At 60.0% G+C, this 68,204-nt stretch overlaps 4 protein-coding genes across 4 annotated transcripts in view; 3 read left to right on the top strand and 1 right to left on the bottom strand.

Moving 5' to 3' along the window:
• GATA5 (GATA binding protein 5) overlaps positions 1 to 1,120 on the top strand; it is an 8,333-nt gene extending 7,213 nt beyond the window's left edge. The window contains exons 4-6 of the mRNA XM_008157107.3: positions 154 to 241; positions 514 to 641; positions 965 to 1,120. Coding sequence (XP_008155329.2) covers positions 154 to 241; positions 514 to 641; positions 965 to 1,120 — 372 coding nt within the window. The remainder of the gene's footprint in view (positions 1 to 153; positions 242 to 513; positions 642 to 964) is intronic.
• Positions 1,121 to 33,005: 31,885 nt separating this feature from the next.
• Positions 33,006 to 42,407, top strand: RBBP8NL (RBBP8 N-terminal like). Its single transcript, XM_054724174.1, has 13 exons — positions 33,006 to 33,066; positions 33,956 to 33,998; positions 34,414 to 34,509; positions 36,762 to 36,874; positions 37,345 to 37,417; positions 37,845 to 37,981; positions 38,100 to 38,179; positions 38,388 to 38,545; positions 39,014 to 39,728; positions 39,932 to 40,064; positions 40,486 to 40,556; positions 40,648 to 40,783; positions 42,289 to 42,407. The coding sequence occupies exons 1-13, from the start codon at positions 33,006 to 33,008 to the stop codon at positions 42,306 to 42,308; spliced, it is 1,836 nt and encodes a 611-aa protein (XP_054580149.1). The 3' UTR covers positions 42,309 to 42,407.
• A 3,195-nt stretch (positions 42,408 to 45,602) lies between these two features.
• Positions 45,603 to 56,448, top strand: CABLES2 (Cdk5 and Abl enzyme substrate 2). The gene is made up of 10 exons (XM_008157105.3): positions 45,603 to 45,961; positions 49,190 to 49,261; positions 49,351 to 49,443; positions 50,615 to 50,692; positions 51,268 to 51,376; positions 51,744 to 51,909; positions 52,359 to 52,462; positions 52,769 to 52,875; positions 53,858 to 54,062; positions 54,312 to 56,448. Exons 1-10 carry the CDS (start codon positions 45,603 to 45,605, stop codon positions 54,450 to 54,452), a joined length of 1,434 nt encoding a protein of 477 aa, XP_008155327.3. The 3' UTR covers positions 54,453 to 56,448.
• Positions 56,449 to 56,487: 39 nt separating this feature from the next.
• RPS21 (ribosomal protein S21) lies at positions 56,488 to 57,516 on the bottom strand. Its single transcript, XM_008157104.3, has 5 exons — positions 57,460 to 57,516; positions 57,305 to 57,368; positions 57,084 to 57,155; positions 56,643 to 56,698; positions 56,488 to 56,558 (listed from the first exon to the last, which is right to left on the bottom strand). Exons 1-5 carry the CDS (start codon positions 57,507 to 57,509, stop codon positions 56,549 to 56,551), a joined length of 252 nt encoding a protein of 83 aa, XP_008155326.2. The 5' UTR covers positions 57,510 to 57,516; the 3' UTR covers positions 56,488 to 56,548.
• Between the last annotated feature and the right edge of the window lie 10,688 nt (positions 57,517 to 68,204).

Here is a 68,204-nt window from a genome sequence, read left to right on the forward strand (position 1 = left end):
CACCCGCCTGGAGGGAAGCAGCAGCCCAGGAGGCAGCTCGCCCAGCAGGGCTGAGGACACGTCAGCTCCTGGCTATGCAGGGCTGAGATTAGGGCGGGGCCCAGGGGTGAACAGGGAGAGGGACCCGCCGCCCACCCTGCATGTCTCTGCCAGGTGCCCCGGCCCCTGGCGATGAAGAAGGAAAGCATCCAGACTCGGAAACGGAAGCCTAAGAATGTTGCCAAGACCAAGGGCTCCTCAGGTGCCGGGCCAGGGCCCACTGGGTGCCGGGTGGGAGCCTGGACCGCCAGCCACTAGTCGCTCCCAGCCCCTCTGGTGGGGCTTGTGGTCCCTGCGGGGTCACCTGGAGTAGTCACCTTCCACCATTAGAGACTTACGTGTCTGGTGCAAACATTATCCCCCACCTGTTCCAGGATGGCTCCAGTTGGGGGAGGGGCAGGGAGCCCCCCAGCACTGAGGCGGGAGGGACGGGCTGGGTGGCAGCTCCTATAAACGTCCCACCTTTCCTCCCAGGGTGCCCAGGGAACACCACAGCCTCCCGGCCGTCCTCCATCCCCATCCCTGAGAGCTCAGCGGCCACTTTGAAACCCAAGCCCAGCCTGGCGTCCCCTACTTGCTCTGGGCCCTGTGTCACCTCCCAGGTAAGGCATATGGGTGGGGTGGGTGCCCAGAGCTGGCTCCCGGGCACCTCCTCAGGGAAGCCTGACTCCCTGGCCAGGCCGGGGCCCCTGCAGGCCTCTCCCGGGAGCTCAGGGCTGGCCACACAGCTGGCCGTTGGTACGGAGGGTCAATCTGTGTTAGTTACGGGCTGAGAGCCCTGCGTGTGTCATCACGTGGACACTCACGAGAGGTCCCCCTCTCCATCCAGGAGTGAGGGACCCCTTAAGGTGAGGTTTCCTGACCCCGCAACCCCACGTGAGACAGCCTGGGTTCCTGAATTCATACACCCCTGTCCTCCCTGCAGACCTCCAGCCAGGTGGACGACCCCCTGGCCCCCGGCCACTTGGAGTTCAAATTCGAGCCCGAGGACTTCCCCCTCCCCGCCATGGCCCTGGGCTCCCAGGCTGGCCTGGGAGGGGCCCTGCGCCAGGAGGCCTGGTGTGCACTGGCCTTGGCCTAGGTTCCCAGTCACCCACCAGACCCACCTCGTGACCTGCGTCGCTCCAGCACAAGGGACACCCCACCGGGCCACCCGCCAGGAGAGACAGCAGCCAGCAGGATCTCGAGGCGCGGGGCATGCGGCGGAGAGGCCTGGACAGTCAGGCCCTCCCACAATAAGGGACCCCGAATGCTGCACGAGGCTCCACGCCACTCTGACCAGGGGTGCCTGCCGCCAACCTGAATTCTGTTGTCAGCACTCGCACCGCCGTGTTTACAGGTGACAGCTGTTGGGAAAACTCAACCTTTTGTTGTGAAACCGGGATCACAGACGGAATGGCCAAGGCCGGGAAGACGCCTCTCCTCTGAGCGGAGGACTGCCAGGGGCAGGTGTGCAGGCCACGCACGCGCCACCCCCGCCCCCTCCCCCACCTCCCGGGGAAGCCCTGCACCTCGCCGTCCTAGCCGACAGTAAAGACCTCGTTCTGGTTGAGTCTGTGTGAGCGCCTGTGACGGGCAGTGCAGTACCTGAGCCTGTTCTGACCCACGGGCTGCTGGTGGGATGAGCGGCATCCGGGCTTGCCTGTTATCACACCCCCTTTCTCCTGCAGAAGTCCTTCGCGGGTCGGGTGGTTAAGTTGGCCCTGCCAGCTAGACACAGCTCTGCCCACGGGAGCTGATGGGTGGCCAGTAACAGCTTGATGTTGGGAGGCAGCAGGGAGTGGAGGGGAGCGGGGCACACCCTGCCGGAGGGCCACCGGCACTTGTACCCAGATGCTCCTTAACCAACAAGACCTGATTTTTCCAGGGAAGCCAGAAACTGGAATTCTTTAACAAATGTCGTCTTCCAATTGAAAGCTTCTTTCCCCAACTCCCAACTTGACTCAAACATCATTTAAATATGGAGCTGGCTAAGGGTTGTAAGCCAGCCCCACGGCCACCCTGCGGTCAGCCTGGCACCAGAATGTCCGCTCACCTGCAGCTGCCCTTGAGGGTCAGCCAGCCCACTTTTTCTTTTTTTTTAAAGACAAACAAGGCCATAAGAAAATATGTAAAATAAAGACCTTGATTTTGCCTTCCTGTCTCTATCACCTGTGGAATTTCCCGGGCTCGCACCAACCAGTCCAACACTCAGACCACCCCTTTCAGAAATGCGTGCCAGGGGCCAGTCTGCTGGACATCGCTGGCCACCCTGAGTCTCACAAGGGCCCTGGAGGGCACCTGCAGAATGGGTGATGCTCACAAACAGAATGCCTTCGAGGCTGCCGGGCATTCCCCAGCCTCTCACACACAGAGCTGCTGCACGGCCTGGGCCACATCAGCGCAGCCCCGGGCCTGCAGTGCCGCATAGGACAGCGGTCGCCAAGCGGTGGTCCGCGGACCGCTGGTGGTCCGTGAGGTCCGAAAGGTTGGCGACGGCTGGCATAGGGAGCTGCACGGCCAGTGCCGGGCTGCAGAAGAAACCCCTTGTGGGCAGGTCAGTTGGCAGCTCACAACCAGCACTTTCCACAAGCAGACTGATGGGAGAGATGGCAGTGGGCAGTGCCTTCGAGCTGTGCCCAGGTGCACCTGCCTGGGGGCCAGATAGGAGATCGCTGCTAGAGAGAGCTGGCTGCCATCTCGTCTCCATGCCCACAGGTTTCCCGAGAGACTGTTCCCGGTGAGGAAACTGAGGCACCGAGAAGTTAAGGGGGCTCCCATTTCCTCGTCCAGCCTCCCCTCCCCCCTCAAAGGGAAGCTCTGCCCTGTCCAGCTCATCCCTTGCCCTTCCCCCTTCAAGGGGGTGGACACCTGATGAGAGGAACTGAGGCACCAGGGAACACGAGGCATTAGGCCAGTGGTGGGCAACCTTTTGAACTTGGTGTGTCAAACTTCGCCAAAAAACTGAGCATAACTCGGGTAGCGTGTCTCTTTGAGGAAAAAACTAACTCCAAGACTCTAGTCGCAAATGTTTCATCCTCAGGAGCAGCAAATGTTTCATCCTCAGCATGCGGCCGTGTGTCATCAGAAATGGCTACGCGTGTCAGTGCTGACACGCGTGTCATAGGTTCGCCATCACTGCATTAGGCCAACAGCAAAGCCCACGTGAGGGCCCAGGTGTGGAGGGGATTGCATAGCGTCCTCACAGCACCGTGCTGCCACCAGGAGCCCAGTGACTTCTGTCGGAACCTGTTTCCCCATCTGTGGGTAGGGGAGGTGCCCTGGTCTGTAATCCACATACGCGGGCATGGGCCCAGGCCCCGGAGTCCCCAGTATTGGAGGCAGCACTCACACTGACCAACCTGAGGCTTCCTGGAGGTGGCAGTGGGGCAGGCAAGGGGCGGGTCTCCACAGATGCAGGGGTGGATTTGGCAGAGGGGAGGAGGAAGCGATCTCTCCCACCTCTTTTTGTCATTTTTAAGGACATGCCCAGGATGGGGGCGCTGAGCCCCACCTCTGGGCGTGGCTTTGCTGCTAAATTTAAGCCTTTCTCCCTGAGTGCCTCTCGGGGCCAGAGCTGTCAGGGCCTACAGCCTTAATATAGCTGCTGGGCACCCCCTTCCTGCAGCCCTTCTTCCGGCTACAGCCCCCAAGGCTCTGCCCACAGGTCACAAACAACCGGACACTGGGCTGGCAGGCCTGCAGCCTGGGCCACTTATTATAGAGACAGGATGGAAAGGCCACCTCATGGGCGCTGCCTGACTGCACCCACTTCATCTCCAGCCTCTCTGCTAGGGGGCCCGAGGAGGGGCGCCCACCTGCAACTGTCCCCGCCCATCCGCATCCTAGAGTCCACCGAGCCCCCACCGGGCTCCGCCCTGGTGCCTGGGGGAGGGGGAGACCCTGCCGGTGAGCACAGGGCATAGAAAGGGGCGACACCAGGGCCCCTCATCCGAGTTTCTTAAATCAGAACAATTTTCAGGTGCCCCCCAACCTTCCAGCCCTTGGTGCCTCTTCACTCCAGCTGCAGGGCGGCGGCCAAACGTGTCCCAGGGACTCCTGCAGGCTTGGTTCTCGAGGCAGAAGCATCCTCCCCCACCCCCTACTTACCCCCCCCCCCCCACACACACACACGTCCTTGACGATGGGGTCGGGGTGTGACGTCCACCCTGCCTTCCGCCCGCCTTGCTGCAGGTGTCAGCAGCATGTTCACTGCATGCCCCCTGGGCCCTCAGACGAGCACCTGATGAGAGGCCCCCCTCCGGCCCAGCCATGCCCACACCCCAGAGCCTCTGTGGGGCCGGGACTGGGCAAAGGCGCTCGTTGCAGAAGGGGCTCAGAGCCTCCCGGGAGCTCCTGGGCCAGGCGGAGTGACCAAGGAGCGCAGTCCTGGGACGCGCTGGCACTAGATGGGGACCAGCTGCCTCGGGGCAGGGACGGTGTCCTCCCGCTCACTGCCCTTTCCTTTGCCACAAGCCCAGGGGAAGTGTGTGGCGACTCAGGGGCTGCGGGGTGGACAGGCTGTGTGGACAGGGCCCCAAAAAGAGGCTGACGAGGCTCCCCTGGGTCCCGGCCCCCACATGGACCCTTTTTGGCAGACGAGAGGCCAGAGGGGTGGGGCCCCCTGAAGTTGGGAGGCTGTGGGGCTTGTCTGTCACCTACACCCATCTCGGCAGAGCCCGGCAGGTCCATCGGAGCCTGGGTGGGGGTGGCTAGCCCTCAACGGCCACGCGGAGGCCCTCGCGGGCAGCCCCCCTGCAATGCCCTGCGAGGCCCGCCAAGATGTTGACATGGACGGCTCCAGCCGACTTATTTATGATCTGATAAAGGGCTCTCGGCACCACTGGTGGACAGTGTCTGGCTGCACTGGGGCCTGGGGGAGGGAGGAGGGCGGTGGGGGGGACCGGAGGCCAGACCAGGCCTCTACATTGGACTTCAGGGCAGGACACACAGAGGAATCTGGGCTCTCCCTCCCCAGCCACATCCTTTCTTCTCACCGCCCACCGAGCCAGCGGCAGAGGGGACGCCCACCTCCGCCCGGAGCTGTCCCTGGGGCCTCCCAGCCTGGACGCCACACCCCGAGACCTGTGCCTCCATGCCAGGCCCTGCTCTCACCGGTCCCAGGAAACCTGGCTGGGCCCTCCTCTACCCCTCCACCCCCTTGGCCCGGAGCTCGGACTTTCCATGATGCAAATCTGGGCGTCTCCCCTTTGCTTCCAAATGCTCGGGCCCAGGTGCCACCCCAGTAACTGCTCGGCCGGCTCCAGCCATGGTGGCCCCATGGCCTCAGGGCCCCCCTTTCACAGCACCTGCGTCCACTCTTTGGTACTGGGGACACTTATCAGCCTCCAAGCACATCGGGGCTCTGGGCCTTTGCATGTGCTGCTCTCATGGCCTGTGACGCCCTCCTCGTCTGTGCCTCACTGACCGCATGTTACTCAGGGCTTGAGACCCTGACGCCCTCTTCCACACGCCTTGTCGGGCTGCGTGAGGTGGCTCCAGGGTCCCTTCCTGGGCTGCCCTTGCACAGTGGAAACAACCTAGATGCCCTGTAAGAGCAGGGGAATGTGTCCCGTGAGCCTTTCGAGACGGCGTTGCAAGAGCGTCGAACAATTCCAGCTTATTCTAAAGTGCTTCTCCCTAAACCTCCGAGTCAGCTTTTACAACCAAGTGACAACGAAGGCGGCCTCCACGGGTCTCCACCGCCTCACTGCCTCCTCGTGAGGGGCGGGCCTGCGTGGGAGGGGCAGATGGGGGTCCAGGGCAGGTGACCTGGCCACAACCCAAATAGGTCCCTTCCCATGGGAGGCTCAGCAGAGGCAGGTGAGGGTCACTGTCCCTTCTGCTTGGCCTTTGAGGAGCCTGGGAGGCGGGCAGGCCCCAGCTTGGAGCAGTGGCACTTCCCCTGGCTGGTTACTTCCCGTCTGTGGCCACCTCTTCAGACAGGCCCTGCTTGTCCACACTGGTCCAAGCAGACCCTCACCCCGGTCCCTCCTGCACCTCAGCCTTCCTGGCCCTTGTCCACCTGGAATCGCGGGTTTAACTGCTCCCACGCTCCCTCCGTCTTGCTGCAGCCCGTGTCCCTGTGAGAGCCAGCACCAACCAACTCGATGGGGAATACATGCATGAGCAATGAATCTGTTCCCGGCTGACCCGGGGGTGCTGACCAGCCCCTCCAAGGACCAGCCAGCCCCCCAACCCTGTCCATTTGCCATGGGGGTGGGGACAACAAGAGTGAAGTGAGGTCCCCGAGGAGGATTTGTGTGGGGGTGTTTCATGGGAGTGAGAGGGGACCCGTCCGGGCCGTTTGCAGCGGCACCCCTGCCCAGCTGCTCCTGCAGGAATGGAGCGTGCAGGCGGCCCTGAGGCTGTCCTGCCCCAGGCACGGACGGAGGTGGGCTCTCGCCTCCACGCCAGTGCGGCCCTGTGCATGCGATCAGGAAGGGGCTCCCTCGAGTGGGCCCTGGGAAGGGGATGTTCAGCTCTTGCCTCCCTCGTCCCAGACCACCCACCTCCTGCTCTGTGCAGGCCCCAGGCCCCAGGCCCCTGAGGCTCCAGGGCTGAGGCCAGTTCAGACGGAGAAGCTGGGGCCTGTCCTGGGTTCAGGGTGTGGCAGGGATGGACGTTCCCACACCTGGACAACGGCCTGCAGGGACTGGGAAAGGACAGAGGCCACCGGAGGGGCCTTCAGAGCAGGGCATACTCAGGGTGGCCAGAGGCGGGCAGCATGCAGCGGGACCAGCCTCACTCAGAAGCCCATGGACACTGGCCAGGCTGAGTCTGCTGGATTCTGGTTCCCAGAAATTTGGAACTGACTCAGGATGGAGGGACAGAAGGCCCTAGCAGGGTCTGAGGGCTTCATGTCTGACCTCTGAACTCATTATTCCCAAGTGGGTCTCTTGTGTGTAAAATGGGCCAAGTTGCTCAATATAAACATTTTGGAGATTACACAATGGCCACGCCCTGTTCTGGCTTGTCTTTGTTTTCTAACATGCAAAGAACTCAGAACTCTTGCTCTCGACCCCCTGAGGCTCTGGTGGCCAGGAATGGGCAGGTCAAGGTGGACCCACAGTAAGCCATGTGCCTGGACAGGCAGGGAGGAATTAGGTTGAGAGGGGCAGGTCGGGAATGGAGAGACCCAGATGGATGGAAGCAGATACAGAGAGACACGAGAGACACAGAGAGACACTGAGATATACAGAGACACTGAGAGACACAGACTCAGAGAGACACAGAGAGACACTGAGATATAAAGAGACACTGAGAGACACAGACTCAGAGAGACACAGAGAGACAAACCGCTGACTTTGGACTTGGAACCCCGAGCCCCCCCACCTTCGGTCTGATGGCCACAGCCTCCTTTCCTGGTGGCCTGTCCTAGGGTTTGTGTCCCTTCCCACTCTGTGATGCTGCTGGACAAGGCCCCCAGGTGGGGGGTGATATTGGGGCCAGTGGGGGCCGAGGAGCACGTGGCCGGCCACATGGGTGGTGTGGCAGGGCTTCCCGTGGAAGAAGAGCAGGTGCCGGGGAGGCAGGAGGGTGGGCAGCAGCAGACTGCCCCAGGTGACGGGAACCGGGTGAGAGTTTTTCTAAAGATTCTGAAGGCAATATCAGAAACCCTTCATGCCAAGTTGAGTAGGACTGCTGGCCCCGGGCCAGGACCCGCCCTCTCCTTTGCACTGGAGCCTCCTAACAATTTCAAAGTGGGGAGGGGGCACTGGGAAGAGTCAAGGCAGCCAGGAGCCCCCCAGCATTCCCACTGAGCACTCAGAGGTCACCCAAGGGCACTGGCCAGCTTGAGGCCACCAACATGGTCTGCCCCTGGGACTGAGCACAGCCTTGACCTGCCTAATAAACTGCGGGGCTGGGCTTGCATTGGAGAGTGGTGTCCTGAGGAGAACAGGCGCTGGTTTCCATCTTGAACTTGGTACCACTGGCCCGTCTGCCACCCTCAGGGTCAAGGGCTCGGGGAAGGGAGACAGATGGGGTCTGGGCATAGTGGGTGGAGTGGTTTCCTCAGCTGAGCTAGGAACCTGATGAATGGCTTTGGGGTCTTCCCTCAGGGACCACCTGCATCCGTTCCAGTGGGGGGCAGTCGGCCCCACCATGAGCCCCTCTGAGTCTCAGTGCAGAAGCCGGAGCCTGAAATTGCCACGGGCACCTGGGAGAGTGCAATGACTTGTCCTGAGGCTTCTACACCAAACACAGAAAACACTTAAAACGGAGCCTCCTTCCATCACCAGCACCCTGAGCGGCGTCCCCACCCCCACCCCTGAGCTGACAGACAGCAGCTCCTCTGCCAGGATTTTCTAGTGAAAGATTTGGGACACCAAGCCCAGCCCCGTTAACCTCCGAACTAAAATACTAGGTCCATTTGCTTCCTGCAGCACATCACTGGAAAGTGCCGCCCGCCCCCCCACTCCCCCACCCCCGCGCCCCCGTCAAGTTCTGAACGTTTCCTGCGCCAGGTCCCGGGACTCTGCACAGCGCCAGCAAGAGCTCACAGCCACTCGCACATAAATCTCCCTTGTTTATTTTATGAATGAGAGGGGACATTAAATACTCAAATAGAGTCCATCTAGCACACTCCCAGCCCCAGAGAAACTTCGAGCCAGCCAGCCCCTCGGTGGCCTTGTGGAATCCATAGCCAGGCCTGGGTGCTGCCGCCACAGGGTCTCTGGGCAGCAGACAGTGCCCCCAAACCCACACCTCAGGGCCACACAAGGGCTTCATTCAGCTCTTGGGGAGAGAACATGGGCATCGGGACAGGCAAACGCCACGGGTATGAACAGGCACTTTTTTTAAAAATTGATTTTAGAGAGGGAGAGAGCGATAGAAACATCAGTGATGAGAGAGAATCATTGATTGGCTGTCTCCTGCACGCCCCACACTGGGGATCCAGCCCGCAACGCAGGCATGTGCCCTGACCGGGAATCGACCTGTGACCTCCTGGTTCATGGGTCCATGCTTAACCACTGAGCCACACTGGCCAGACAGCAGGCACTTTTAGAGCTCGGTGGCCTGACTGGGTCCAGGCCTGAGTCCCAGCTGCCTCTGACAGTGGCGAGCGGAGGGTAAGCGCAAGGCCATGCTTGCCCGATTCCCGTTGGCAGGGAGCTGAGTGCCGGCTGTGTGAGCGCTGATGCCACCCACCTGGCCTGGAGGCAGCTCCGGCCGCCTGTCCTCTACCCTGTCTGTGTCCTCGGAGCGTTCCCCAAGGACCACGGCTACCAGAGAACACAGGCCAAACGCCACAGCCTCGTCTCTGCAGCTCACCACGAGCAGCGGCCCCGATCCGCAGGCAGAACAGCTCGGCTCCAGCCTGGCTCTGGGACAGAGAAGGTCCCCCTTCCTGGCCCCCTCTGCGGACCCCCGGAGGGAGGTGCAGCCCCAGGAGCCAGGAGGAGAGAGGCTGCGTACAGATCCTTGAGACCCGCTGGCCCACCCCATCCTCCCTCCATGCCCCTCTCACGGCTCCCACCCTACGCAGACCATGGGGCCCCCCCACTCTGCTGGGGACTCAGCTACTGCTCTGCCCTGCCCAGCCTTCACACAGGTGCCTGTTTCCCTAATGAGATGGCGGCTCCCAGCATCTCCCCCACTCCTGCACCCCCTCCCCGCCAGCTCCCAGCTGAGAATTCAATAAAGCCTGGTCCTGGCAGAATCAGTGAAGGACTTTGAGGGTCTAAGTGCCACCTCCCGGGGCCCAGCCTGCTCCCGTCCTGCAGAGAGAAGCGGGGCCCCAGCCTCCGGGCTCCCAGCTCCCTGGAGACCCAGACAAACTACGTTCCCTCCTCGGAGAGATGTCCAGAAAACCCCAGACAATGGCCGCTAAAAATACCCTGGAGCAGGCAGGATTTCCCAGGAGCATCTGTAACCCTGCAGGAAGTTATAAATACTGAATAATGTTAATTCAGAGCCATCAGTCATCGGGGACAGCCACGTCCTTTGTGGGGACAAGGGATGTTTTTCCAGATCTGTAATTTATAGCTCTTTACAGTTAAATCCAGCTACAGGCAAAAGGGAAAATGAACAAAGCAGGGACTCCCGCAGAGCCATGGCGATCAGCCCGGGAAGGGCAGGGTCCCACCTCCACCCTCCACCCTGACCCTCAGCAGCCCAACTCGGGCTGCGGGACCTACGTGTCCCCGGGGACCTCATGGCCGTCCTTGACGTCTCCAAACAACCCGGTCGGTCCTGGGTCTGCTTCCCAAGTGAGGTTCCAATTCCTGCACATGATGCCCCTCCAGCCACAGGTGGCCCCAAAGGCTCCTCCCACCTCCCTGCCGGCTGCCCCCCTGCCTCCCCATAGGGCTCTGGGACCCCAGAGCCATACTCGCTGGCCTCCAGGGTGCCCTACCAGGCAGTGGCCGCTCATAGGCTGGTCCCTCCATCCCCACTGACAGCTCGCTCCCACCTGTCCACAGCGTGGCCTCAGCCCTTGAGACCCAGGCCCCAGCCCTTGCAGGCTGAGCCTCAGGGTGGGACGGTTAAGAGCAGCTGGATGGTCAGGAAGGGGTGGCCCACGTGCCAGCCCCCTGGGTGGGCAGCCAGGGGTTAATGGCTTTGAGGACATCTGCTCCATGCGGGGTGCGTGGGGATCCCAGTGCAAAGGTCTCAGAAAAAAGACAAGCAGCCATAAACCAAAGGGCAGTGTTTCCTGAAAGGCGGGCTCGGGACAGGCGGCACCAGTGGCGGGAGACGTTGGTGCCGGACACTCCCATGGCCCAGGGCACGGGGGCTGGAGGAGCTGCGGGAGTGGACTGGCCCGCCAGCTGAGCCACCCTTTCCCAGCAACCCGGTCGGTCCTGGGTCTGCTTCCCAAGTGGGGTTCCAATTCCTGCACATGACACCCCTCAGCCACAGGTGATCCCAAAGGCTCCTCCCACCTTCAGCTGGCAGCAAGCGCCTCTCCCAGAACAGACAGGTCCAGCAGGAGCCAGGACTGCCGCCCAGGTGCCCGAGGCTGGCAGGGTGCCCTAGGAGTGGGGCTGACTCTGGGCTCCAGCTGGGGCTCCTCTCTTAGACCCCGCCCCATCCTCATCCAGAGACTGGTCTCCCACGCAGCCGGCCACTCAACTCTGCCTCCAGAGAGCCAGACGGAAAGGCCCAGGGTGTTGGAATGGAGCCTGTGGAACAAGGGACACAAAAGACCAGTGGCTCAGTCAGTTGGAGCATCGTCCCATACACCAAGGAGGCTGTGGGTTCAATTCCCAGTTCCCAGTCAGGACACATGCCTAGGTGTGGGTTCAGTCCCTGGTCAGGATGCATACAGAGGCAACTGATTGTTCTCTCTCTCTCTCTCTCTTTCTTCCTCCCTCCCTCCCTTCCTTTCTCTCCAATCAATGAATATATCTTCAGGTGAGGATTTAAAAAAATATACACTACTAAAAGAAAAGATGCAAATTGACCATACCTTCGTGATGCCCACCAGCCAATCAGTAGTGAGTATGCAAATTAACTCAACAAAGATGGCAGATTAATTTGCATCCGCAGGCGCTGAGTGGCCGGGGGTGGGATGCTTGTGTTGTTGCCATGGCGACAATGCAGGCTTTCCACACCGCCCCAGCCCCTCCGGGCCTCTGGGCAGCGTGGGAAGGCAGAAAGGTGGCTCTGGCCAGAGCGAAGGCAGTGCCGGCAGCCAGGAGAAGGAAGGCCCATTCTTGCACGTATCTTCGTGCATCGGGCCTCTGGTAAATAAATAAAAATGATCAGGACTGGCCGTCCCTAGCACAGACTGCTCCTGATCTTGGGGCTCTGGCCCCATTTTTTTTCTTTTCTTTCTTTCTCTTTTTTTTTGTTTTGTTAATTCTCACTGGAGATTTTTCCCATTGATCTCTAAAGAGAGTGAACGTGAGGGGGAGGGGCGGGAGAGAAAGAGAGAGAGACATTGATGTGAGAGAGACAAACCCATTGGTTGCCTCCCACTGGGGATCAAACCTGACCCTTAGGTGCTCAGGGCAATGCTCCTGGCCTCATTCTTTACCACATTCAAGCCTGAGTCAGATTCGGGGCTCCTGCAGCCAGGATCCCGAGCCGGGACTGCTGATTCCTCCCCCACAACTCCTATTGAAGTCCCAATCCCTAGGACCTCAGAATGTGACCTTATTTGGCAATAGGGGGGTGCAGATGCCATTAGTGAATATGAGGTCACACTGGAACAGGTGGCCCTAGTCAGACTCGACTGGTGTCCTTATAAGAAGGGGACACGGGGACAGACAGGCACACAGGGAGACAGAGTGATGCGTCCACAGGCCAGGGGCTGGGAGCGGCCTGGAGCAGATTCCCCAGGAAGGGCCAGCCCTGTGGAAGCCTGGGCTCACACTTCCGGCCTCCTGCATGGGGAGGAGGAGTCTCTGTTCTTCTTTTTTTTTAAAATATATTTTATTGATTTTTTACAGAGAGGAAGAGAGAGGGATAGAGAGTTAGAAACATCGATGAGAGAGAGAAACATCGATCAGCTGCCTCCTGCACACCCCCTACAGGGGATGTGCCCGCAACCAAGGTACATGCCCTTGACCGGAATCGAACCTGGGACCCTTGAGTCCGCAGGCCGACGCTCTATCCACTGAGCCAAACCGGTTTCGGCAAGTCTCTGTTCTTAAAGCCCCCAGTTTGTGGGGCTTTGTTGCTTTGGCCGGTGGCCAGGACACTCTCACACCAGCCTGCCTACCACCCTCTGCTAGGCCTCTGGGGTGTCCACCCCGGAGCGGGGTCTTACCCTGCTCATAGCAGCAGGAACCATAGCCTGTGGGACCATTCAGGCCTGGATCCTTTTTTAAAAAAATCCTCAATGACCAAGGATATGTTTTTATTGATTCTAGAGAGAGAGGAAGAGAGAGAGAAAAACACTAATTGGCTGCCTCCTGCATGCATCCCAACAGGCAGGGATCAAAACCCACAACCTAGGTATGTGCCCTAACTGGGAATTGAACCTGCAACCTTTTGGTGGAGGGGAGGATATGCCAACCAACTGGCCACCCAGCCAGGTCTGATGGTGCCTTTGCTGGTCCCAATCCCAATCCCTAGCCAGCTGGGCCCTGTGGTTGGTTTTTGGCCCAAAGAGGAGGTTGAACCAGTATTTGGAGATGAGGCTCCACAGACAGAGTCCCCAGGCTGTAGGCACAGCCCTCCCAGTGGCAGATGGAGTGTGTGTTCCATGCAGCCACCCAGCGGACACCCCAGCCCGGCCGGCCACCCAGGCAGGGTGAGGTCGTGCCAGCCTCTGCTGCCAGGCAGAGGTGTCTGCTGATGCCCCCGGGTGTGGGGAGGGGGCCTGGTGAGGAGCCAGCAGCCTGGAGAGGGCCAACTCACATTTTCCGATGAGACCACACTGGGCTGCTGGGGGCCCGGCTGGTAAGGGCAGGGGGCCTCTTAATCCTCTGCTGGTCTGCCTTGGACCATGAGGGGAGGGGAGGAGGAGGAGGTGCCAGGGGAGGCCCCACCAGAGCCACTTGAATGTGTGCCCCACTCCCTCTGAGGGGCAGCGGCTTCCCCAGGGGTCTGGACGGCTCTAGGCTCCAGAAAGTGGGCCATGGCTCCTGACCCTGTAGTCACTACCCACACTGGGCTCAACAAAAGGGCTCAGCATGGTGGGAGATGCTTGAAGGAGTGAAGGAATGTATGAGGAAATGAAGAAATGGAGGTACTCAGTCCGGGGCCTCCTGGGAAGCACCTACTCTGGCCCCACATTTTGTCAACAAGACCTGCAGTCCAGGCCCAGCCTGTACCTTGCTCAAGGGGCCCCCAGACAACCAGGGCAAGACCTGGATGGACGAACCCACACCTACACGAACCAGGTCATCAGGAGGGCGAGGTGCAGGCTGGTGAGGAGCAGGGACCTGGGACCCCACACAGGTTCAAACCCAGCTCTGCACAACCAGCTGGCGGCCGTGGGCAAGTCACTCAGCCTCCGTGGACCTCGGGTTCTCGCAGCCCTGCTTGCTGCTGCGGAGACTAGAAGCCCCTAAGGCTGTCCATGGGGAGCCAGCCAGGCAGGGGCAAAGGCAGGAGCTGAGCCACGTGGGGAGTCCCCTGAGTCGTCCACTTTGTGCCAAAACCAACTGCCAGATGAGGCCTTCATCCGACCTCGTGTCTTGGGTCGACGTTCCTGCTGGGCTCTGCAGAGACCCGTGGAGGAGGTGGAGCCCCGCGCCCTGGAGCAGTGTTTGAGGGAGAAGGCAGGGAATGTGGAGAGCGCAGCTGGGCCAGTGCACAGACGCTGAGGGGGCACCGGCCGGGAGCAAGGAGCCAGGCCGGCCTCTGGCAGACTGGGAGGGTGGGAGGGTTCCGGAGCGCGGTCTCCCGTTAACAGGAGCCGCTGCGGGGTGTTGGGAACAGAGCACCGGGAGACCCTGGAGGTGCCCAGAGACAGCCATGCATCTCTCCGCTGACCACCGAACACCAGGAGCCAGGCGGGCAGCCAAAGGCCTCCTTCTCTTCCCTCCTCATTTGCTTAATTCAGCCCAGCCCTGGGCTTCGAGGGAATGGAGGGGAGAGGCGTCTGCTCCATCCCCCCGGGCTCACATGGACACAGGCAGTACTCCATCTGTCACGGTGCCCCAGCAGCGTGGCTCCCGGCGTCCCCCGCACCTGCTTCTGCACGCTCCGCAGTTCCCTTCAGACTGCTGGGCTTGAGCCCCAGGGGCGTGCTGCCCTTGTGGGGCTCCCCGGGCATCCCTGACGCCCCTGCCCGCTCCCAGCCCCAGTGTGCAGCCAGTGACAGGTGGCACTTAGGAAACCAGAGCAGGCAGCCCGGGCCGCTGGGCTGGTGGCCGCCTGGGACATGCTCTCAGGTGTCCTGACACCCAGGGCCTCCCACAGACATGGACACGGGACACATCTTCTGAGGCACATGGCAGTGTGGCCCCTCGGGCTCTGCGGTCATCCACGGGCCAGGCGCCTAGCAGCTCACTGACGGCCTCAGACCCGCCCCAGACCCTGGCGGGGATAAGCCCAGAGGCGGCACCGTGAGCCCCGCAGCATCTCCAGGCCTGTCCGCCGGACCCCGGGGAGCCTGCGTGGGAAACGCCCAACACCTCTGGACCCCCAGGGTCTCTGCAGCCACCCCCAACCTACCCCCGCCCCCGTCTCGGCCAACACGCAGCGCCTGCCTGCCAAGGACCAGGAGGGTCCCTTCCCCTGGAGGGCCCCTTGCTCTGCCTTTGATCCTCCCTGAAGCTCTGCGGGCTCTGCTCCCGGTCGGCCATGACATCGACAATTGTTTATTAGTTCTGAAATAGCTGAAATTCACGTCAAACATTCTCATGTTAGAAAAATGTTTATGAAGTGCTATCGCCGTTTATGTAACTGCGTGTTTGGGAGAGCAACAGAGGCTGTAGCGGACCACACAGCCTCGGCCTGGGCTCCAGGCAGTGCCTCTCGGGGCTGGAGGGTCCCAGAGCCCAGACCCCATCCCCAGTGCCCTGCTCCCCAGGTCAGGGAAATGTCCCCCAGGCCACCTAGCAACTCGCCAGCGTTGGGTTAGGGAGGGAGGCATCCACCCACCTGTGCCTCTAAAGTAAAGGCCCAGGGGGCCCCTTCCCCCGTGGGGGCATTACTGAAGCTTCAGACGGCTCTCCCCGCGGGGGCCCAGCCGGCGCTGGGTGGGGACAAGGTCCTGCCCACCCCCTGGATTTTAGAGTGCTCACTTACCCCACTGGAAGCCTTTCTGTGGCGGTGACACTTGGCCTCCTCCATGTGCTCTGGCCTGGATCTGAGGCCACACGGGGAGACCCTCAGAAGCGTGAGCTCAGACCTGGAGGGCACAGGGTCCAGCTGGCGGTGCCAGAATGGCCCCTTGGTTCACTCCAGCTCCCCTGCTAATGCCAGGCTGGCCGTGCAGGTGCCCGAGCAGCCCAGCTCAGGGACAAGACAGTGTGGTTTCTGCCCTCCCGGGTTGTCCTGTCCAGCAGGACAGAAAGGTGGCAACAGCCACATGCTGCCATTTCAGATGCATTATTCATGGTGCTGATATCAAGGGGCACAGGGCCAAGACAAAGAGGGTGCAGCTGGTGCGTCCATCCATCTGAGGGGCTGCTGCTTGGCGAGAGGGAAGGACTGCTGGGAAGGCGCCGGGGTGGTGACCCCCAGCCAGAGCGGCTCCGCGCACGGCGTTCCAGGAGAGACATGGTCGCCGCTACGGCAGAACTGGGAGCTCATCAAAACCCATCCAAACGCCTCAGAAAAGGTGTGCTGGCAAAGTGCCTGCCGCTAGGTAGATACTCAAAGTTATTTAATAAGAGCTCCAACAGCCGGGGAGGAAAAGGGTCTCCAATCGAAGCAAAATACCCCAAATAACTGAAAACAGGAACTCAGACCTGCGTGCCCACGTGTCACAGCTGCACCACACACAGCAGCCGCAGGGCGGGAGCAGCCGGTGTCCACTGCAGAGGCACCGATAAACACAGGTGCTCCGCCCTTCGATGGAACATGAGTCCGCCGTTAGAAGGAGGGAAGCACTGACCCAGGCTGCAGCACGCATGAGCCTCAGAAATGCCGAATGAGCCTGACCAGTGTGGCTCAGGGGTTGAGCTTCGACCCATGACTCATGAGGTCACGGTTCAATTCCCAGGCAGGGCACATACCCAGGTTGCGGGATCAATCCCCAGCGGGGGCATGCAGGAGGCAACCGATCAATGATTCTCTCTCATCATTGATATTTCTATTTCTCTCCCTCTCCCTTCCTCTCTCTGAAATCAATAAAGATATATTTTAAAAAGAAAGAAATGCTGAATGAGAAAAACCAGACACAAACAACCACATGCTGCAGGATTCTGTTTAGGAAACTTCCAGAACAGGCAAATGCATCCAGATGGAAGCTGATGGGGCAGCCAGGAGCTGGGGGGCGGGAGTGCTTCATGCCTATGGGTCTCCTTTTGGGTGATGGGAATGTCGGGGCCTGGCCAGTGTGGCTCAGTTGGTTGGTCATCATCCCATGCACCAGTTCCATTCCCAGTCAGGGTTGCAGGCTCAATCTCCAGCAGGGGGTGTGCAGGAGGCAGCCGATAGATCTCTCTCTCTCTCGCATCAATGATTCTATCTCTCTCCCCCTCTTCTCTCTCAAAATCAATAAAATCATATTTTAAAATAAATTAAAAAAGAAAAAATGTTAAAAGAAATAAAATGTTCTATAACTAGACAGAGGGTGCTTACACACCATTGCAAATGTGACAAATGCTCCTGGGTTGTTCACCTAAAAATGGTTAATTTTAGATTGTAGGAATTTCACTTTAAAACACAAAATCACCCGAGCAAAGTTTTGGAAGATCCTAACCCTGGGTGTGCGGTGGCCCTGGGCACACCCAGGGCGGCCTTGTCCCAGGCCCAGGGATCTGAGAACAGAAGCCACGCCCTCCGCCTACCACAGACCCCAGTGTGGAGCACAGCCACCAGGGCCCAGCCACAGCCAGACGAGCCCCCTCCTGGGCTCTCCAGTGCTCATGAGCACCAGGGTGGGCAGCTCCCGAGAACAGGCCCCATCTGAGGACTGGGGACTCAAGGAGAGCCGCCCAGACCCCCTGGCCATCCACAGTGTCTCCTGGGGCCCCTAACTTTGTTCCTTTGTAGCTGAGCCGTGAAACAAAGACTTAAATTCTGCCCCGCAGTGCGTTGCCATCTGATCATGAGCACTCGCAGCCAGGAGAACTTCCTTCTGGACAGAGCTGGGTGACAACAGGTCATCGGAGCACCTGGCCTGCACCGGGGCTGGTGGAGGCCAGTCACCGCCCGCTGTGGCCCTAGCCCAGGATGCGCCGTGAGACCCAACCCCCAGCCTGAGCTGCCTGAACACACAACACGCCCCCTCCTGAAACTGGGCCTTCCCAGCCCTCCATGAGGAGAGGGCTCCCAGCTGGCCTCGGGGTCACAGTGCCCGCCAAGTCCATCAAAGGGGCAGCCACCTCCTGCCTTGCCGCTCCAGGACGCTGAGACCAGCGGTGACAGATATTCTGATCTCCCTTCCCATGTCCTCATTATGTAGCCTTCTCTTTTTTTTTGGCCATAAAATTCTGACTCTTAATATTTTCAACTCTTGTTTCTCATAAAACAACAATATTAGTATTTCTGTACAGACACGTGGGCCATTACTGTATCTTTATGATGTGCGTGGGATCCATGGTGCATGCACCGTGGCTTTCTGACATCACACTCCTGGCCAGGAAGCATCGGTTACATCTGGGTTTGACACTGCCTCCCGTGCGTGCAGGAAGACACGGTTTTATTATCTGTGAGGTGCCGGCAGACAGCCCCGCTCGGGCCGGGTCACTCCCGTCACAGACACCTCCTTGTCCCGTCACAACCATGGACCGAGTATCCCGACCCCGGCAGCGATTACAACCCCATTACTGCTCATGTAAGTTCAGCCACTCGAGGAAGCCGGAGGCTGTTCTGTGCAGACACACAAGGTCCGGAGCGCAGCCACCGTCTGTTGGGCTGTTTCTATCTGGGGACAGGAAGCAGAAAAACAAGTTTTCAACTCCAGAGCTGCAGGCCAGGCTCTGGTGGGGGCTTGGGCGAGCATCGCTGCTCAGTGACCAAGACGCCTTCCGGGACAGCCCTGCGCCCCAAGACCGCACTGCCCAGCGACAGGCTGAGGCTTTGGGCCCTCCCCAGCTGCTGGCCCCAAAAAATGCCAAAATAAAAAACTGTACGAGTGGTCACTTGGGAGGACTCAGTAGGCAGACACTGCCCGGCATCCATGGGTAGTTCTTGCATCTAATTCCCACACCTGCCAGGGACAGGCACCCCAGCAGCCCCCACTGTCCCCAAAAGAAAGCTGAGCTGGGAAATGCCCAGGGCACCAGAGCCTCCACCCCACGGCTAGCACAGGCTTTTTGGGAGGGAGTGAGAGAGTCAACGCAATCCCCCTCAGAACCCAGCCTGCTGTCTTGTGGATATGGACCAACTGATTCTAAAGTTGATATGGAGGCGAAAGACCAGAGCAGCCAAAGAAACAATGAAGGAGCCCTCGCTGGTTTGGCTCAGTGGATAGAGCGTCAGCCTGCGGACTGAACGGTCCCGGGTTCAATTCCAGTCAAGGACACATGCCCGGATTGTGGGCTTGCTCCCCAATAGGGGGAGTGCAGGAGGCAGCCAATCAATGATTCCCTCATCATTGATGTTTCTATCCCTCTCTCTCCCTCTCCCTTCCTCTCTGAAATCAATAAAAATATATTTTTAAATAAAATAAGATAAATAAACAACGAAGGTGAAGAACAGAGTTGGAGGACTGACGCCACCGACTTCAAGACTGACTGTAAAGCTACAGCGACCAAGACGGCGTGGTTACTGGTGAAAGAACAGACACACAGACCAACCGAGCAGGACAGAGCCCAGAGATAGACCCCGTAGATAGAGCCAACTGATGTCGACAAAGGAGCAAAGGCAGCTCAAGGGAGAAAGGACAGTGTCCTCAGTCAATGGTGTTGGAACCGCCGGGCATCCACGTGCAAAACAATGAATCTGCACGCAGCATTAACCCAAAATGGACCACAGACCTAAACGTAAAGCGCAAACGTGTAACACCCCTAGAACGCAAACAGGAGAACACCTAGAGCGGGGTCGGCAAACTCATTAGTCCACAGAGCCAAGTATCCACAGGACAACGATGGAAATGTCTTCTGAGAGCCACATTTTAAACTGAAACTTCTTCTAACGCCACTTCTTCAAAGCAGACTCGCCCAGGCCGTGGTATTTTGTGGAAGAGCCACACTCAAGGGGCCAAAGAGCGCATGTGGCTCTCGAGCTGCAGTTTGCCGACCACTGACCTAGAGGACCTTGGGTTTGGAGGTGACTTTTTACAATGACAAAGGCACGACCCATGAAGGAGACAAGTGATGAGCTGAACTTAATTAAAACTAAACACTTCTGCTCTACAAAAACAATACCGAGAGAATGAGAAGACAAGCCACGGAGAGGAGAGATATTTGCAAAAGACACATCTGATACAGGACTGTTTTCCAAAAGATACAAAGAATTCTAAACCCAGAAAGAAAACAAACAACCCGATTAAAAATGGGCCAAGACCTTCCCAGACCCCTCACCTAATAGATACACAGATGACAGGTAAGCAAATGGAAAGATGCTCCGCGTCCTAGTCATCAGGGAAATGGAAAGTGAACAATGAGATTCCACTGCACACCTATCAGAGCGGCCAAAATCCAGAGCACCGACAACACCAAGTGCTGGCGAGGACGTGGAGCGGCGCGAACTCTCCTGCACTGCTGGTGGGAACGCAGCTGGTGCAGCCACTTTGGAAGACAGCGTGGTGGTCTCTGACAACCTGAACAGACTCGTGGGACCCAGCAGTCACGCTCCCTGGTGTTTACCCAAAGGAGCTGAGAGCTGATGTCCACACAAAACCTGCACACAGACGTTTACAGCAGCTTTGTTCTTAATTGACAGAACGGGAAGCAGCCCAGACGTCCTTCGGCAGGTGGGTGGATAAATCACCGTAGTCCAGCCAGCCAGGGGCAGTTAGGGGTGACTGGGCCAGCAGAGGAGGGCAGTTTGGGGTGACCATTATTCAGCACCGAAAAGATTCCACCCTGTGCTTGCACAACCCTGAGTGTGAGCTCTTTGCTCCCCTCATCCTAGTCTTGTCTTTATTTAAAACTTTGATATTTTGTTCATTGCAGGTTTTTCTATTGATTTTTATCTTTTTTTATCCTCACCTGAGGATATCCTATCTAATAATAGAGTAACATGTAAATTACCATCACTCCGCTACGCCCACTATTGGGCGGCGGGAGGCTGGGGGGCGGGACTCGGGGTGGCCTATCCAGCCATTGAGAGGCACGGATCCGCTGCCACTGAGGGGGGCTACCCTGCTGTTGAGAGGCACCTGTGCCTCTCAACGGCCAGATCCACAGCCGCTGAGGGGGCCTACCGCGGACACCCAGCTATGCCTCTCAACGGCAGGGTAGCCAGCTGTCCACGGCAGCCCCCCTCAGCGGCCGTTGAGAGGCGTAGGGGGAGGGAGTCCTGCCCCCTGCGCCTCTCAACAGCAGGGTAGCCCCCCTCAGCAGCCATGGATCATCAAAAGTGGGGGAGCTGGGTGCCTGTCTGCTCCGGCACCAGCGGACAGGCATCCAGCTCCACCGCAAAAAGCGAAAGCGTGTAGGGGACCCTACACGTGCATGATTCAATCATGCCCTGGGCCTCTAGTCCTATCTAATAAAAGAGTGATATGCAAATTGACCGTCACTCCAAGACACAAGATGGCTGCCCCCATGTGGACACAAGATGGCCTCCACAAGATGGCCTGCAGGGGAGGGCAGTTGTGGGCAGTTAGGGGTGACCAGGCCAGCAGAGGAGGGCAGTTGGGGGAGACCAGGCCAGGAAGGGAGGGCAGTTGCGGGGGACCCAGGCCTGCAGGGGAGGGCAGTTGGGGGGACCAGGCCTGCAGAGGAGGGCAGTTGGGGGTAATCAGGCCAGGAGGGAGGGCAGTTAGGGGTGACTGGGTCAGCAGAGGAGGGCAGTTTGGGGTGACCAGGCCAGCAGAGGAGGGCTGTTGGAGTGGGGGGGCAGGCCTGCAGGGGAGGGCAGTTAGGGGTGACCAGGCCTGCAGGGGAGGGCAGTTAGGGGTGACCAGGCCAGCAGGGGAAGGCGGTTAGGGGCAATCGGGCTGGCTGGGGAGCAGTTAGGTGTCAATCAGGGAGTGGTTAGGGGGTGATCAGGCTGGCAGGCAGAAGCAGTTAGGGGCAGGCAGAGGCAGGTGAGCATTTGGGAGCCAGCAGTCCTGGATTGTGAGAGGGATGTCCAACTGCCTGTTTAGTCCCAGGCCTACTAAGATCGGGCCTAAACGGGCGGTCAGACATTCCTCAAGGGGTCCCAGGTTGGAGAGGGTGCAGGCTGGGCTGAGGGACACCCCCCCCCCCCATGAACAAATTTCATGCACCAGGCCTCTAGTGTTTTTATTTGAGAGAAAGAGCGAAACATTGATGTGAGATAAATATCAATCGGTTGCTTCCCATACATGCCCCAACCAGGAATCAAACCTGTAACCTAGGTGTGTGCCCTTACCAGGAATCAAAACCACAACCTTTTGGTGTATGGGAATGATGTTCCAACCAATTGAGCACCTGGCCAGGGAAGATTTTGCTCTTTTAAAATATTGCATTAAAATATTGGCAATTGTTTACATACTAAACATGCAACTGCCATAGGCCCCAGTGACTGCACCCAGCATGTATCCACAGAGACGAAACTGCACCCACACAAAGACCTGTCCACGAGTGTTCGCCACACTTTACGTGGACGCCTCTTCAGTGGGGGTCCGTCCACCATGGAGCTCTGCTCAGCAACCACGAGGAAGAAACGAGGGAGCAGACACATAAGGACCGGGAAGGACCTCCGCACAGTGCTGAGCAGAACAGCGAGTCCCAGGGCCACATACAGTGCGGTCCATGCGGATGATGAGAAGCTCAGAAATGGGGAACAGAGCAGTGGCTGCCCGGTGTAGGGACAGGGAAGCAGGGAGGAGGTGTGGCTGTAAAAGGGCGAGGCAAAGGCCCAGGAGGGTGCTGGAAACGTGCTCTGAATTGACTCTGTGGGGAGGAAATAAAACCATGTAGAATTTAGCGCATGCACACTCTCTCTCACACACGAATTTGGGTAACATGCCATAAAGATCACACAGGGCCTCCTATATATTTCTTGCAGCTGCATGTGACTCCACAGTTTTCTCCATTAAAATTTTAACGAAAGCAAACCCCCAAAATATGCCTTTCTCTTGATTACTGAGTTTTTAGTTCTGCCTTCAATTCTGCACCCACTGTCCTCACCCTGCTCCCAGCCCGGGAGACTCACTCCTGACCCCTCCTCTCCTCCTGATCCGGTTCCTTGCCCTCTCCCTCGAGACCCCCGAGGGCCTTTGCCGCCGGCTCCCCCACAGCCCGGGTTCTAGCAAGAACCCCGATGATTCCACCAGCAGCGTGTGCAGGACTCGCCGTCCTAAAGATCGTCAGTGATTCTCATAGGCTGAGCCATTAAATCACCAAAGCCGCTGGCAGTTCCTCAGGCAGTTAAACAGAGAATCGCCATGGGGCCCAGCCCGTCCACCGCGGTGTACGCCCACGAGAGCTGAAAGCAGGTGCCCACGGGCTTGCCCACGCATGTTCACAGCAGCCGAAAGGTGGAAACAACCCGAGTGTCCACCGACAGAGGACGGTGAGCACATGTGGCCCCTCCATACGACGGAATATTACTCAGCCTTCAAAAGGAAGGAAGGACTGGCTCACGCCACAAAGGGGCAAACTTTGAAATCATGGTGCTCAGTGGACAAAGGAAAGGCCACACCGGGGGGTCTACTCCTAAGCGGTGCCCACAAGAGGCAAGTCCACGGACACAGAGCAGCGCAGTTGCTGCCACGGGACGGCAGAGGAAGCCACGGCTGACGAGCACGCAGTCTCCTTGGGGTGACAGTGTCCTGGGTCCGACAGTGGAGACGCTGCGCACACTCGTGAGTGTGCCGAGTGCCCCGGACTGTCCACGTGACAGGGTTGGAAGGCACAGGGAGATGGTCATGCAGAGAAAAAGGACCTGGGAGGAGACAGAGGCCGCCAGCGCGGTGACCGGGAGGCGGGGAAGGCGGCCATAAAAGGGGCCTTTGGCCTCCTGTGACGGTGGAGTGCTCTGAAGGCCGCCATCCTGCACTGCTGTGCTTTCAAAGTGTACTTCTAAGAAAAGGGTGCCTTGTGTTGAGGCCACGTGGGGGTGCCTCAACCCCACAAGGACATCCCACGGCCCCCTGCCCCTCCCACTGCCAGACTGGCCAACCCCAAGCTGCAGTCTGGCCCAGTCCCGGGCCATCAGGAGCCTGTCTGCACAGAGCGGGGACAGAGCCTCAGACGTGGAGGGAGGCAGCCTCACCCCTCAGGCCCCTCTCAAGGCCATATTAATAGGTGACCCATTTATCTGGGAGCCAGGGCTCAGGGCGGGCCTGGCCTGGCCACTGCCCACACCCCCATCTATCAATCTAGTAACAAACAGTCGCGAAGCAGCGAGACGGGCCTGGCTCCTAAAGGTGCCTCAGCAGATGCCTTTGAAGCCTTATCTCCCGCCCCACCAGGCCCCGGGGGAAAGCCAGACTGCGGATCCCAGGCACCTTCTGCCTCCAGCTGTTCCCGGAGACGCGCTGGGGCACAGACCCTCCCCAGGCTCCGAGCCCTAGCCCCTCACATGCGGGAGAACTGCCTGGTCCGGAGGAGCTCTGGGCTGGGTTCGGGGAGCTGCTCCTAGGCCCCTGCAGCCTTGGCAGGTGCCCCCCAGCCCACTCGGGCCTTGGTCTCCAGCTGAAGGACGGGCGTGGAGCAGACTCTGCCCCTGGGCTGGTGGTGAAGCCACAGTCTGTGGTGTCATTCAGGCGGTCACCCTGAGGCTGGCCAGGTGATGTCTGAGGGGGGTGCTGCCTGGTTAGTGCGTCCCACTCCCCAGCACCCAGCATCCTGGGCTTCAACAAACAGAATGAGTGAATGAATGCATGAATACGTGCATGATATAATCTCATTTAATCCTCACATCAACTCTGCAAAGTAGGAAACTCTGTCTTTGGGTTCCAGGTGAGTAAACTGAGGCTCAGAGCGCCTGCTGTATGTCTGATTCTGGCAGCCAGGCTACCAAGCAGGAGGTCAAAAAATGGGCACGGCCATGACCATGCATGTGCTCAGAGCCAAGGATACAACAAAGAAGTAGTTCTTGGATGGTTGTGTGAGCAAATAGGTGAGTGACCCATGGCGCAGTCAGGCGAGACTGTGGGAAGCTGCAACACCCACAAACACCCCCGCCCCCAGGCAGCGGCCCTCCTCCCCTCTCTAGTGCTTTCCCCTCCCCCTGCTCAGGGCTCTCGGAGGCTGACAATGCTGGCCTGGTGTGGCCCAGTAGTGTCACCTGTCCCCTAGCCAGCACAGGCGTGATTGTGGACCCCTGTTCCCTCCCATCCCCACAGCCACTCCCCAGCCAGGTGGCTTTACCCTCTTCGTTCCCCCACTGTGTCCCCACTCTCTCCTCCCTTCTGTCCTGTGCTCCGGCTCAGGGCACCCTCATCCTCTCTCAATAGCGCTGGCACCAGCTCATTGGGCCAGAATGGTCACTGTCACCAGGGCCTGCGCACAGTGGGTGCTCTATAAACAGGGACCTCTGTTCTGTATCACCAGGGCCTGCGCACAGTGGGTGCTCTGTAAACAGCTCCCCCGTGAGCACTTCAGGTGAGATCTAAGGTTGCTGCCTTGGCTGTCTCACCTGTGCCCTGGCTGGTCCCACAACAGAGGTGCAGCGGGACCTCAGTGGCAGGTCACACACCTGCCTGACCGTGCAGCACTCAGTGGGCGCCTGTTGCATGTATGAGTGCATGAATGAGCATCGGATATTCAGTGTCTGCACATGTCTGGGGCAGAAGCCAGGGGGAGGCTCCCATACATCAGGCTGTACCCACACTTGCCACATCCACTCCCTTATGCAGTGCACATGCAAGCACACGCAAGCACATGAAAAGTTTCTGGCCAGCGCACAGATACCACTCACAGAGGGCCGGCCAGCAGGGGGCGTTACTCAGGAGCACCCGAAAAGCTCTAAGGCTGACTCTACACCAGTGATGGGCAACCTTTTGAGCTTGGTGTGTCACACTTCGCCAAAAAACTGAGCATAACTCGGGTAGTGTGTCACTTTGAGGAAAAAACATTATTTCGCGATATTTATAGTTTAAATAACATAAATGTATAATTGTTATATATAATTGTATTTAATAAACCTCAGTGGCCGCGTGTCATCAGAAATGGCTACGCGTGTCAGTGCTGACACGCGTGTCATAGGTTCGCCATCACTGCTCTACACCCTCGCAAGAGCAAGGGGCCGCCCTGGCAGCAGGAAGTTCCTCTGGGACCTCACCTGGGCCTGGAGCCAAGTCCTTCTCTGAGCCCTGGGAGCTCGGTGCTGAGTGAGGGTGGGGGGAGTTGGAGGGGTGTGGAGGGAGGAGCTTGGGGTGGGGATGAAGGAGGTGTGGGCACTTGGGGCAGGGAGGACAGTGTGGGGTTATGTGCAGGGAGCCGGATGGAGGGAGGCATGGGGCCTGGGGCAGTGGGTGCAGGGGCAGCAGCGTGGGGAGCCCGCAGCCCTCAGGGGCCAGCTCCTTGCTGTGTGAGTGGAGCCACAGGGTCCCTGTGCAGAGAACAAACATGTAAACCACAGTGCCAGCCCCTCCCAAACCCCAGCAGAACCCCTGGGCCCAGCCCCACTGGGCTCCCCAACTTGCCCTAAGACCCGGAGATGCCCACTTCTAGGCCTGCCTGCTGTCCTCAGCGAGAGCCAGAGGAGGCAGCACTGGGCAGGGCGGCCCCACACCCAGTGGGGCCACTTCCAATGGCAGCTCCCGATTTCCGCCCCTGAGCTCCTATGGGAACAGGCCGTCTCCTCGTCCCCAGTTTGCAGACAGGGACCCCGAGGCCAGGATGTGAGGAGGAAGGGCCCTGCTGCCCACCTGCACCAAGGTAGCAAGAGAGGAGCCAGCTCCCTCCTGCCCGCCCCACCCCAGGGCCCTCCCTGCCCTCCCCGCCCTCCCCCCATGTTGGAGGCCCCAGATTCTCCTTGTTAACTGGCCAGAGGTGGGCCATGCATATTACGGAGAAACAATTCCAGCTCTATGTGGGTTCAGACCCGACCTGTTAGGCCACTTTCTGCAATGGCAGAACCCGTTGGGCGGCTTTGGGCCGCCCTGCCTCCTTTCTGCTCCTGGCAAGGAGAGCCCAGAACCTGCCCAGCGGGTTTGGCCAAAATTGCGCCTCGCTGCCTGTGCAGGTTCACACATTGCTGCCTCTATCTCGGGCAGGAAGGTCCGCGGAGGTCAACACGGGCAAGGGGCCATGTGAGTACCCGGGGTCCCGGGACCCCACAGCTCCAGCAGCTGGAGGCAGGGGAGGGGCTGGGGTCACTGTGGGAGTCACCCAAGGCACCCCAGCCCCTGTTTGCTACGCAGGAGGTGGGCTGGCCAGGCTGGTAAGAGGGGTGCAGCCACCTGCTCTGAGGTGCCTCGTCCAGGGAGCCAAGTGGGGGAGGGGCCCCAGTGAGCTTCCTGGCCAGAGGCAGGGTGCAGAGGCAAGACTGGGGGTGAGGGTCTGGGGCACCAGGAATGGGCTGCTGGCCAGGCACCGCCTCCTGGATCTGCCCCACAGCTGAGTCCTCATGGGCAGAGGGTGAAGCCCTGGGGGGGGAGGAGGTGCACGGGGCCGTGGGACACGGCTGCCCTAACCTTGGTGTCTCTGGAGAGGCAGTGGCAAAGGGCTCCTGGACCATGGGTGCTGCTCAGCCGCCCCCAGCCAGGCCTCAGGGATGCAGCAGGTAGCCCATGCCCTGGAAGCCAGGGTGCAAGGCCCACGGTTACCTGAGCCAAGGAGCAGCCTCAGCCCACCCGGGAGCACCCTGCCCTGCTCCCCTGTGCACGTGGGCACGTGCTTTTGGGATGCACAACTCTGTGTGCACACGTGCACGCATGCACACTCATGTGCAGCTCTCCCTAGGCCAGGGCAATGCTGTGTGCGTGGCAGGGGAGGTAGCTGAGGGGAGCACGTGTGTGTGGCACTCGTGTGTTGGGATATGCTCTAACATGTGTTAGGATGTTATTAGGATCCTGTTCGCCCATGTGTATGGGTGTGGGCATCATGCTATGTGTCTGGTGACTTTAGGAATCTCCCTGGCAGTAACACATCTCTGGACGTGACCTGCCCCCCTGAGCTGGTCCAGGGGTCATTAGGAGGCCCCATTTCTGCCCTGGCTGTGCCCCTGTGAACCTCTCTTGCTCCTCTATAAATAGGGTTGGCATGGCCACTCCGTGGGCAAGCATGAGACCCAGTGAGCCACAGCAGGGAGCGCCTATTGGGTGCTGGCACGTGGGGGCTCCCAGACTGGCCCCTGACCACTGTGTTTGAGGAGTCCCGACAGCCTGAGGTGGCAGAGACCCCCCTCCTCCAGGAGCAAGGGGCGGGGCTCACCTCTCTGTGTGGAGAGGGACACTGAAGCTCAGCCGGGAGAATGGCTGCCCAGCAGCGCAGAGGCCCCCACAGAGGGTGGGCAAGGACGCAGGCCTGAGCCTGTGGAGCGGGCCAATGAGCACCTCCTCTGATGGCCGCACGCACCGAGCCCGGGCACGCAGTTGGTGCATAAATAAATCCCCATGCCGCAAGCGTTCAGGGGGCTCCGATGGCGTGCCTGGTTCCTTGCAGGCCCAGCAGGAGGTTAGGGTCCGTCACTTGGGGACAGTATATCCGGTGACCTCTCCACACTCCTTCAGAGAAGCTTTGGGGTCGTTTTAGTGCCCCTGCAAGCATGTAGAGCCCTGGCACCATGCTTGTCACAGTGGGCGTGAGGAAGCAGCATCGTCACGGTTGCTCTGTGGGTAGGTGGACAGACAGACAGACCAATGGAGAGAAGGAGCAGGACACGGACCGAGCACGGTGCTCCGGCACCGAGGGCTGCTGAAGCAGCCTGCCCCAACCAGCGAGGCCGCGAGGGGCCGAGGAACCAGGGGCCCCAGCTGGCCTAGGAGCAGGGCCAGAAACCGCACCCCTGACAGTGCCCAATCTGGGCTGGGGGCCACAGCTGGGGCCTCAGTGCCCTCCCTGCCTGGGGGGCCAGATGGCACCTGCCCTGGGCACAGCAACTGAGACTCAGTGGGCCTGAAGTGTCTATACAGTGTGCACCATCACTACAGATTTCTGGATTGGGGGCGGGGGGGCGGTGTCCTCCTGCAAAGGGTCTTCATGGCAAAAGGAGAGGAGGGGCTCCTGTAAACAGAAACGACAGTCCCTGGGGTCACATGTGACGGAGCAGCTATCGGGAGACTGCAGGCAGGGGATGCAGGATCTTCATCAGCAGTAAACTGAGCACTCAGCTGCCAGGCACTGGGCTGAGCATGTCTCACCTGGGCGGGCGTCCCCTGGGCATATATGACCTGGGCGGGCGTCCCCTGGGCATATATGACCTGGGCGGGCATCCCCTGGACATATATAACCTGGGCGGGTGTCCACTGGACATATATGATCTGGGCGGGCGTCCCCTGGGCATATATAACCTGGGCGGGCGTCCCCTGGGCATATATAACCTGGGCGGGCGTCCCCTGGGCATATGTAACCTGGGCGGGCGTCCCCTGGGCATATATGACCTGGGTGGGCGTCCCCTGGGCATATATAACCTGGGCGGGCGTCCCCTGGGCATATATGACCTGGGCGGGCATCCCCTGGACATATATAACCTGGGCGGGTGTCCACTGGACATATATGATCTGGGCGGGCGTCCCCTGGGCATATATAGCCTGGACGGGCATCTCCTGGGCATATATAGCCTGGACGGGCATCCCCTGGGCATATATAACCTGGGCGGGCGTCCCCTGGGCATATGTAACCTGGGCGGGCGTCCCCTGGGCATATATGACCTGGGCGGGCGTCCCCTGGGCATATATGACCTGGGCGGGCGTCCCCTGGGCATATATGACCTGGGCGGGCATCCCCTGGACATATATAACCTGGGCGGGTGTCCACTGGACATATATGATCTGGGCGGGCGTCCCCTGGGCATATATAGCCTGGACGGGCATCTCCTGGGCATATATAGCCTGGACGGGCATCCCCTGGGCATATATAACCTGGGCGGGCGTCCCCTGGGCATTGTTAGTGGGAAGGAGCCTACAGTACCTGATATGGGGGTAGTGTTACCCCCCAGATGAGGAAATTGAGGCTCTGAGAGGTAAAACCACTACCCAAGTTTGCACAGAAGGTAAAGGTAGGACAGGGCCGCTACCAGGGCTGTAGGCTTATGGCTTGGGCCCCCATGTCTTCATCGCTCTGGCCTGGCTACCTCGGCATGGCCGGCCCACCTGCCCTTCCCTCCCACCTACCCTTCCAGGGGCTCAGCCCCAACAGAAACCTTGCAGCCTGGGCATCTAGAGGTGGAGGGCTGGGGAGCCCTGGCCTGTCCAGGGCCCTAAGGAGCACAGCTCAGGTCTTTGCTTCCAAGCTCCACCCCGAGAGCAGCTCAGGTCAGCCTCTCCTGTGCACAGGCCTCCAGACTTCTCTGAACCCCAGCCCCCAGCTGCCTGGGCCCTCCTGGCAAACACAGAGCCGGCCTGATCGGGAGGCCCACTGATCTCCCAGCAGGAGGCTACAACCCAGGGTCATTCTACCCACAGTGCCCCTGGAGACCGACTGGCCACTTGGCCTCAGACAATGCACTTCTGTCACCTGCCCTCCCGGGAAAGTCGCACTGTCCCCATGGCACTGCCGCCATGTGCCGTGTGGCCCTGGGCTATGTGTGTAGACAGGAGACTCCAACTTTGCTGACAGCCACCCGCACAGGCCTGCCCCAGGACCCTCATCCCCTGCCCAGCATGGAGGGGTGCCTCCTGCCGTCCTTTGGGAACCCTGAGAGGAGTAGCTGGGAGGGCTGGAAGGGCGGTTTGGGGCACAAAGAGGAGCCTGGTGGGGCAGGGGTGGCACCCAACAGAGGGCACCACCGTGACATCAGAAGCCATGTTTGCCTCTCGCTTGCACTCAGAGCCCACACAGGCTGGCCCCGGCCATGACACCATGGGCTCCCGTGGGCACCTCCTTCATGGGCATTGGCCCAGCCCACGGCCCACAGCCCACGGCCCACGGCCCACGGCCACCACAGGTGTTGGAGGGAAGAAGTGCCGGTCAGGCAGGTCAGGGTGGAATTTCAGGCACTGCGGCTCAGCCCCTCCCTGGCCCTCCTGGCCCTCCTCGCCCTCCTGCTAGAGACCTAAGTCCAGGGGCCCCTCCATGAGGTCAAGGTCAGGACAGTGAGCACAGTGGGACTACTAGGACATGCCCTTGTCCCCATAGGGTGAGGGCACAGCATCCACAGGCTTCAGAGAAAGTTCAAACCTGGCTCCCACATCCACTGGGCAGCCGGGGAGAGGGACAAGATCTTTTGGGGCCTCAGTTTCCCCATCTGGAGAGTGGACTCTTTACGATGTGGTCAGGCTTTGGACTGTCATGAAAGTGACGGTGTGTACGGCACTCAGGAAACGGCCGAGTTACCGTTTATACCCCTTCTGCTCCAGCCCCGGCCGCCCGGCCTCCAGAATTCAGCATCTTCCCTTCATCATGAGCCACCATGTGGGCGCCCCCACTTCCCCACAGCCCAGGCAGGTCTGGAAAAGCGAGTTTGAGGAGCCTGGCCTTCCTGCCACTCCACCCTCCACCACACCCCGGGGCCCTGCGCAGCCGGCTCCTTGGACACTGCAGAGCACAGGATCTCACCTGTCCTCCAGTCTCCAGGCCAGAAGTACAGGCTTCCCACTGTTCTCTGACTCGGGCTCAAGGGCGCGCTGGGAGCCAGACTCATGGCAGGCCTAGTCCTGTGCTTGGTGCCCCTGGCTTCTCTTGGGGTCACAAGACCTGCTCCATTCAGGCCTTGTGACCCCACGGCACCTGCCACCCCTGCTTCCGAGAGCCCAGAGCAGCAGGCTGGCTTTCCGCCCTGCTCCCGTGTCACTCAGTGATGGCAGTGGGGCTGGGGCACTCCTCTGGCCATGGCCATCTGGTAGTTGGCATTTGGGGTTTTCCAGTTTGGGGCTGTTTTGTAGGGTGCTGCTGCAAACTCAGGCATCCTCAGGGCAACCTTTGAAATGCAAATGAGACCACGCCCCCTTCTGTGGCCTTGGTCAGAACTCAGGCACAGCTGAGGGGGGATTCTGAGCAGAGGTTTCAAGGGCCCGCACTGCGCTGTGCAGAGTGTGTGCTGGGGCCGGGCAGAGGCAGGGAGCCAGGTGCAGGGGCCCGGGGGATGCAGCTCAGTCCCGTGGTGGCTTGGGCCCAGTGGGGTGTGGCAAGGAGGGAAAGGTGAAATTCTGGGCGTAAGTAGAAGTCCTACCAACAGTTGCTACTGAGGGGCCAGTGCGGGAGGCCAGAAGGAGAGGGTTCTGGAGTTACAGGAGCCTGGCTGTCTGTTCTCAGGGTCCAGTGGCCCCCAGGGCTCCTCACACTGAGGACCAGGAGGGGCCACCTCACGGTGGGCCGGAAGCGAGACCCAGAGGGAAGAGGTCTCTGGCCTCGGGCAGGCAGGACAGGATCCTTCTGCTGTTTGTGAGACTCAGGGCCCCAGGGAGCTGGCCACAGACCCCACCCCTGCAGCGGGCATGCAGGGGGCTTGGCTCAGCCTCAGTCAATGTAGACCTAGGGTCAAAATTAGCATCCACAACTACTCAGACTCGAGGTGGGCGCAGAGGGCACTGGGCCTCAGCACCCTGACACACACACACATGTACACACACACACGGGCGCCCACATGTGCACACACAGCACAGCACACACACACTTCCAGGCCAGGACAGAGCACACCAGACTGAGTGAGGGGGCCCCGTGCTGAGGTCTGAGCCTTAGAGGCCCTGGGCACCCCGTAGCTGGCAGTAGCCCCCCCTCACCGAAGGAGCTGCGGGAGAGAGTTCCCCAGAGGGGCTGCATGTCACAACCGGCTAGTGGGCTCATGGAGCGTGAAATGGGTGCTCTGAGCCATGCAGGCCAGGCCCAGCCAAGGCTCCTGACGTGGGCCCACCCTCCCAGGCCCGGGGCCAATCTGCAGCCACAGTGGGCGGGGGATGGGGAGAGTAGGGGCTATGCCTGCGGGAGGCCAGGATTGGGTGGTGGACATTGAATGGACAGGCCTCATCCCTCCTGTTTCTCCTAGCTCCCCCGAAGTATGAATGCTAAGAGCAGGACAGTGTAGGGGAGCCCACTGGGTCCTCAGTGTGGGCATGACCCGGGGGGGGGCCATAGACAGGACACCCCACCACACCCATGGGGCCAGCACCTAGCCCCTCTCCAGGCAGTGGCCCATGACTGGACCCTACAGCCCACAGGCCCTTCCCCAGCCAAAGAGCTCCTCTCCCACTTCCTGTCCCACAGGCTAGAAAGAGAGGGGCAGTAGGGCCGAGGGCATCCTGCACCTGAGCACAGAGGGGCCTGGGCCAGGGCCGTGGGGACATGGAGAGCTTCATGGAGTCCCTGAACAGGCTGAAAGACATCCATGAGAAGGAGGTCCTGGGTGAGTGCCATGGGGCAGGGCAGGTGGGGGTGGGGCTGGTCTCCACAGGTGGCTCTCCCCTGGACGAATGGTCGAAGGGCGGAGGCCAGGCTAGGTTCTCCCACACATCGCCTCCAAACCTAGGACCTCGCCTTCCAGGCCCAGAGGCAGCAATGCCTCAGAGCTCAGAGCATCAACGTCGCCAGGTGCCCAGCCTCAGATCAGCACCCCAAGTGTGCCCTGCAGGGTTTCTCCCACAGGTCAGCCCAGTCCGAGTGGACATGAAAAGCCAGGCCTGCTGCAGAGAGCCAAGAGCCTCCTCTCAGGGCAGAGTCTCGGCGTCCCCCGAAGCAAGGCCGCCCACCTCTAAGACGGGAGCTCACGGATCCGGAGGCATTGATCTGAAATCCCGTTTCTCTCCTGGACACCCAGGCTGAGCTCTGCCCTGCCCACACACCTGTCCCTTCATTCCCTGGCTCCCGGGCCTGGCCAAACCCTCCTGAGACCAACCATGCCACAAGCACCCCCCGCAGAGGGCCCAAAGGGCATAGGTCACCTCCCCAGAGATTTAGAGAGGCAGGCTGGGCCACATGAGGTGGCATGGAGGAGTCTGCCGGGGTCCCCGCAAGAGTACATTTTATTTCAATACTAGCTGCCCCCCAAATTAACGCCCCTCCCAGGACCTGGTTAGGTGGTTTGTTACTCCCAGCTTTGAGGTCCCAATCAACCTCCAGACTGACACCAGAGTCAGGGCCCCCAGGGGGAAGGAGACACTGGACCAGGGCAGCAGTCCCGAGAGGCGACCCGTCAGGGGTGCAGGGTGCAGAGGGACAGGAAGTGCCCTGGGCTCTGCTGCAAGGGATGGCCACACAGCTGGGCCTGACCCCCCACCCCTTCCTTGACCCTCCAGGCCTGCAGAACAAGCTTCTAGAACTGAACTCAGAGCGTTGCCGGTGAGTCGGGATGGGCTGGCCCAGTGGGAACAGATTCGAAGGACAGCAGCTCACCAGTCATTCACTTCATCCTCCCAAATTCCAGCCCCCCGCCCCCACCCCCGCATGTCCAAAGGGAAACAGGCTCAGCGTGGGCGGGAGGGAGGGAGCCACTGGCCCATGTCATACATCCAATAGCTGGTGAGCCAGGATTGGAAACTCCAAAGCCACCATGTGAACGGGGACCCTCCACGGGGCTGGGCAAGCCACACCCTCTCGAGGCGCCTGCAGTATCAATAATTATCAATGGGAACACACGTCATGAGACATGGAGAACTGAGGGGAGGGGCTCTCCACGTCCAGACGGGGTTCAGTTCTGTGGCACTGCAGGTGGCAAGAGAGAAACCCCACCTCGTTGGTTCCCATCCCCCCACAGGGATGCCCAAAGGGTAGAGGAGCTCTGTGCCAAGAACCACCAGCTCAGGGAGCAGCAGAAGGCTCTGAAAGACAACGTGCGGGTGCTGGAGAACAGGTGAGCCAGGTGCTGGGGTACAGGGGAGCCGGGTGCTGGAGAACAGGTGAGCTGGGTGCTGGGGTACAGGGGAGCCGGGTGCTGGAGTACAGGTGAGCCAGGTGCTGGAGAACAGGTGAGCCAGGTGCTGGGGTACAGGGGAGCCAGGTGCTGGGGTACAGGGGAGCCGGGTGCTGGAGAACAGGTGAGCTGGGTGCTGGGGTACAGGGGAGCCGGGTGCTGGAGAACAGGTGAGCCAGGTGCTGGAGAACAGGTGAGCCAGGTGCTGGAGTACAGGGGAGCCAGGTGCTGGAGAACAGGGGAGCCAGGTGCTGGAGAACAGGTGAGCCAGGTGCTGGAGAACAGGTGAGCCTGGTGCTGGAGAACAGGTGAGCCAGGTGCTGGAGTACAGGGGAGCCAGGTGCTGGAGAACAGGTGAGCCAGGTGCTGGGGTACAGGGGAGCCAGGTGCTGGAGAACAGGTGAGCCAGGTGCTGGGGTACAGGGGAGCCAGGTGCTGGGGTACAGGGGAGCCAGGTGCTGGGGTACAGGGGAGCCAGGTGCTGGAGAACAGGTGAGCCAGGTGCTGGAGTACAGGGGAGCCAGGTGCTGGAGTACAGGTGAGCCGGGTGCTGGAGTACAGGTGAGCCGGGTGCTGGGGAACAGGTGAGCCAGGTGCTGGGGTACAGGGGAGCCAGGTGCTGGAGAACAGGTGAGCCAGGTGCTGGAGAACAGGTGAGCCAGGTGCTGGGGTACAGGGGAGCCAGGTGCTGGAGAACAGGTGAGCTGGGTGCTGGGGTACAGGGGAGCCGGGTGCTGGAGAACAGGTGAGCCAGGTGCTGGGGTACAGGGGAGCCAGGTGCTGGAGAACAGGTGAGCTGGGTGCTGGGGTACAGGGGAGCCGGGTGCTGGGGTACAGGTGAGCCGGGTGCTGGGGTACAGGTGAGCCAGGTGCTGGGGAGCAGGGGAGCCAGGTGCTGGAGAACAGGTGAGCCGGGTGCTGGGGAGCAGGGGAGCCAGGTGCTGGGGTACAGGGGAGCCGGGTGCTGGAGAACAGGTGAGCCGGGTGCTGGGGAGCAGGGGAGCCAGGTGCTGGGGTACAGGGGAGCCGGGTGCTGGGGAGCAGGGGAGCCAGGTGCTGGAGAACAGGTGAGCTGGGTGCTGGGGTACAGGGGAGCCGGGTGCTGGGGTACAGGTGAACCGGGTGCTGGGGTACAGGTGAGCCAGGTGCTGGGGAGCAGGGGAGCCAGGTGCTGGAGAACAGGTGAGCCAGGTGCTGGAGAACAGGGGAGCCAGGTGCTGGGGAGCAGGGGAGCCAGGTGCTGGAGAACAGGTGAGCCAGGTGCTGGGGAGAAGGGGAGCAGGGGAGCCAGGTGCTGGGGAGCAGGGGAGCCAGGTGCTGGGGAACAGGGGAGCCAGGTGCTGGGGAGCAGGGGAGCCAGGTGCTGGAGAACAGGTGAGCCAGGTGCTGGGGAGAAGGGGAGCAGGGGAGCCAGGTGCTGGGGAGCAGGGGAGCCAGGTGCTGGAGAGAAGGGGATCAGGGGAGCCAGGTGCTGGGGAGCAGGGGAGCCAGGTGCTGGGGATCAGGGGAGCCAGGTGCTGGGGAGCAGGGGAGCGGGTGCTGGGGATCAGGGGAGCCAGGTGCTGGGGAGAAGGGGATCAGGGGAGCCAGGTGCTGGGGAGCAGGGGAGCCAGGTGCTGGAGAGAAGGGGATCAGGGGAGCCAGGTGCTGGGGAGCAGGGGAGCCAGGTGCTGGGGATCAGGGGAGCCAGGTGCTGGGGAGCAGGGGAGCCGGGTGCTGGGGATCAGGGGAGCCAGGTGCTGGGGAGAAGGGGATCAGGGGAGCCAGGTGCTGGGGAGCAGGGGAGCCGGGTGCTGGGGAGCAGGTGAGCCAGGTGCTGGGGAGCAGGGGAGCCGGGTGCTGGGGAGCAGGTGAGCCAGGTGCTGGAGAACAGGAGAGCCAGGTGCTGGGGAGAAGGGGAGCCTGAACTCGGCCACCTGCTGATTGGGGGGCTGGGGAGGAGGACAAGGGTCTGTGAGGAATGCATTTGGGAAGCTCTAGGGTTAAACTAAACCAGACAGCTTTCCCGACCTTCCCTGCAGGACCTCTCAGAGCCTGAAGTAAACTGCATTTTCATGGTTCCTTCCCAAACTTGGAGGGGGGCTGGCCTCCACGGTTTGGAAAAAGCAGGGACACATCCCGGGAGGGTCCCAGCCCTTCGGGTACCTCAATCTGCCTCCTCAGAGTGGCCTCCTGCCTCCCCCACGCCACAGGCTGCGGGCCGGCCTGTGCGACCGCTGCACTGTCACCCAGGAGCTGGCCAGGAAGAAGCAGCAGGAGTTCGAGAGCTCCCTCCTTCAGAACCTGCAGCACCTCTTCATCCTCAGTGAGCTGCCTGCTGCCCCCTCCTGTGGGCCATGTCCCCAGGGCCTGCTCAGCCTGACATGGGGTCACAGGGAAAGAGGGAAGGTGATCCTTCTGTCCGATGGTCACCCCACCCCCAATTTACAGACAAATGATACGAAGCCCCCGCTGGCCACGGCATGTCCCTTATTCATCCGTCCCCTGCCCTCTCGGCCTCAACTCCCCCTCCCTGTGCTGATGAGAGGCCCCTGAGGCCCCACGTGAGGAGGGCAGGCCCCCTTCACCTTGGGGGACATTCCGGGGACAAGGTCCCCATCGCTTTCCTCGGCCTTAAGGCTGGCGCAGTTGACTCAGCCACATCCAACCACCCCCCAGGCAGCAAGCATGCATGGGGCACTTGCTGCACACCAGGCCCTGCGGGGGCAGGACAAGGAGGGAGGCTTCCCCGGGGCTGTGAGGACCCCTGTCCTTCACTCACCAGTGTCTTTGCAGCCAATGAGGTGACCCGACTGCAGGAGGAAAATGAGACCTTGAAGGAAGAGGTGGCTCAGCTTCGGTGCCTGGGGTGAGTGGGGAAGGCACCAGGGGCCTGAGCACCCTGATCCCTCATACCCAGCTCACAGCAGGCACCCGCCACGCATCCACGGGCACCGGGGGCAGAGCATGGGGGCACAGGACCCTGTGGGGGACCAGCCCAGTACTGGGGGTGGGCGTCCCATGGCCACTCACCACAGAGCCAACTCCCGACCTCAGAGCACAGGTACCTTGTAAATGGGCAGGAGCCCAGTGGACCCTTAGAAGCAGGCTGGTCCCCAGCACCCCAGCAGCTCTGCCCCTCAGGGCTCTGCACCTGGGCGCATCTCGGTTGGTGTCAAGGGCCCTCTTTCTGGGTCACCTGGGTCCTCCTGCAGTGGTGGCTTGGCCCCAGGAGGACACCTGGCCTTTCTGATTGTCTCTGGGGGGCACTGCCCTCCCCCCCCCCTCGGAGACAGACCCAAGCCCCAGTGCAGGGAGGGCTCCTCGGACCCCTCCTCACCCCCACTGCTCATCTCCCCGGGCCCCTGGAAGGCCAGCACCGAGGAGCTGCCAGGAGGCCACGAGGAGGCCGAGGACCACCCCCCAGATGCGGGTCCACGGGGAGAAGGTGCTGTGAGGCTGTGGGGGGCGGGCATCCCAGGCCAGGGGGCCTCTGGGCAGGGGCTGAGCCATCTCCCAACCTGGCCTGTCCACTACATTTCCTCCCACAGAAAAGCTGGGGCACAGGATGTCTCCAGTGGCCAAAATCTCCCCGGGTGCCAACCTGCCCGAGCCACGGGCCTCAGACATGGTGAGGACGAGGGACCCCAAGCCACCTCTCCCAGCCCCAGCCACATGCCACGCGCTGTCCTCTGGGACAGACAGGGACCCCTGAGCTCCATTCATCGGGGTGGAGGCAAGGCTCAGAGCCGGTGGGTGACCTGTCCAAGGTCCCACAAAGAGCAAGGGCAGAGGGCAACAGCCGGCCCTCCCAGGCTGACCGTGCCCACCCTGTGCAGAGCCCTCAGCATATCTCCAACCAGCTGCACGGGACCATTGCTGTGGTGCGGCCGGGGGCCTGGGCCTGCTCCACTGACCGGGGCTCCGCCAATGGGACGCCCTCTGCCCAGAGCAGCCCACCCAGCCTGCCTTACGAGCACAGCCTCTCCCTGGACAGGTGAGGGTCTGCCCACAGCCACCACCAGGAGTGGCCTCAGCTGAGCACCTGTCCCCATCTCGTCCCACCTTTGGAGAGGGGGGTCAGTGGCCAGGAGCCCCTCCATGGCACGGCAGGAGCTCATGCTCTTCCAAGGCTTTGCTTTCCTGGTGACTCTGCCCATCACCAAGTCCCCACGGGGATACCTCCTGAACAACCAGGACGGGGTGGGGGGCTGGAGGGGGAAGTGGAGCCTGTGCTCCAGGTGAGGGCAGGTAGCTGATGCCCAGAGGGGAGAGGCCACAGAGCCCCAGGCTCCAGGTCACATGGCTTGGCCTCCAGAGCGGGGAGGAGGAGAGGGGGCCCAGGAACCCAACCTCCCCCCGCCTTCCCTCTGACCTGGCCAGTTCTCCTCACCTCTCTGGGTCCTCCCCTGTGATGTGGGGTTGACCGTGAGCCCCTGTCATTGGGCTTTTTCCCACCCCCCAGCTTCCTGCGGGCCTCTCGGGCCTCCGCCAGGTCCTCCGAGTCCCTGAAGCACGCCCTCCAGGCTGACCGCCTCTGCCTCCTGAATCGCCCTCTGTCCCTGCACCTTCGGAGCCCCCAAAGCAGCCCCCGGGCCCCCGCCGCAGCCCCTGACGGTCCCCAGCCCCAGACCCTGACGGCCGGAGAGGCAGAGGCCTGGGAGGCGCCCTCGGGCCTGCTGGGCCTGCCGGGCACCCTGGTGGACATGCAGGATCCTCGGCTAGAGGGAGCACTGAGCCTGCTTCTGGCCCAGCAGCTGCGGGCACGGGGACAGGCTGGTGGGGCCAGGATGAGGGGGGCCCCCAGGCCAGGGGAGACGCTGCCCTCCCCTCCAATCGGTTCCGACTCCGATGGGTCAGAGAGCGAGGTGACCAGGGCAGCCCTGCCCAGGGGGCAGCACCAGCAGCCCGCAGGCCCAGGCAGCCCCAGCGGAAAGGAGGCCACCGCCACAGAGGACCTTGTTCCAGACAAGCCCCTGGACCTCTCCGAGTGGGGGCGGGGCCAGGATGCCCCCAAGCCCTTGGGCCGGCCTGGGAGGTTCAGCCCCCAAACTGCCCACACTCCCAGCCCTGAGCCACCCCAGGGAGCGAAGCCACTTGCCCAGTCTGGACCTTGGGGGCGAAGCAATGGCACCAAGGGGGCCAGAGCACCAGGGCCAGAAGAGGCCTCCATGCCCGAGGTGAGCCCGGCCCTGGTCTTGCCTCCCGTGCCCACACCCAGGCCAGCAGCTGGGCCAGTGAGGAAGCCTGCTCCTGACTCATGCAGGCCAGGCTGCCCCTCCAGCTGCACCCAGCCAGGGTCCTGAAGGCTGTGCCCTAGGCTGGGTTGGGGGGCAAGACAGTCTCCCCAAATGAATTCAAACCACCTACTTGCTTCCCTCAGGACTGCCCACATCCTCTCCCAGAGCCCCAGCCCAGCCTGCTGTCTCCAGGCAGGACAGGAGATGGGTCCAGAGAGAGGCCAAAACCATCCCCCCACCCACAGAGGCCTGATGCCAGTAGCCACCCAGGTAAGGGTGAGTGCTGGGGTCATGAGAACCCAGCAAATGTGACCCCAGGAGGGGAGGGATGTGCAGTGGTCAGCACCAGCTGAGTGTACCTGTCCCAGCTCCGCCCCCGGGCTTGACAGACCAAACCCTAGGGTCCCCACAGGCAGACCTAGAAAGGAGTTGGGGGTCAGGGCAGGTGTGTCTCTGACCACAGGCAGTGAAGGGAAGGGTCCTAGCAATTAGGGTCTGGGGGCAGGACATGGGTTCCCCATTACACAGTGACCAAGCCAGGGGACACCCTAGCTGGTGGGGTCACCCCTCTGTGCCGCAGTTTCCTCCTCTGCAGAGTTGTTGCCACTCATCCTGGTCTGGCAGGCTAGAGCGCGCCCTGCTTCCACCAGACGCCCGGGCCGCCAGCCTAGCCTGACCCCCGCCCTGCACCCTGCAGAGCTCAGCAAGGCCCAGGCACAACGGCCGCTGTCGGACAAGCTGGATGAGCCAGACGCCTCGGACAGTGAGGTGGGTCCCAGGCTCAGGGGGGGCCCCAAGCTAGGGCTTCCCCAGGCTCGGGGGAGGGTCCCGGCCCTGACCACACTCCCACACCCCGCAGGTGGGCCTGAGCCCGGAGGCGGGGGCCACATCCAGCACCCCGGGGGCGGGGCCCCGGTGCTTCTGCACCAAGGAGCCTGGGCAGGGCCCGCCACAGAAGAGGAAGTGGGCCCAGGCCTCTGACCTGTGGGACAAAGGTATGTGGCCAGGAGCAGCGGGGGGTGGGGAGTCGCCACAGCCCCAACACCCCCACCCCTTGGGGAATGGCGTCCTCAAACTGACTGGAACCCAGACCCTGAAACCAGTCCTTGAAGCTCTCCCAGAGCAGGACCCTGAAGAGGAGGGGCCAGGGGTCAGGCCTGGGTGATGCTGGTCCCCCTCCTCACAGCAGCCCCGGCCAGTCCCTCCATCCTGGAGGCATGGGGACTCTTGGACCCTTTTGGCCACCTGGATGCGTGGGGTGTGTCTGTTCCACTGGAGAGTGGTGCCTGTGGGCCTGGTTCCTCCTAACGGGGCAGCAGGAGCAGAGGCCCCGCCCGAGGGTCCCAGGGCACCTCCACTTCCTGTTCTGGCCACAAAGGCAGCTTTGGCCAGGGGCCAGAGAGAGACTTGGAATACAGAAGCTAATAATGGGTGCCGCCCAGGTGTTTGTCCAAACGGGTCTGCCACTCGGCAGGCCAGGCTAGGCGCCACAAGGCACCATTGTTGCTGGGAAGGTGACGGAGAGCCGTGTTTGCTCGGGCGAGCCATGGAGGCAGCCACCTGTCTGGTTTCCAGGCACTTCCTGCTGGGCGTTATGGGCCCAGTCCCGGTGGGCACAGTCCACAGGGCATGCCGGTGTCCGCCCCACCCTGCTCTCGGAGCTGAGCTGCCCAACCCTGGTCCTCCCACCTGGGCCAGGGCAGGGGCTCCCCAGCAGGCACCGACACCTCACGACGCCCACACTGGTGGTCAGTGAGAACAGAGCCTTTGCCCAGCTTGTGGCCCTCACCATTATGTGCCGGGCAGGGTGCCACATGGCTCAGCTCCAGCGGCAGCGCCCTTGTAGCTTATGCCCATGGAAGGGGGTCAGCAGTGTCCAGTCGTCACTGCCTCTGGGCCTCACGACCCTGCCCAGTGATGGCCCTCACTGCCTCACAGGTGGGGAAACTGAGGCACAGAGAGGTGAGGGAACTCACCCAAGGTCACAAAACTGGTACACGGGGGTCAGGATTCCAACCTGGTTCTGACCCAGATCTGAATCTTGTTCCGCATCAGAGACGAGCCTGGGGCATCCTGGCAGGTCCCCCCTGCCAGGGTCCCAGCGATCTGACACCCTCCCCTGTGGCCCCGGCCGAAGGCAGGCCCATGGAGGCACCCAGCCAGTGTCTCGGGATTCTGAGAGCCTTTCTCCATCAGTGTGGGTTATCCAAAACGTGCCGGGCCCTCTCTCTGCAAAGCAGCGAGGGGGGTGCCAGGACTGGGCCGGCCTCAGGGTTGCACGCCTGGGGAGAGGGTCCACGCTTCGACCAAATTCCGATTGAGCCACTGCGGCTCTGGGTCTGCTGCTGTCAGAACCAATCACCTCTGCCAGGTGGACTCTCGAGTTCCTATGCCCAGAGACTGACCTCGAGGCCCTGGGTAGAGCCCAGTGTCATCTCAAGGGAGGACCCACGAGGCCACGGCCGTGCATCCCAGCCTAACCTCAGTCCGCTTCCCACAGCCTCCAAGAAGCTGTCCTGAGGGAGAAGGAACCCCAAGTGCGCCCTGACAGCAGCTGAAGGGCCCAGGAGCCCAAGACCCCAAGGACGACGGCCCCGCACCCAGCAACAGCAACTGGGAGGAGCCCTATCGCGCTCGGCCCACTGAGGCCAGGACAGCCCACACCACCAGCCCAGCCCAGCTCAGGGGGAAGGAGATTGAATCCTGGCCACGGCCAGAGGGGCTGGGAAGGCCGAGAGGGGTCTATAGCTGGTTTTCAGAACCCTCTTCTCCATCCATCTTGATGACTGGCTGCACTACCATCCCACCTTCTCCCCAGCACCTTCTCCCTTGAGGGGAACAGGAGTTCAGAAGCACAGGAGGCAGGGATCCTCAGGCCCTAGCCCAGCCCCACCCCTGCAGCACACAGACAGCCCTTACCAGGCAGCATCCACCAGCCCGCCCCCACCCCCCCACCCCCCGCCCCTTCCCGGACTCCACTGGTATCCCAGACTTCAAGGGCCCTGCACTCCTGGCCACCCCTTCCCTGAGAGGCAACAGAGCTGCGCGCATCGGTCTCCGGCGCCCCCTCGTGGAATCCTGCATACAGACGCTGGACATTGAGGGCCTAGTCAGTCCAAGGGCTCGGGGAGGCTGAAAGGCAGTGGCGAGGCGCCTTCGCAGATAGGGTCCTCAGGGTGCTGGGAGAACACAGGTGCAAAGAAGGATGGCCTATGTGGCTAGCAGGGTCAGGGTCAGCCGGGCCAACACCTGCCTGGGCAAGTGACTCAAGAGGCTCTTGAATGCATTCAGGGCCAAGGACATCACTCTCTTACGGGAGGGCAGAATCAAAACCAGCGAAGCATTACAGGGACAGGGCACTCTCTGGGGATGGCCAGGGAACAGAACAGAGAATGTGCACAGCCCTCCTCACTGACACCTGAGTCCCTGGCCCCACACCTGCCACTGATTGGTCAGCCCTTTGCATGACCACAGGGCAGCCCACCCAGTATTCCACCCTCAGCATTCAGGCTATTCTGCCCCCGCCAGGCCATTGTCTCTTCAAGAGGGTGTGTCGCCGAAACCGGTTTGGCTCAGTGGATAGAGCGTCAGCCTGCGGACTCAAGGGTCCCAGGTTCAATTCCGGTCAAGGGCATGTACCTTGGTTTCGGGCACATCCCCAGTGGGTGGTGTGCAGGAGGCAGCTGATGGATGTTTCTCTCTCATCGATGTTTCTAACTCTCTATCCCTCTCTCTTCCTCTCTGTAAAAAATCAATAAAATATATTTTAAAAAAAAGAGGGTGTGTCTCAGAGGCCTCCAGGAAAGGAGCTTAAACAGGTTCTTGGGTCCACCCAGGCCCACTGGATCAGGATTTAAGAAGCTGCAAGGGGCTTCTGGCTGGTTTGGCTCAGTGGATAGAGCGTCGCCCTGTGGACTGAAGGGTTGTAGGTTCAATTCCGGTCAAGAGCACACGCCTGGGTTGCAGGCTCGGTCCCCAGTGTGGGGCGTGTGGGAGGTGGACGATTGATGATTCTCCATCATCATTGATGTTTCTATCTCTTCCTTCTCTGAAATCAATAAAAATATTCAATTATAAAAGAAGAAGCAGCAGCTCCAAGGGGCAATTTCCCTGCACATGAAATTTGAGGATTGCTCCTTCCAAGACAAAGGCAGGACATGGGGCAATGGCTGGGCTTGATGAGGCCTGAGGGCACTGCTCCCCACCTTGCTCTGAGAGGCCAGAGAGAATAAATTCCCAAGAGAGAAGTCTAGGGGTGTATGTGTGCAGGTGCACGTGAAATCTCCCATCTGTTAAAGATGGTTTTGATTTCCCCAAAATCAAATAAAACAGAACCTGAGGCCCTGGCCAGTGTGGCTAAGTGGTTCAAGTGTCAGCCTGGGCACCGAAGGGTCTCGGGTTCAATTCCCGTCAAGGTCACATACTTCAGTTGCAGGCTAAATCCCCAGCGCTGGGTGAGGGAGGCAACCAATCAATGTGCCTCTCTCACATCACATCAATATTTTTCTCTCTGTGTCTCTCCTCCTCCCTTCCTCTCTCTAAAAATCAATGGGAAAAATATCCTCTGGTGAGGATTAATAAAAAAAAATAAAAAAATACAAACCAACAAAAAATAAACAGCGCAGAGCCTGTGTACTCCATTCACATCCAACTTGCAGGCCTGGGTGGTGAAGCCTCACGAGCAACTTGAAAGGGCGGAGGGAAAGGAAAGAGGACCGGCTGGGCAGTGGGTGAGCCTGCCTGTGCTGGCAGATGAGGTCACTAGGAGGGATACGCCAAGATGAAAGGTGGGTAAGGGGCCTGAAGGGGAGCGGGCTATGCAGCGGGGCCCTGATTGATGATGGTGACGACTCTTCATGTCCCTCAAAACCAGAAACTTGCTGACCCGTTTCCTTGGTGCAGGTCGATGCCCGCCTCCTCCTACTGAGACAGGAGCTGCAGAGGCCAGGGTCGTGTGAGGCAATGGGCAGCACACCCAAATCATTCACTGGGCTGTATAACCAAACAGCAAATGCCCAGCTTCCAGCACATGGCAGCCCAGCGCTGGTGACATCCGGGGCCAGCTTTATCCTGACAATACCTGGAGTTGAAATCACTGCCCCCACTCTATGGATAAGTAAGCCTACAGGGGGAAAGCTGGGGCCCCAGAAAGCAGGAAGCCATCGGCTCTGAAGTCAGGGGAACCCGGGTACAGAAAACTGAAGCCTAGGTCACTTTGCTGCTGAGGGAAGTGCAGGACTGTCCCAACCTGCCTGTCATCCCAGACCCTTCTCCACTCAGACCCTCTGTCTCTTCTTCAGCCAATGAGGGAGGCCAGGTGGCACCGCCGGCCATTCCGGCCATTCCGGGGAGCCTTGGAGCTCCTAGAAGTAACAAAGAGATGTCAGTTTGCAAACTGAAGGGCCTCCCACACGGCAGGTGGCACAGCTTCAGCCCCTGCACCAGCACACACCCAAGAGGAAGTGCACTGGAGCCTAAAGACGCAGGCTCGATGGAGACTGACCACAAACGCCGCAACCCAGCAAGAGCCCAGCTTCCGAGGGGGGAGTGGAACCCCGGCCCCGTCGCCGCGGCCGCCGCACCGCTCCACCCCGGGTCAGACGCAGCGAGAGCGCAGGCGAGCGGCGGGCCCTCGGGACTATTAGGACCCCTTCTAAGACCCACGGGAGCCGCCCTCGGGGCTCCGCGCTGACCAATGGGCGTGTGCGACAGCGATCATTTGCATGAGGGCGCGTCGTGGCCAATGGGCGGCGAGCGCGGGCGCGTGCGCGCGGGCGGCGGCGGTGGTGGGCGGCCCGCGGGCTCTGTCAGAGGATGGCCGCGGCCGCGGCGGGAGGAGCCCCCGGCCCGGACCCCGCCGCCAGGGCCCCGCCGCCGGCGATGCGGAGGCGCGGGGACTTGCGGCGCCGCCAGGCCGCGCTCTTCTTCCTCAACAACATCTCCCTGGACGGGCGGCCCCCGAGCCTGGGCCCGGTCGGCGAGAATCTCCCGCCGCCGCTGCCGTCCGCCGAGGTCCGCGAGCCGCCAGCGCCGCCGCCGCCGCCTCCCGGGCCCGGGCCCGAGCCCGCGCCGCCCGGCCCTCCCGGCAGCGCGGTCAGGGCCTCGGCGCCCCAGGGCCTGCTCAGCCCCGCGCCCGCGCCTGCCGGCCTCGGCCTGGACGCGCAGCGCCCGAGGTGAGTGGGGTCGCGGTGAGCGGGGCGGGGCGGGCGGGTGCGGTGCCCGGGCCGTGAGCCGGGTGGGGCGGGCCCGTCTGCACAGGACGTGGGTCCCCGACCGGCGGTGACACCGGGTGGGGTGGTCGGTCAGCCCAGGACGTCGGGAGCGGGAAGTGACCCTGGCCCCCTGTGAGCCCAGATGCAGGGTTGGCAGGTCCTGGGCCCCATGGCCTAAGATGTCAGGGCCGGGTCATCGGTGCGCTGTCAACTACCGAGACATGATGTTGGCGTTTCCTCGGGCCCTGTCAGTCCCCAGACATAGGCGGCATGGTCCCCATCAACCTGCCAGCCCCTAAATATGGGGTCATGGTGCTCTCAACCTTGTCAGTGTCCTGAACATGGGTTTCGGGGTTCCAGATGCGGGCCTGTCAGCTCTTGACACGCCCCCTCCCAGCCCACTAGTATGTCCCCTGGACAGAGACTCCCAGACGCCCCTCCTTGTCCCCTGCACCCGACCCTGTGGGCCAGGGGCTTCCCTGCATTGCGCCATCCAGCCTCAGTCTGCTGCACCAGGCCAGACGCCACCCTGCGCCACGCTGCCCCTGCCCCCACAGTCCTCCTGAGCTCTGTGGCCCAGGGGGCAGTTACTCCTCCGCCCTGATTCCACCTCCAGGAATCCTCAGCCCATCTCAGAGCAGCCCCTACCCCTGAGCTCAGCCCCTCCAGTCTGTGCCCCTGACCACAGCCCCAGGAGCCAGACAGCCTCAGGTTCCAGAGACCCTGCCTCCTTGGCCCCTACCTCCGACGCTGAGGTGACCTCCACTCACAGCCCTCACCCTGAGGAGTGATGGGCTCCTGGGCTGGGCACCTGGACTGCCTGCTCATCACAGCCCTTCTGCTGCCAGGCAGGTGGCACCCTCAGGCTGGCCCTGAAGGTGTGCAGGAGGGACTGAGTGCAGAGCCCCCCAGGGTCCCCGCCGTCCCCTGGAGTTCAGAGGTGACCCTTCTTACCTGAGGTCATCATGGCTGCACTGGTGTGGTCACCTCCAGCCCCTGGCCCTCAGGCAGGTCCGGGCGATCGGGTTCTTTTGGTTGTGGGACTGCGCCCAGGGTACTTTGCAAGTGCGGTTTTGCTCTTCTCTCTGGGTGTGAATGCTGGGCAGCCCGTGTGTGGTTTTAGGCGTCAGTTCAGCAAACAGTTGGGGCACCTGTGTGGTGGCCAGACCCTGTGAGCAGTCAGCAGCCTGCCATGGACCCGAGCTGGCGGGAGGGGCACCACTGCCGTTTCTGAAGAGGGCATATGGAGGGCCCAAGCTTGGGAGACTGGGGCAGGGTGGGAGGTCGTTTGAATCGGGTGTCCCTGGGCCTTCCTGCTGCACCCACCACAGTCCCGGGTCCCTCCACCCCTGCCTCTCCCTCCTACTTGGTCTTCAAGTCCCGTTCAGATGTCCTTCCTGCCCCCAGGGCTGCCCCTGCCCCAGTAGAAGTTGTCCCTCCTCAGGCTCTGCTGCCAAGCTCAGGGCCTGCCCTTGTGTCTGGGGGTCACCTCCCTCCCTGACACATGGCAGGCCCCCAGGATCAGGGCTGTCCACTTCTCTCTGTGCTTCCCAGGCCTCAGCAGAGTTGCTGCTGAGTATGGGAGGGTGGCCAGCCTAGCAAAGATGGCTTCCAGCTACTGGCTTTAGGCTGTTGTTTTCTAGGGATGGAGAGAATTGTGAGGTTCTCTTCCCAAAATCTGTGTTGTGACTGAGGTGGTTTGACCCAGGCTCTAGGAGCAGACCTGGTGGAATCCTAGCTCCACCATTCAGTGACTCTGTGACCTTGAGCAGGTGGCACGGCTTCTCTGAGCCTCAGTTTGCTCCTCTGTGAAATGGACTTGTGTTAAGCACTACCTGCCTGAGAGGCTATTGTGAGGTTGGATGAGTGTCCAGGGCTCAGTAGCCAAGGGCTCAGCGAGGGTGGCCGTGGTGTGGCCAGATGAGCAGAGACCCTGGTCACAGCCCGGCTGCACAGAGTGCTCCGGCTCAGTCCTCAGCGGGGCGGGGGGGGGGGGGGTCGCACACTCTGGGCTCAGTCTGGAGCAGCTTTTTCTGCTCAGCCAATGAGTGAGTCATCAGGACCCTAGTTTTTAGTCCGAGGACTTCTCGCATGGTGTTTGTTTTCATTTCAGCAGGTAATACATATGCACATGCAAGCCAGGTCACAGCATGGTGCTCCTCCCCTCTCCTCTCCTCCCCCTCTTTTTTCCCCCTCCCCTCCCCTCCTTTCCCGCGGGAGTGGGGCAGCCCCCCCACTGGACAGCTTGCAGTATCCCAGAGTTTCCTCTGCCCTCTAAGAGACCACAGTCAGCAGGGTGAGGGGCCCCCGGGGAGGAGTCCGAATCATTGTCACTGGCACCTGTCAGGTGCCCGATATAGAAGGGCTGTCACTTCAGGGGGGAGGGGGGGCGGGTCACTGTTCTCAGATGGTCTGATCACACATACAGTAGCTCCTTCCCAGAACCCCTCTCTCGGCCTTGGTGGTCTTCAGACCTCAGACAAGAGCCCTTCCTCAGCTGGGCTTTCTTCATTTGAAAGCACAGGAAGTTCATGGGCACTGCAAACGCTAATGAGCAGTGATTTCTCTCCTGGCTGTGAGCGCGCTGCTGTTTAGAGAAGGAGCCCTGGAGTCCAGCTCCCCACGGGCGGGCGGCAGGGCTAGATCCCTGTGCGGGAGGGCGGAAAGCTGCACCTCCCCAGCTCTGTCCCTCGGTCTCCCCACCTGTAAATGGAGGGTAATAATACCGCCCACCTGAGACTATTATTTCCTCCCTTGAAACACAAGGAAGGGAAGGTAGAAGAAAGTTGCCGACCAAGGTCTGTGACACCAGCTGGGAACCGATTTTCAGTGTGGTGACATGGATGGCACCATCCCTGCAGTAACCAGAGTCAGCGGGAGGAGCGAGCTGGGCCAGAGGCCAGGCGGGCTGGGGAGTGTGGGTGCTGCTCGCGCTCCAGGGCATCTGCCCAGCGCCTCACAGGGACTGCCGCGGGCCGGCTCTGCACATGAGGTCCCAGGTGTGCGGGAGCCACTGGGCACATCCTGGGAAACTACCTGAAGAAATGAGCCTGAGAAAGTCCCGCGTGGCCGCAGAGGCCCCGCTGCACTCCTTCCCTCAGCACCCCCTGCCCCCGCCCGCCATCCTGGCTGGATCCATCCTGCATGGTCCTGGTCTGTATTCTGAGCTGTGTGGCGTCTTCTTTACAGAAGGCGGGTTGCCTCCCAGCGCTGCTCCCTCGAGTTCCTGGAAGACACCGTGGGATGTCCCTCCATTCAAAGGTAAAGATCCCCCCTGCTGCCTGAGAGCCCTAAGGCCCTGGGGGCAGAGAAGATCCTGGAGGGATGAGTGACCTGTTTCTCACCTGCAGAACCAAGCACATACCCGGGTCCCCCAGACACAAGGGCCTGAAGAAGACTCACTTCATCAAGAACATGCGACAGTATGACACCAAGAATAGCAGGTACCGGCCATTGTGGGGCTGCCTACCGTGTCCTCCATCAAACCTTGGGGGCCGGGCTCCTGCCCTGGAGCCACAGCCCATACATGTCCCTTTCCAAGTATACTGGCCTCCCTCCAAATTAACTGAGCTCCAAGTCCATGGCCAGCCACTGCCTCTCCCTCCCCAGAACCCTGGGGACACCGGACTTAGTGGAGGTGCTGAATGAAGGGACATTGGAGCAGGTGACATGTTGGGACGCGTCCAGGATAGAGGGCTTGGTTTCATCCGAGAAGCATGGGGGGTCAGGAGGGCGGTGGACTAAAACCTAAACACAGCTGCCTTAAATCACTACTGTGGCAGCAGGTGCACCTTCGGAGGCCTGGTGCCTGCAGATGCTGGGTGAGGGCCACTCCTGTCGCCTGTCCCTCATGCACCACCCTGCCGGCCCTGAGGCATCTGAGCTCATCACCCTGACCCAAAGGGTCCCCACACCGTTCCCCCTCCCATGGGAGGTCACGCTGCACGCACCCACCCTTCCCAGTAGTGGCCGTAGATTGGACAGACCTGGATCCCTCAGCATGAGGAGCTGGGCCTAGTCCTGAGGAGCAGGCCCTAAGCAGTCCTGAGAGCCAGGTGGGCCTCAGTGGGCACTGAGTGCCCAGTTATCCAGCCAGAAAAGGGGGGAGTCTCACTGTTCTCCTCCTGCTAGACTGGGGCTTGGCCGGGTAGAGCCATCCCAGAGGGGGAAAGGCTGTCCTTCCTGCTGTGTGCTCCATGCAGGGGCGCCTCAAGGGTCACTTTGGCTCGGGACATTGAACGGATGCTTTTTGATACTATTAGTCCCCCACCTGTCCAGGTGGCTGAGGAGGGGCTGCCTGAACCAAACAGCCCTCTGGGCACACACTCTGTCCCGTGTTTCCTCCAAAGCCTGACCTCTCGAACTAGCGTCCTGACCTCCGGCCTCCACCCTGCCACGTGGGGCCAGGTGAGACCCTTCCTGTGCAGCGTGTTACGTGTGGGGGACCAGTGAGAGCTGGCATGGCCAAACCCACTGACCCTGGCCGCCGGGCCTCTTGGCCTGAGAGTTCCCTGGACACCTGGGGTGTTTCCTGGCACCAGAGTCTAGGCGGGAAGGAATTCTCCCCTCCTCAGGAAACACCTGCCACCTGTTCTGACCCAGCTCTCCCCACAGGATCGTGCTGATCTGCGCCAAGCGGTCCCTGTGTGCAGCCTTCTCGGTCCTGCCCTATGGAGAAAGCCTGCGGGTCAGGTGAGTGGCCCCGGAGGCGCAGGCTGGGCAGGACCAGGCTCTTGGCAGCCTCACAGGTGGTCAACAGATCAGCTCCGACTGAATCTTCTCAGAAGCTCTGCCCATCTCCTGGTTCTCCGGGAGGGATGTGTCCGCACCTTACTTCAGTTTGAGTTGCCTAAATGTCAGTGCTTGGGACATGCCTCCTCTGCGTGCATTCTTGTGACCAGTCCCAGCAGCTGTGTCCTGCGTGTAACCCAGGAAGAAGGAGATGGCCGTCAGGGTGGGAAGCCTCCTGCCCAGCGTGACTGCAGGGTGGGGGGCACACCCCTGAAGATCGGGCGTGGCCTAAGCTACGGCACAGGATGCAGGGCCATATTGTTGCCAATCGGTGTTTTAACAGGAAGTGGCTGGTTCTAGGGAAGGAGAGACCAGACAGTTCTTAGGACAGGTGTCCTTCACTGTGTACGCAGTGATGCTAGTGCCGCTGTTCTTCCAATGAGAACACGTGCCCGCGTGTCTGCGAGGTGAGGTTCTGCTGCCCCCCCCCGCTCAGGCAGAGGGACCCAGCCTCTCTCCGGTGCCCTGTATTGCAGTGACCTGAGGGTGGACAGCCAGAAGCAGAGGCATCCGTCCGGTGGCGTGTCTGTTTCTTCCGAGATGGTCTTTGAGCTGGAAGGTGTGGAGCTGGGAGCAGATGGAAAGGCAAGAGCTGATGCCGTGCACACAGGCCGGCGGGCGCAGATCTCACGTTTATGGAGGAAAAGAGCACATGAAGTTGTGCTTTCCTTTGATCTTCTAAAATGCAAGGGGCAGTGGGAGCAAGCCACAGCCCTGTAAGAACGGGCCTCGCCCTCAGCACTGGTGGTCGGAGGTCAAGGGCATCAGAGGCAGGGAGAAGGTTCCTGAGCTACAGATCCAGATAAGAGCTGGTGAGGGTGACGTTCTGGAATGTTCTTGTTACTGAGAACACTAACATCAGGCCTGAGCTGGGCCACAGAGGGGAGTGGGGGGCGGGGGCTTCCTGCAACAGAAAGAAGCAGGACTGACCTGGACGTGCTTCCCTTTCCAGGTCGTATCTTACGCCAAGTTCCTGTACCCTACCAACGCCCTGGTCGCACAAAAGACAGACAACCACGGCCCGCCGCCCCAGCCCCGGACCAGCGTCCCCCGGGCTGTGCCAGCATCAAGATACAAACCGGCTGCTGCCAAGTCAGCGCCGATCAGCACAGAGCTAGGTACCCTAACCAGGCGCACGGGGACAGGACAGGCAGCCATACCAGCCAGGCCAGTGACCCTGAGGGGCAGCAGAGCAGTGAGTCACATTTGAGCCCACAGCCCTCAGTCTAGACCGAGGCGGGCTTGGGGTGTGGAGTTGAGGTACAGCCTTTCAGAATGGAAGGGACTCGGCAATGGAGCAGACCCAGCCAGGCCATGGAGAGAAGTTTTGTCCACAGATGACTCTGGGGCAGAGGGCGGGGGGTCCATCCTCATCAGGACGTCCTTCCCTCCCACCCATGCCTGGACCCCTCCCAGACCCCAGGAGCATCGCTCCCTGTTCCTGGAGAACACCTGCAGCCCCAGCTGCTCCCAGGAGCTACACAGGTTCTGCTGAGGCTTGGGGTGATGGGAACTGGGCACCAGAGCTCGGGGCTCGTGGTGGGTCAGGGCTGCCTTCTGCCTGCAGGGAGCGATGCAGGGGATCCCCTGGAGTACAACCCCAACCTGCTGGATGACCCGCAATGGCCCTGTGGCAAGCACAAGCGAGTCCTCATCTTTGCATCTTACATGGTATGACGAGCACCAAGCAGCACTGCCCCTCGGGTGCTGGGGGGGTGGGCTGTGAGCAAGCGGCCCAGCACTGGGGATGCGCAGCAGGCCAGAGAGCAGTGCTGGCCCCACCACCCTGGGTTCAGCCCATGCGCTCCACAGCCTGGATTCCCCACTGTGCACTCAGCTCCCCTGCCCTCTGTCCAGGCGTGTCATTCTCACAGACCTGGTGCCGCTCTGAAGGCTCCGCGCGTTCACATCTGCAGGCCTGGCCGCGGGAAATTGCCTCAGTGGCCCGGCCCCACCCTGCTGTCCTCTGTATTGCAGACCACCGTGATCGAATATGTGAAGCCCTCCGACCTCAAGAAGGACATGAATGAGACATTCCGAGAGAAGTTTCCACACGTCAGACTAACACTGAGCAAAATTAGGAGGTAGGAAGGGCCAAGGACATCCCCAAAACCTACTTCATTTTTTTTAAACGTTTTTATTGAATTTTTTAGAGAGGGAGAGAGAGAAACATCAATGAGAGAGAAACATCAATTGTTGCCTCCTGCACACCTCACACTGGATATCAAGCCTGCAACTCTGGCATGTGCCCTGACTGGACATCGAACCGGTGACCTCTTGGTTCCTGGGTGAACACTCAACCACTGAGCCACACCAACCAAGTGGCCCAAAACCTACTTCTAACTTGTGTCATCCTATGAGGTCCTGTAGGCCTATCTTCCCATTTCCCGTTGATTCCTGAGCCTGAAGATCCAGATGCCCCCTCCCACCCTCTGACCAGGCCAGTAACACATGCAAGCCCATGTACATACACATGCACACGCATACACATGCACGCCTCTGCTGGTCAGGCTGCCTGTTTGCTTCTTGCAGCTGCCCCCACCCACTGAGCTCTCCTCACTGGTGCCCACGACGCCCCATGAGGCGGGCACCACCATTGTCCCTATTCAGTAGAGGAGGAACTCGCAGGCCAAGGCAGCTTGCCTATAGCCTCATAGTGTGCAAGTGCTGGAGCTGCTGGCCGAGGCAGGTCTCCTGGTCACTGCCCCTTCTGGGGTCCTGCACTGCCAAATCCTACTAACACCCCACCCCAGCAGCTCCAGGGCTCCTAGGGTCCTCTTGCCACCACAGGAGAGCAGGGACTTTGTCCTCTGTGGCAGCCCCTAGAGGATATTGAGGGACACCTGGTACAGTGGGGCGGGGGGGGGGGGGGGGGAGAGACATGGCGTAGGACTCAGCCAAGGGGCAAGTGGGGCCCAAGACCAGGACGCTGCTTACCCACCAGGCTGTGGGCCCTGATGCTGGGCTGTGCCTGCCTGGAAGGAACAGCTGTTCTAACGGCCCTGTGTCATGGAGGGGGTGGTGGTCCTCCACCCCAGAGCACCTGATTTCCCTCTAACCCTGCAGTTTAAAACGCGAGATGCGGAACCTATCTGAGGAGTGCAACCTGGAGCCTGTGACTGTGTCCATGGCCTACGTGTACTTCGAGAAGCTTGTCCTGCAAGGCAAGCTCAACAAGCAGAACCGCAAGCTGTGCGCAGGCGCCTGTGTGCTGCTTGCTGCCAAGATCAGCAGCGACCTCCGCAAGAACGAAGTAAAACAGCTCATAGACGTGAGTGCACTCAACCCTTCCCTGGCCCCACTGCCCGCTCCCAGCCCCGCCCCAGCCACCACTCCATCCCAAGCCAGTGCTGCCCCATCCAGGCCTCACCCCAGCCAGCACTTGCAGGCTGGGCACTACCCCTAGAGAGGGTGGTCATTGCCCACTAACCTGGAGTGGGGCCAGCCGCCACTCCCAAACCTGCTGACAGGAACCAGAGCAAGGGACCCCGGCTTAACCCTTCTCTCTTCTTCCATGCAGAAGTTAGAAGAAAGGTTCCGATTCAACAGACGGGATCTAATTGGGTTTGAGTTCACAGTGCTTGTGGCCTTGGAACTTGCTCTTTATCTTCCCGAGAACCAGGTGTTACCTCATTACAGACGCCTCACACAGCAGTTCTAGTCTGCTGCCCAGACAGCCCATGCCACTCAGCACACGTTTGTGGGCCCCAGGAGCTGTTCCCAGGCAGTGACGTGCACCCCTGCCCCCCATGGCCTCACCCTCCCAGCTGGGACACGTGGGCCCTGCCTTCGCACACTTTCTTCCTTGGGGGGCCATGCTTTCATTCCAAAGCACAGCACATCACCGTGATATTTCTGAGAATGTTCTGGCATTCTCACATGGATAGAATGCAGGATGTGTCCTTTTCCTTTTTTCACGTGCCTGACTGGCCTGGCACCAGGACCCTTGATTTATGCTTTGGATCCTGACGTCATGGCATCTTTCTCCTTTGCACTGCCTTGCCTTCCACATACCATCGTAGCCACTGATGCATCGCAGTGGTGACTGTTTCCAGATGCTGCTGAGCGCATTCAAGTCCCTGAAGTTAATGTAGAAGCATTAATTTTGACTTCCCAGTCTTTGGATGTGGAACACACCCTGCCCAGCCCGCTGTCCATTCCCCTCCCACGTCCACAAGCAAAGAGCAGACTCCTGGCTTTGATCAGTTTTATTCTTGGACCTCTGATCTCCCAAGCATCATGTCACTGTGAAGTCCTCGTACCTGAGTGTTACGCCAGCAGGCCTCTGCAAACACAAGTTGCCCCTTCACCTCACCCAGAAAACCCCACTGGCCTGCAACACTGGATCTTCAGATGATTGCATTGGAGTGTGGCTCTTGATCTTCTTAAGCAATATTATGACAGAACAGCCTGTTGTCATTTGGGATTGTTTTGGAGGTTTCCCATAAGGGAACACAAACTGGTTAGATGTGTGAAGCTGTGAGTTGAAACACTTGCTCAAGCTGGGAGGAGACGGACTACTTCACAGCCCACAGCACGGCCTCCCCAAGGTCGGCTCAATGCCCTCTTCTCCCAAGGCTGTCCGGGCCAACTGGCCAGTGCATTTCACACTCAGACCCCAGCTGCCGGGGATCCTCACTCCGATAAAGGCCTGGGCTCTGCTTCTCCAGGTTTGTTGTCCTTTGCACGAATTCTGTGGTCCAGTTCTCCAGCTCACTGCCCCACCAAAAACACTTCGGTGAGTCAGCTGGCCTGAAAGATGGCCATGGATCATCAAGCTGCTTTCCTATTGTGCTAGACCTGTTGGAGGGGCCCTGGGGCAGCCCCCATCTTGTACTCTCTCCACATGGGCTGGTGTTTTTGCAGAACACCCAGTTCTGCTCATCACAGCACCCAACCACCAGCAACTCAGCCCAGACCTCAGAAGAGGTGCAGGCCAACTACTCATCCACTTGTTGCCTGCAAGCCTGTTCCTTCCACTCACTCAAAGACTGCAGTGCGCCTCCCTCTCCAAGATGGCTTCCTAAACCCAACCTGCATCCAAGGTAGATCGTAGGGTGTAAGGTGCTAGGCCCGGCAACTTCTGGAAAGCATCCTGTCCTGCCACCATATATCTCAAGGACACTTCTGTGTTAGAAGCACTGTAAGGGATTTCTAAAAATATACGTCCCGGTTTACAGCTTAGCCTCGAAGGACCTGTCTCTTTGGGAATTTCTATACAGACGTTAGACCAGCTGAAAAATATGGTCATTTAAGTTTGCACATTTATGTGGTAAGATTTAGTCATTTGCCAATCTCATCTGTAACCTCCCCAGCTGCGTGTCCTTTTTAGTAACGCTGGAGCTGCCACTGTGTGGTAGTCAAGAATCCCTGCAGGAAAGCCAGTATTTAAGCCAAACCTCAGACTGAATCCCCGTCCTCTAGAACAAGCCCCAACCTCTGAGGGTGTCCAGGGCCCAGTGCCACTCCCTCAGAACCCAGTAGCAGTTGTGGATTTTAAATGTGCGTTAAGCAACTATCTGACCTCAATGCCAAGTTGTGTCACAAGTGTTTATATTTGTGCTTTAAAGTAAAGTTTGGTTTTGCAGCGTATAAGTCGTCTCCTTTCAGTGAGCTGACCTCTCCTCGCCCATTCACAGCAGGATGTCAGCTCTGACCCCCCGCCCCAGCCCAGCACAGAATGAACCAACATGGGGGATGTTTCCACTATTTATTTATGACAAATTAAACATCTGTGATGCTCCTCAGTCAGTTCAGTCAGAAGTTCCTAAACAAAAGAAAGAACAACATTAAAGCCTCATCTCCGGAAAAATCCCAGCCTGTCCCCAAACTCGACTTTGAGACAGCTTACTTTGAGACGATGCCATCGGCCTTGGCCAGTCGGAGAATGGAGTCATCTGACTCACCCTGAGAAAAAGCACATTGGAACCATGAACTATGTTCCCTGCTGCCCTGAGCTGGCAGGAGGTCCACCAGGGACCACCCAGCCCTAGCGGTTCCTCTCTCCCAGTCTCACCACTCAGACCTCACTGGACAGAAAAAGGCCTTGGAGATGGGAGTGTGATAACTGGGAAGTTCCAAGGTAAAAGGGTGGTCCTGCTTAGGGCCCTTGAGCATCCTTTCCACCCCTCACCCCACCACCCCCAGGGACAGGCAGGCAACCAGTGCAATCCAGCCCTATAGGCTCCAACCTATTCTGCAACAAATAGACTCAGACCTGAGAAATAGTATAAGACACCATTCTCCATTACCCCACAAAAGCCCACAGATGAGCCACGTCCAGGACACTCACCATCCTGCGGATAGCCCCGCAAATAGCATAAGTTTTAAACTGGCCGTTGAACCTGCCTGTCACCTTGTCAACCTGTTGATGGAGAATGAGGATCATGAGACGGGCACTCGAGCTCCTTTAGCTCTAAACCTGGGGTCTGGGGATCATCAACCTCGGGGCCAGCCCAGACCTCGCTCTAGTCTGGGATGGACCTCGTTCAAGCCTTAGCGCCCCAGGCTCACCTCGGCCACGTTCATCTGGATGGACGCGTGGTCCTTGGCGCCGATGATGCGGTTGCTGGCGGAGCTGCGGGGAGAGCGCAGTGAATGGGAAGGGTGGGAAGTCACAAGTGTTTGTGTTTGTGCCTTAAAGTAAAATTAAATGCTGTGGCGCTCACCATTTCCGCGGCACGTACAGGTCCACGAACTCGCCGGCGTCGTTCTGCATGTTGGGAGTGCGCCTACGAGAGCCCGCGCGGCGCCGTGAGAACCAGCTGGGTCGGTGCGCCCGGACCCCGCGCCGTGGCCTCACCCCGCTCCCCGCGCCGTGGCCACACCTCAAACCCCGCGCACCCGGACCCCAACCTCCGCGCCCTGGCCTCACGCCGACCCCGCCCGGAATCCCGCGGAGCCGGCCCTGGGCCACGCGGCCTACCTGCTGCCACCACCACGAGCGCGTCGGCAGAAAGGGCGCGCTACGTCCCCCGGCAGCACTACGACGAGCGGGGCAGGGCGGGGCCTCGGCGAGTGCTTCCGGGTCCCGGCGCGCCCGCGAGTCTGCGCAGAGCCTGGCCGGGCCCCCCGCTGGCGCACTTCCGTTTCCGGCGGGGGCGGACCCTGGGGCCTCGGGCGGCGAGTGGGTGGCCGGGGCTGGGGGGCCCTGAGGTGCCGGCGGGCCGACGTGTCGCCACCCCTGGCGGCCGGAGACCCTGCGTCGGCGAGGGCGGCGCGCGGTGCTAGCGGGCGGCCCGGGGGTGTCCATCGGCTGCCAGAACGCAGACCCGGACCTGGGAACGGACCCCGCGGAAACCGCCGAGTGAGAACACTCCTGAGGTGTCGTGGGTGACGAGACAGACCGTGAACGGGGACGGAGCAGCGCGGCTTGTGCCGGGGACCTCCGCGGGCGGGACGCGGTCCTGGGACCTAGAGGCCAACTCCTCGGAGAACGAGCCCGAGCGGCAGGCGCTGGGCCACGCCTGGTGGCGGAACCAGGTGAAACCCACAGCCCTTGCGCTGCACCACCCGACCGCTCCCCGGACCGCCTCCCCCTCCCACCACCCCGCTCCGGTCCTCCAGAGTGCTGGTGCCAAGACCTATTAATAGAGAAAATAGAAAAATCCAAAACTGCACAGCTCAGGGCAGCCAGCTAAAACATGGGCTTGGGTGAAACAAGATCCCTTTAGAAGGGGTTTGAGACGTGTCCCCCCCCGCCCCCCCCACCACACACACACACACACATCTAGGCTGAGCCAGGGGCCCCCACATCACTGCTCCACCCGGCTCTCTGGCGGCCATTTAGGGCTCTCTCACCCCGGGCTGCTTGCGCCTGTGGGTAATGTGTAAATGATGCTGGTCGGCCTGGCCTCACAGTGCCGGGTTTGAGTGACTGCCAGCTTTCCGGCTCGGAGGGGATTTAGCATGTGGGGCTGTAAGTGCCCTCCACCCGGAAACCAGTGTTCGTGTGGGCAGTGTGTCTGCTGTTGCTTCCACTGGGCTCCCAGCAGCTGGGCAGCAGGAGTGAGGTCACTGAGCCCGGTGTCTTCTAAGCAGGTCTCGTGTAGGCCCTGAGAGGTGGGTGCTATGCACCTGGGCATGTGCACAGACAATGTGCGTACACATGACTTACGTGTGTGGTTGGGGATCTGCACATCTGGCCTGCCTGCCTGTGTCTGTGTGTGGGTGAGCCCAGCTGGGCCTAGTGATGGATTCTCTGTAGCTGGAAGGCAGGAGACAGGCAGCTTGAGTCCCAGAGTGGCAGAGAGGTCTGCAGAAGGTCTCCCTTGAGTATTCAGCAGAATAGAGAGCCCAGAAAGTCCTCATGCGCGGTCGAATAATTTTTGACGGGTGTCCAACACACGGTGTTGGGAAAACGACATCCACATGCAGGAGGAAACTGACCCTTACCTCACACCATACATAAAGTGAACTCAAAATGGATCAAGGACCTAAATGTAAGACCTTAATCTCTTACAAGAAAACTAAGGCACAAGCTTCATGACACTGGACTTGGCAATGACTTATTAGGTAGGTCACCAAAGGCCCAAGCAGCAACAAGAAAAAAGACAGTTGGACTTGATGAAATTTTTTTAATTTGTGCATCAAAACTATCAACAGAGTAAAAAGGCAACCCACAGAATGAGATAAAATATTGGAAAATCACACATTTGATAAGGGATTAGTAAGCAGAATATATAGAGAAGTCCTAAAAAAATAACAACTTGATTCAAAAATGGGCAAAGGGCTTGAATAGGCATTTCACAAGAGATAAATTGACGAATGAGTACACTTAAAGATGCTCAATACCACTAATCATCAAGTCACAGCTATTTTATACCACCTCACACTTGTTAGAATGGATACTATAGCCCTAGCTCAGTGGTCGGCAAACCGTGGCTCGCGAGCCACATGCGGATCTTTGGCCCCTTGAGTGTGGCTCTTCCACACAATACCACGTGCGGGCGCACACGTACAGTGCAATTGAAACTTCGTGGCCCATGCGCAGAAGTCGGTTTTGGGCCTGGGCGAGTCTATTTTGAAGAAGTGGCGTTAGAAGAAGTGGGTGTCGGTCGCATGTGGCTTGCAAGCCGCGGTTTGCCGACCACTGCCCCAGTTTGGCTCAGTAGGTGGAGCATCAGCCTATGAACTGAAAGGTTCCCAGGTTTGATTCCGGTCAAGGGCACATGCCCGGGTTGTGGGCTCAATTCCCAGTGGGGGACTTGCAGGAGGCAGCCGATCCATGATTCTCATCATGGATGTTTCTATCTCTCCCTTCCTCTCTGAAATCAATAAAAATATATTTTTTAAAAAAAAGAATGGATACTATAAATAATAGAAACTCTGGCTAGTGTGGGTCAGTGATCAGAGCATCGGCCCGGTACAGAGGGTCACAGGTTCGATTCCTGGTCAAAGGCATGTACCTCAGTTGCAGGTTCAATCCTGGCCCAGTCAGGGTGCATGCGGGAGGCACTCAATGGATGCGTCTCTCTCACATTGATGTTTCTCTCCCCTCCCTCCGTCCCTCCTTTCCTTCCACACTCTGAAAATCAGTGGAACATATATCCTCAAGTGTGATTAACAAAATAATAATAAAAAAAAAAAAACGGAAGTAGCCCAGCTGGCATGGCTCAGTGGTTGAATGTTGACCTATGAACCAGGAGGCCACAATTCGATTCCTGGTCAGGGCATATGCCTGGGTTGCAGGCTGATCAATGATTCTCATCATTGATGTTTCTATCTCCCTCTTCCTCCCTGAAATCAATAAAAATATATTTTTAAAAAAACACACAGGTATTGGTGAGGATGTGGAAAAATCAGAACCCTGGTGCATTAGTTGGAATAAAATGGTGCACCTGGAAAACAACATGGAGGTTCCTTAATAAAGACAGAATTACCATATGATCTGGCTATTCTGTATCTGAGTGTGCACCTAAAATAATTGAAAGCAAGGACATGAACAGATATTTGCACACCCACGTTCACAGCAGCATTATTCGCAGTAGCTAAAACATGGAAGCCAACCAAGTGCCCATCAACAGATGAATGGATAAACAAAATGGGATAAGTACATAAAATTGAATATTATTCAGCATAAAAAATGAAGAGAATTGTGACACATGTATATGGATTGACCTTGACATGCTGAATGGAATAAGTCAGTCACAAAAAAGACAAATGCTGCTAATTCCAATGATATGAGGTGCTTAGAGTCGTCAAAATCAGAGAGTAGAAGGGTGGATGCCAGTGTCTAGGGAGGGAGAGTGAGTGTTTAATGGGGAGAGTTTCAGTTTTACAGGATGAAAACGTTTTGGTGGTGATGGTGGTGGTGGTAGTACATTATTGGTGTATTTAACACCATTGAACTGTGCACTTACACATGGTTACAATGGTAAATTTTATTATATACTAGGGGCCCAGTGCACAAGTTTGTGCACCTTGAAAGGAACTGTGGGCCGTGAGGCTGTGGTGGGCACAGCGGTGGGTCCTGGACCATCCTCCACGCCCCCGCCCGGCCCCTCCCGCAACAGCCCCAGTCCCCTGTCTGCCGGCAGCCCCGCACCCCCCACCCCTGCTCCCACGTGCTGATAGCTCGGAACAATTGGGGCTGGCGCTGTCAGCGGGTGCGAGTGGCAGCTGCTGCCCCGATAGTAGCCCCTCAGGAGCAGGGGGCGGTGGAGAAGCCCTCAGGGGTGACTGGGGCCGCCAGTCACCACTCGCACCCTCTGATGGCGCTGAGCGATGGGCACTGGGTGCTGGCAGAGGGTGCGAGTGGGGCTGCACCAGCAGCAGGTGCGAGCTCCTGGCAGGACCGTGGCACGGGAGCAAGGAACTTTCAGTAACCACCAAAGGCTCACCCTGATGACAGCAACCAGCACCCCGCCTTGATCTGGCGCCCCCGCTCACCTGCTTCACCATCCCACTGTGGCTGATGCCCACCATGTTCCACGCTCTGCCGCCTGCTGCCGACACCCACCATGTTCCACACGTGCCCCCTGGTGGTCAGCACATGTCATAGCGACCGGTTCGGTTGTTCCACCGTTCAGTCTATTTGCATATTAGGGTTTTATATAGAAAGATATTTTACCACACTTAAAAAAATTTAAAACTATAGGACACACACACAGGCATCATGATATTCTCTCCCTGTAGCAGGGTCCCAAGGCCAAGTTCTTTGAAGGGAAACTGCTCCCCACCCTTGGGCCATGAAGTCTAGAGGAGCCCCTCTTTGAGAAACCCTGTTGTCCAAAGTCCAGATCCCACAAACAGGAACAAGTGGTCCCTTGAAGGGAGCAGGGGAGGGTCTCAGCAGCAGGGCCTCCTGGCAACTGTAGGGGGCGGGTGGGCGACAGACTGCCAGATATTGGTAGCTAGGGGATAATGTCCCCACATCCTGCCCACACTATCCCCAGCAGCCACTACCACCCATCCAAGAGCACACCTGGCCCTGCACACAGCCCTGCTTCCTGCCTATTTCCCTGTTAGCTGAAGGGGGCTGAGCCACCTCCCTCCGGCTCTAGGTCCCTAGCCCCTTGCTGGTGGGTTGGGAAAGGACCAGAGGCCAGGCGGTACAAAGGGCATGGTGGGCAGGAGGACCTGGCACTGGAAGACACTGTTGAGCTGAGCCCTTTTTGCAGATCCCAGGGCAGCCCCCGAGTCTCAGAGTAGCAGCTGTTCAGCAGGTAGTCCCAGTCGTGGTCCCTGAATGCCCCTTCATCCACCCCAGAACATACATCTCTTCCTGCCCACCCCCCACCCCCAAAGTGCTCTGCATAACCTTGACTGCCAATATCACATTGGATTATAGGTGAAGTTCCCATGTCCCTCTGCCTGTTGGCTGTGTGACCTTGGACAGATTATTTGACTGCCTCCTCCTTCCAGCTGAGAAGTTGGGTTAATGGTAATAGAACCATCCCACAGGGCTGGGCCATCTGCATTCATGAGTTAACACAGGCAGGGCTCAGAATTGGTGTGGCACTCAGTAGGTCCTCAGTGTGGTAGCACTCACCACCACCTTCATACCATCACCATCACCACCACCACCACCATCGTTATCACCTTCACCATCATCACCACCAGCATCACCGTCAGCATCACCATCATCACACCATCACAGTCAGTATTGCTATTATGCTGTGGCCCCAGGTCACATGGGTATATTTGAATCCTGGGCTGTTGACTAAAGGAGCTGCACTAACTATCCCAATCTCATACAGGTCCCCATGCAAACTGCCTAGGAAGGTGACAGTGGCCGGCAAGATCTGGTTGGAGAGTGTGGCCCCCTGCACTTTCTCAGCACCACCTTTGGGCTCACCTCACAGACAGGTAGGAGATGCCTGTGCATACTTCTAGGGGAGGCTCCCTGCTCCTCCCAGATCAGCTGTCTCTGGGCCAGGCAGGGCCAGGCCAGCCTAAAGTGCATTGTGTGTGCAAGGGAACAGCTCCAAGTGAGGAAACTTCCTTCCAGGCCTGGGCAGGGCCCAGGGTGATTGGTGGGTCAGAGCCTAGGGACAGGCTTCCACCCACGCAGACCTCAACAGGAGCTGAGGCTGAGGAAGAGGAAGTGGCTCCTGGCCTGCTCTCCTCTTGACAGAGTCTCACCCAGAGGGCACTGTGGAGGGTGGGCGTACACAGGCCTCAGCCAGCCATTCTCCAGCAGGTCCTGGACCATTGCCTCCCAGGGGTTGTTTGGGATTATCCTCTGGTGTGAGGGATGCAGGCCTCACTGGCCCTTCCCAGTGTGGGTGAGGCTCAAGGACACACGTGGGTCAGGCCTGAGGGGAGCCGGGCCATCAGCAGCCTTCCTCACTGGCTGCCAGAGCCCCAGGGAGCCAGGGAAGAGCTGGGCCAGCATCTTGTTCTGCTCTATTTTACTACCTCGTTTATTGTACTTCGTTAGATTTTTTCATTGAGCTATGACCCACGCGTGATAAAGAGTACAAACCCCAGGTGTCCCGCCCCCTGGGTTTTCATATCTGTGTCCACCAGGCAGGCAGGGCCCACGACTGACTTCGCTGGCATTGGGTCAGGGTCTGGATGGGCCAGTCCCCTTTCCCACTCAGCTCCCAGGAGATGCCCATGGACCCTTCCCAGGTTACAGGTGAGTGCTTGGGACTGGGCGCCCAGGGCCTGGCCTGTGCACGGAGTCGCCCTGGAAGGCCAGCCAACAGAGGTCCCTGCCTGGGCCACCCCCAGCAGAGAGACACTGTGAGGTGGGAAACAAGACACCCACCTTCTGACTTCTCCATGGCGACTGGCCAGAGGGCTGAGCCTAGCGACAGGACAGGAGGCACTTCCAGCCAGAAGCACACAGTGTGTCCCTCCGGCTTGGCCCAGCAGATACACCAGTCAAACCCAGTGGAGCTGCAGGTCTAAGGGACAGGCTGCAGACACCGGCAGCAAGGCCCGCCTCCACCCAGGGCCAGGCCAGCCAGGCGCCCCTAGCAGACCCCACAGCCTGAGCCCATGTCCTGGCTCCAGGCTAACCTCCGACCCTGGGCAGAAAGGGCCCTGAGCCTCAGTTTCCCGATCGGGAGGTTGAAGCTGTTCTCCCCACCCCCACGGGTGCAGCTGAGGGTTGAGCAGGAAAGGGGCAGCTAGGGGCCTTGTCAGGGGAGGTGGCTCTGAAAGGCTGCATCCTGTCTGTCCCTGCGGACAGGTGTACACAGGGGAGAGACCCACACCCAGCCCTTTGAGGCCGCTCTGGTCTGCCGGTCCGTCTGCCGGCCGGTCTGGGAGGCCACCTGAGATCCGTCTCAGGCCGGGTTCTTCCTGCCCTTGGAGGAATACGCAGCGTTGCCAGTCAGCAGGAAGCCCTGGCACCACATGTTAGAGCCTGAGGAAGCAGGGCTCACCGGAATGGGTGTGCCCAGTGGCCACACGGCAGTATGCTGGGGGCCACCGATGCCCTGGGGAAGTCCTGACCACCGGCCTGGCACCTGGTTGAGGCCCCATCAAGAAGGACCATGGCAACCCCGTGAGGAGGTAGCTAATGAGCCCATGTTACAGAGCAGAAACTGAGGCTGAGGCAGAGGAAGTGGCTCCCCAAAGTCACAGTGCTGGGGTGCAGGGAGGGATTGAACCCAGCTCGGGCTCCGGGGCGGAGGGTGAGATGCAGGAGATCCCGCCACCCAGGGCTGAGCTGTGAGGAGGGAGTGAGGGGGCTTCAGGCGCATCAGGAGCAGTGGTTAGAGGTCCCATCTCCCCTCCCATCCCCGGTGATCCTAGTGGGGACTAGAGGGGAAGGTGGCCTACTCCTCAGGCCCCTGGGTAGTGACAGGGCCTGTTCTCTGGGCCCCATCCAAACGCCAAGCCAGCCAGGTGTCAGTAGCTGCTGGAACACGCCCAGAGGCAAAGGTTTGCACCCAAATTCCTGCCCCAGGTGAGTGGGCCTGGCCGGGCTTGTCTGGCTGGCCCCACCCCGCCCAGCTCCTCTGGCTCCAGGCAGCTTCTCCCGCCCCATCAGCTCTGCAAGTGTGGGGACTCGGAGGCCCTGCGTGTCAGCAGGGCCCAGCCAGGCAGTCATGGCCCTCCACCTGCTGTGGTCTGCGGGTGGCCGTGGGCAGGAGGCTGTGTGGGGCCAGAGGCTGTCCTGTCCCCAGGGTGCTCACGGCCTAGGGAAGAAGACCATACACAGCTCATCTCAGGAGCGTCTAGGGCAGCGGGTCCACATGGCGGTTCCCCCAGGACACATGGCAGTGCCCAGCTGTCACCTGGGGGAGGGGATGGTGCTACTGGCCACTAAGGGGTGGAAGCCAGGAAGGGTGCTCAGTACCCTACAGGGCCCAGGACAGCCAGCAGGGAGGCCTCAGTCCAGAATGCCCACGGTGCCTGGCCTGGGGCTTTGAGGGGCGATGACCCAGCTGAAGGCCTCTCTGAGGAGGAGACATTGTCATGCAGTGACCAGCCCTGAGAAGAAGACTGGGGGTGCCAGACACACTGGGGTGAGGGCAGGGGGCAGGTGGGGTCTGGTGCTGGCCCTCTCCCCCAGGGCCCAGCTCCCAGCAGCCTCTGCTGCTTTCCTCCCTGGGTGGGCAGGCGGTGGGGGGCTTGCACATTCCTGGCAGAGATGGGGCCGGAAGGCAGTCTGCGTCAGCTCCTGCAGTTCCTGGAACAGGGGCCTCAGGCCCGGCTGAGGACACTCAGGGTCAGCCTCTGCTTGAGGGCGTGTGGGTGCAGGCCCAGCCACCACAGAGCTTCCAGGATGGCAGCTGAGCACCTTGCAGATAAGGCCTGTGTGGTCATCGGCCGAGCTCCTGGCCAGCCGGGAGCAGCGTCACTCAGGGTCAGAGCCTCTCGGTCCTCCGGCTCCCCGTCTGTGAGCATGACATTAGGGGTGCTCGTCAGCACTGGCCTAGCCCAGGCCCGAGGGAACTGGCTGTTTGGCACAGGGTGGCATGTGGCCAAAGGGCCAAAGTCAGTTGGTGGAGGCGAGGCAGGAAAAGAGCTCATTTGCTTGGGGCCCAGGGAGGCAACATCACAGGGCAAGCCCAAGCCCAGGGAGCTGGGAACTCTCAGCTTTAGACCCCAGAGCCCCCCAACTGGTGCCGGGGAGGGGCCTGGAGGAGCCTGTGGACGAAAGGGGCCACATGCAAACTCGACAAGCTCAGGGGAGGCCTGCATGGCGGTCTTGCAAACTCAGAGACCTAAAGTCACCACAAAGGTTGATCTGAAATTAAACTTTAACTAAAAGCAGTCATGGCGGGCAGTCACCTCCTAGGCCAGTATCTTCTCTGACAAGGTCAACCTTGACCTTAACTGAGCCTATGTGTCTTTTTGCATCTATGATAACATACGCTTGAAATGTCTGGGTAACTCGTAACCTCCCTTTTCTGGACCCCTGGGTCACAACCTAATGTGGTGGCACCAGGACAGAGACCACAGATTCCTTCATTATCATGTTCATTGTTCCTGCACCCACCTAAGTATGTGTCCATCATTTCACTTTTTATCCAGTCCCAGGGGTTTCCCCAGCTTTGCTTTCTCCCACCTCCTTAATCTATTACCAATGAATTTCATGTAGCCCACCTCTGTCCCTCCTCTGATGGCAATGGATAAATACAATGTAACCCGCCATTCTCCGGAGCTTTATCTCAGTTCATTGAGGTTCTGCTTCCCGGCATGACAGTTTGGCTCAAGTAAACTCACAAAAATTCTTTACAGGTTTCAATCGTTTTTTATGATAACAAGCCTCTGAGCCCGCATGTTTATACTCCCCCAGGAGTGTCTCCAGAAGAGCCCAGGCCAATGTTTTGTAAATGTTGAAACTTGAGGCAAACAGAGGCCTGGAGCTGAGTCCCCGCCCCCGCCATCCCCCCCACCCCCTCTCAAGGGCAGGGTGGGGGGGATCCTGGAGGGAGGCCACCGGGCCCACCCCTCTCCTCCTGCCAGCCCAATTGAGCTGGAGGCTTCCAGATGGGCAGGCAGGATGGGGGCTCCCAGACCAGCCCGTCCCAGATGGACCTCTATGCCTCCCCCCCCCCCCCCCCCCCCCGCCTAATTCGGTGTCCTGGGCCCTCCTTTTATGAAATTGGGGTGACAGTAGATGGGAGTGGTTGGGATTGTACTTGAATCACTGGGGACCCCTTGGGAACCCCAGTCAGGCCTCCTGGGGGATGGGTGGGTTCACTGTTAGGCCTCCAGGGAGGAGCCAGCAGGCTGGCCCAGCAGGCGCTCCCCGAGGGCTGGAGGGGCCGTGGCAGCCGCCTCTGCGGACCACACAGGCCCTAGCAGACTGAGTCAGTTCCCTGTTTAGGGCTGGTTGTCTCGGGGTCACCGTGGCCCTAAACTCAGGCCCATGCCTCCCTGTTGGTCACAGGAAGCTCGATGCCGCGGGCTGTGTGGGCGGTCCACGGGCGCCCTGGGGTAAGTGCCTCCACCATCTCCACCTGCAGGCTTGTCGGGCACCCGCGCCCACCTCAGCCCGGCCCCCGCCGCTCCCACTCAGCATGCACACTCCTGTCTGGGACTCGGCCTGGCTGAGCCTCCCTCTTGACGCCTGGGAGAGGCGGTGACCGAGGTGCCCCAGCCGCCTGGGCCCCGGCAGCCTCCTCCAGGAGCCGCCTCCCCACTCCTGCGGCCCCGAGGTTAGAGCGGCGCTGCCATGAGCAGTCACGTACAAGTTTTGGACACTCATTCACGCCTCTCCTGGGCACGTACCCAGGAGCTGGGGCCCTGCGGCCAGAGCTCCCCAAGTGGGCGGTGGGCAAGCCTGGCAGGAAGTGTCTGTGACCATTGCTCACCCACAACCCAGTAAGGTGCTGAGAGCCCCTCATCAGAAACAAGTCCCTTCTCCAAATGCCCAGGAGACACAGGTACTCAGAGGCCAGACTTGGGGGTGGGAGTGGCTGAGCTTGGCTAATCTAGGGCAGATGCGGGGAGAGACAGAGACGCAGACAGAGACAGAGAGACAGGGAGAGAATGAGAGACA

This window comes from Eptesicus fuscus, chromosome 12 (genome assembly GCF_027574615.1).
Source record: "Eptesicus fuscus isolate TK198812 chromosome 12, DD_ASM_mEF_20220401, whole genome shotgun sequence".
Classification (NCBI taxonomy): Eukaryota; Metazoa; Chordata; class Mammalia; order Chiroptera; family Vespertilionidae; genus Eptesicus; species Eptesicus fuscus.

Coding starts and splice junctions, on each gene's coding strand:
- CABLES2 (XM_008157105.3), top strand. CDS start 45,603: ATGGCCGCGGCCGCGGCGGGAGGAGCCCCCGGCCCGGACCCCGCCGCC. Junction 51,910..52,358: donor GCCGATCAGCACAGAGCTAG/GTACCCTAACCA, acceptor TTCTGCCTGCAG/GGAGCGATGCAGGGGATCCC. Junction 52,463..52,768: donor TCATCTTTGCATCTTACATG/GTATGACGAGCA, acceptor TCTGTATTGCAG/ACCACCGTGATCGAATATGT.
- RPS21 (XM_008157104.3), bottom strand. CDS start 57,509: ATGCAGAACGACGCCGGCGAGTTCGTGGACCTGTACGTGCCGCGGAAA. Junction 57,369..57,459: donor CTGTACGTGCCGCGGAAATG/GTGAGCGCCACA, acceptor CTCTCCCCGCAG/CTCCGCCAGCAACCGCATCA. Junction 57,156..57,304: donor TCCAGATGAACGTGGCCGAG/GTGAGCCTGGGG, acceptor CTCCATCAACAG/GTTGACAAGGTGACAGGCAG.
- RBBP8NL (XM_054724174.1), top strand. CDS start 33,006: ATGGAGAGCTTCATGGAGTCCCTGAACAGGCTGAAAGACATCCATGAG. Junction 33,067..33,955: donor CCATGAGAAGGAGGTCCTGG/GTGAGTGCCATG, acceptor TTGACCCTCCAG/GCCTGCAGAACAAGCTTCTA. Junction 40,065..40,485: donor CAGTAGCCACCCAGGTAAGG/GTGAGTGCTGGG, acceptor TGCACCCTGCAG/AGCTCAGCAAGGCCCAGGCA.